The sequence below is a fragment of the Pistacia vera genome, unplaced genomic scaffold, assembly GCF_008641045.1.
Source record: "Pistacia vera cultivar Batoury unplaced genomic scaffold, PisVer_v2 Contig250, whole genome shotgun sequence".
In the NCBI taxonomy this organism is placed as follows: domain Eukaryota; kingdom Viridiplantae; phylum Streptophyta; class Magnoliopsida; order Sapindales; family Anacardiaceae; genus Pistacia; species Pistacia vera.
In genome coordinates, this window is record NW_022196058.1 from 215,100 (window position 1) to 287,188 (window position 72,089).

The 72,089-nt window shown below is 35.2% G+C and overlaps 4 protein-coding genes across 4 annotated transcripts; 2 read left to right on the top strand and 2 right to left on the bottom strand.

Moving 5' to 3' along the window:
* Positions 1-24,100: 24,100 nt before the first annotated feature.
* Positions 24,101-25,041, bottom strand: LOC116132325. The gene is made up of 2 exons (XM_031417976.1): positions 24,475-25,041; positions 24,101-24,304 (listed from the first exon to the last, which is right to left on the bottom strand). The coding sequence occupies exons 1-2, from the start codon at positions 25,039-25,041 to the stop codon at positions 24,101-24,103; spliced, it is 771 nt and encodes a 256-aa protein (XP_031273836.1).
* A 2,419-nt stretch (positions 25,042-27,460) lies between these two features.
* LOC116132376 (60S ribosomal protein L30) lies at positions 27,461-29,077 on the bottom strand. The gene is made up of 5 exons (XM_031418029.1): positions 28,940-29,077; positions 28,730-28,835; positions 28,292-28,393; positions 27,801-27,869; positions 27,461-27,707 (listed from the first exon to the last, which is right to left on the bottom strand). Exons 1-5 carry the CDS (start codon positions 28,958-28,960, stop codon positions 27,667-27,669), a joined length of 339 nt encoding a protein of 112 aa, XP_031273889.1. The 5' UTR covers positions 28,961-29,077; the 3' UTR covers positions 27,461-27,666.
* Positions 29,078-45,556: 16,479 nt separating this feature from the next.
* LOC116132326 lies at positions 45,557-47,773 on the top strand. The gene is made up of 4 exons (XM_031417978.1): positions 45,557-45,659; positions 46,167-46,427; positions 47,020-47,121; positions 47,232-47,773. Exons 1-4 carry the CDS (start codon positions 45,557-45,559, stop codon positions 47,771-47,773), a joined length of 1,008 nt encoding a protein of 335 aa, XP_031273838.1.
* Positions 47,774-49,645: 1,872 nt separating this feature from the next.
* Positions 49,646-58,256, top strand: LOC116132386. Its single transcript, XM_031418039.1, has 3 exons — positions 49,646-49,680; positions 51,552-52,818; positions 58,199-58,256. Exons 2-3 carry the CDS (start codon positions 51,555-51,557, stop codon positions 58,207-58,209), a joined length of 1,275 nt encoding a protein of 424 aa, XP_031273899.1. The 5' UTR covers positions 49,646-49,680; positions 51,552-51,554; the 3' UTR covers positions 58,210-58,256.
* The last annotated feature ends 13,833 nt before the right edge of the window (positions 58,257-72,089 follow it).

Here is a 72,089-nt window from a genome sequence, read left to right on the forward strand (position 1 = left end):
AAAACATTTAAACATATGTGAGTAATATTATAATTAACGAAAGTTTGTTTAAATTTTGAAAATTAAAAACGACCCCCCGTTCTCCAATCAAAATCGATTAAGTTGACTCAATTGTTTAATCGACCCTAAGAAAACTCGACGAAATAGCCACCCTTCCCCGTGTTTTTCTTGCCGTTTTTCGCCGCCCATTGTCGAAATCGTTTGCTGTTTGTATTGAAGACATTCCCTCTTAGTTAGAAAGAAACAATGGCTGACCTAAACAAAGATTTTGACAAAGACCCAGCCCCTCTTTAGATCGTGGACGTGAGTGGTTCGAAAATTGGAGAATCGAAGGTTGCGGTGGAGCAACTTCCAATGACTGAAGTTGGTCCAGCAGGAGATGATACGGTGCCGGCAGAAGACAACCCGCCAGGTGAACAAAGGAGGGCAGGAGCCAAAATTGAAAATGAAGAGGAGGATGCCGACGCAACGTCAGGCGAAGAGGAGGAAGAAGATAAAGAAAATGTAATAATCTATATATTTTATGAAATTATTGGTTGTTTTAGGGGATATTTGGTTGGTGTGTTGTTAGGGTCATTGTTGCATTTTGTTGAACAATTGGGGGGCATCAGAGAAGTGGGTGTTTTGGTCTTCCAGAGGGCTGGGGAAACCAATAGAGGCCCTAGGGAGGTTGTTTATGGTAGTTTGGATGGCTTTTGTTTGCAAAGAGAGCAGAATAGGGGGGGCTGCCTTGCATATTGCAGGGTTGTCCACGCGCAGCCAACCCTGTAATATGTAAGCAAGCCCCCCCTATGCAGCTCTCTTTTGCGAAGTCTAGAGCACTGAACCTACCACAATAGCCTCCCTTGTCTTCACGGACCTTTGGAAGCCAAAAACAGCCACTCCCCCAATGCACTCCAACATGTTGCTTGTTTTGGTTTTTTATTGTGCGGATATGTAGTGTATATCGATTGTACAGTGTTCTAAGAGCATAAATTATAAGGATTATGGGCTTGAGGCTATAAATGATGTTGTGCCATATTTCTTGGCAAGGGTTACCGTTAGGTCTAGTTGGGAAGTGTTTAGGAAAATTAAGGACATTCTAGGTGGGCATCGGAAAGGGATGGAACGATTTAGAAACTTATGTTTTGGTAATTTTGTGGGGTTGGGAGATAATTGGAGTAAGGCCTTCTAGGCGTAGGGTGCACATTATCTTTTGGTGCACGCTGTTAAATACAAAAAGAAGAATGAAATGTGGTTTTTGGTTGATGGAAAGTCAATTTGGTTTGGGATGATGGAATTCTGCTTAATGATAAGCCTAAATTGTGGGCCATTTCCAGACGTAGAAGTTGAAGAAAGGGTAAAGAATAGCAAGGTTGCCAAAACGTTTGTTAAAAAGGTGTTCACAGGGCAACAGTCAATTACGGGTCATGATTTAGAGGAGAGGTTAGAAGCGGAAGGAAATCAGTATAGCTCTTCAGAGAAGTTTCGAATGTGTTTGGTATGGTTCGCGCATTCAATCTTGATGGCTTGTGACTCAACGAAAGTCGTAAACCAGGATTGGGTGCGATATACAAGTAATGAAAACTTCTTTTATTCTTATCCGTGGTTATCATTTCAGTTAACCATCGATTCACTGCAAGGAAAAGACATGGCGATTAAATACCGCCAATATGCCGAGAAGTGGAAACCTAGCACATACAATTTGTTTGGCTTCCCTTTGGCAATGCAGGTAAATATTAATAGGTTTTAGTTAATTTTTTTGAGACTTCGGATGAGGCATTGCAATTTCCTAGGATGTTGCGGTGGCATACCTAGAAGAGCACCCATTGGGATTATGAGAAAATTGAAATGGAAATTCAACTGTCTCGGGTAAGATTAAAGGATTTGTGTTTTGAATATATAATAAATTAAATGGTTTTTGTAAATTTGATTGATTTTTTTTTCTTTTTGCAGGGAGTGGTCCATCCATTCATCACTCCTGCTAAGGCTGAATCAATGACGGATTATGTTTCATCGTTCAAACTATTGGACGATGTTTTTGATGAGAAGATAGACCGCCTAATGCGGGACTTAGAAGGAGTCACGCATTTTACTATAATGGAAGGGCCGCTTGTTGAGCATGTGTTTGAGGTCGAAGGCCAAGTAGGGGAGATGGATGAGGAGGAAGACGTGGAGGCTCTAGTTCGTACGCCTCCTTCTAATTGGCAAACCGGTACACAAAGTACCAGCTTGCCACCAAGTACCGGTTTGCCTACGCATCCTCAATCTAAGTTGGTTGACCTCATAAACGGTCTACACAACAAGTTTAACTTGTTGAGCGACAAGTTTGACATGTTGAGTAGCACCATTTATGAGAAGGTAGATAAATTGGAAGAGGGGGTAAAAGGTGGACGAGAAGGTTGATATGCTGTTGGAAATGGAGGAAGTTCAACCTAAGAAAAGAGAGACCCGAAAAAGCAAGCATGTGACATCACCTTTCATGCAATTAATGTATGAAAAGAAGAGGAGAGTTGCGAAAGAAAAGGAAGAAGCTGGAGGAAGTGGGGAAGCTAAACCGGCTGATATAGAGGAACAAGGAGGAAGTGAGGTAGTGAAGCAATTAAAGCTTGATTTGTTTAAGGCAGTAGATGAGGAAGGGAAAAAAAATTCTTTTATGCCTATTACAATGATGAACGAAGCGATGTGGTTGTGAAGTGCAAGACTAGGGATTATCGTCGGAAGTGGTTTGATCAAATTTTGACAATAGGCCGTTGGGTTGATGACTCGGTGAGTTATTTTCTTGTATTTTTCCTTGTTTTTGCTTATGTTTTCCATGTGGTATTGTGTGATCGCTTAAGCGATCTATTTTGATTTGATGACACTTATCATGTTGTTTTATTTTGATGCAACGCATTTATGAGGTTTTGGCAATATGAGGTTACGACAAAGCACTGATAGTGATAATTTTTATCCGCACTGTGCCATAACCGATGTGTCCTTTGGCCAAAGCCTATTAAGCGTACGTGAGAAGTTAATGAAAAAGGCTAATAATGGAGGTGTAACAAAAGGAGGCAAGCGGAAAAGAATGGTAGCAGATGAGTATGACGGTGTCCTTACTGACTGTCGGTTTGATGAGAGGATGATGTAGTTTGTGAGGAGGGGAATGCCTAAATATGGCAAGAGTTAGGCAAACATGAAAAGATTATACTACATCGTAAATATTAAGGATATGAATTGGATAACTATCGTCTGGCTACTAGAGGAGGGCTTGCTGCAGATCCTTGATTGCAACTAGAGTATTTTTCGGGAGAGGCATTTGGAGAAGAAGATACAGCCGCTGTGTACATTGTTCCCACAGCTGTTGTGACAGAGCGGGATGTTTCAGCACTTGGGCGATGAACTACTGATGCGAAAGTAGCAACACAAGCGCATTCCCGTCCCGACAAATGACGCGAGGTAAATTTTATATAAAACTTACAAAATACATTTGTTCTATATGCTGGTTGTAATACTAATGTCTTCTTTATATTGTAGTGCTGATTGCGGCTAAAATTTCTTGAGTTCAACATGACCAATACCCCAATGGACGGCTTGAATGATGATACAATGAGCAACTTTCGGGAGCATTTGGTTGTTGAGTGCTTTTGCAGTCATATGGATCCGTTAGTTACCATAGAAGGTATGCTTGTGATCACTAATATGTACCAGTTCTTTTATTTTGGTTGTTTTCATTATTAATACAAATTCTGCTAATGGCTGTTAGGATTGTGAAGCACGCCATGGAAATTATCAAACTTTTGACTGACTAGAACCCATTCCAAGCCATTGTTGATGTTGTCATCAATAGGTATAGAAGTTGGACTTAGAGTTTTGTAGTTTATGTGTTATCTTGAATTGGATAATTGGGTTGTGGTGCATTAAACTGATATTGTTGGACGGGATGTTATAGAAGAATGCGAAGAGGTTGCTGCCGCTGCTACTGATGTTGAATGCGTGCTAGATAACTTTAGAGGATGGGAAGTGGCTGAAGACAATGATGAAGAGGGATGATAGAGGCTGCCGAGGCTGTTGTTATTTTGGGTTGGTTTAGGACATTTAGTTAATGTGTATAATGTTGCATTTTCATGTAATTGACACATTTCAGATTTCTAAAAAAGAAATTCAGTATTTCTTTACCTTTTTTTAGTTTGAGTTTATGTAGTGATGTTGTTAAATTGAATTAATATGTGTTGATGCAAATAGGTTGTCAAATTGAGGAGAAAATACATAATTAATATGTGTTCAGCGTGATCGCTTAAGCGATCAAGGGTTTCCTATATTGGATCGCTTAAGCGATCGTGCAGTAGGGGATGATCTTGATTCTGCTTTGACCTGATCGCTTAAGCGAAATATGGTATTGCTTAAGTGACGAAGGCTAAATATATAGGATCACTTAAGCGAGGCATGACATCGCTTAATCGATCATGTAGCAGGGGATGATCTTTTTTCTGCCTTTCACTTGATTGCTTAAGCGAAGTATGGTATCACTTAAGTGACGAAGGCTAAATATAAAGGATCGCTTAAGTGAGACATGACATCACTTAAGCGATCATGCACTAGGGGATGATCTTGTTCTGCCTTTCACTTGATCGCTTAAGCAAAGTATGGTATTGCTTCTTCGCTTAAGCGACGAAGGCTAAATATACAAGATCGCTTAAGCGAGACATGACATCGCTTAAGTGATCATGCACCAGGGTGTGATCTTGATTATACCTTTCACTTGATTGCTTAAGCGATTTTGGGTATCTCTTAAGCGACGAAGGCTAAATATACTGGATCACTTAAGCGAGACATGACATCGCTTAAGCGATCATCCGCTTGAGGATGATTTTGTTATTGCCTTGGACATGATCGCTTAAGCGATGTATGCTATAGCTTAAGTGACGAAGGATTATGTATACTAGATCACTTAAGCGAGCCCTTACATCGCTTAAGCGATCGTGCGCTTGAGGATGATTTTGACAATAATTGGCCTTGCTCGCTTAAGCGATTTCGGGTATCGCTTAAGCGACAAAGGCTTATATATACTGGATCGCTTAAGCGATGTGTTTTTTGTTTTTGTCGGTTATAAGCCTTGATTGCTTAAGCAACATCGGTTATTAACACATATTAACTTTTATGTCATAGCACACTAGTGTAACATGTTAGTAGAAATGTATCTCATTTTATAAATGAAAAGGACTAACAAAAATAATAGAATAACAATAGATCATTCAGTTTTATGTATGGTGCTAACTGACAAAGACCGAAGTGTTATTTTCACATTCTATTGAAATGAAAAAAATAATTAACAATAATAAATATTAAATAAAAAAGGACTAACAACAATAATAGAATAACCGTAGGTCATTTCGTTTTATGTACGATGCTGTAACTCTGCAAAACCATCTGCGCAAACAATCTTTTGAGTACTGATTCAAACGTTGTTTACTCCTTAAAATAACAACTCTTTTTAAAATCAGACTGAGAAGAATATCAAAAGAGTGTAATATTTATCAATGCTCTAAAAAATTCACCGTTTTCTTCTTTGTCCATATCTCAACTCTGAAGCCATTTTCTTGCTTGAAATCTTGACATCTTTATGTTCCGAAGAAAGAAGAAGAAGATATGTTCACTAAGCTTGCATGGTTGTCTAGTTCTCTTATACTCAAATCTCTACCCTTGAATTTGAGAATGATTATAGTAGAGTACAAAGGAAATTAGCCTTGATCGCTTAAACAACGTGGGTTATCGCTTAAGCAATCAAGGCTATATATACTGGATCGCTTAAGTGAGATCGGACATCGCTTAAGCAATCTTGTATTTGAGAATGAATTATTCAAAGTACAAAAGGAAATTCACTTGATTGTTTAAGCAATGTAATGTCTCGCTTAAGCGATCCAATACCGATAAGCCGTAATCACTTAAGTGATAGACTACATCGCTTAAGCGATCATGGCTAATTTCCTTTATACTTAGTGTTAGTGTTTGTTAGTGTATGCCCTAGAAACCATTCGTGTTGTCGATTTTAGAGCATTTTGTTATGTATCAATATATCATAAATAATAGAAGAAAGAGTTCTTCTTATATAAATTGCTTCCTTTATTCAGTCATGCATTTAAATAAAGTATGTATATGAATTGTCTAGATGATTCATTTAATCGGTAAATGAATTTATCAAAAAGGTTCCCTACAGAGGCAATATTATTTGGGCAACTATATTGCATAGTAGGCATGCTAGATGCTTTCAAAAGATATTATGAGTTGATATAAGTACGGATGACGATGATAGTCATGTCACTGGGGCATTCGTATGGATTAGCGGTTGGTGAATTATTTTTCGAACGTGACCAAATAACGACAAGTCACTTGGAAAACCATGTAGTCAATGATTTATCGTTTAGTTATATCAGTGCACGATGTAGTCCTTTGACCTGAGACATCGTGGTCGGATCCGATACGGATGCGTATGGTTCATATGGTGTATAAGTATGAGACTAGTCATGTTTCGTATGATAAAGCCTATTTGGTCATGCGTTGTTCATATGCGGAAACGAGCGATGGTCAAGATGGGATCCATTGACTTGGATATATAGGATTAGAAGTACCGCTAACTCCATCCGGATCTAGGTTCCTAGACGAATGTTGATAAATGTCGGAAACCAAAACCTCTAGCCAGAGTATATTATTAGTCACATGAAAGTAAGTTCGTGATGACAAGTTCAGGACATATTGATTGATGATTCGGTAGAAGATCGAGTTTAGGATTTTGAAGTTCCACGAATCCGTACTCGATCAAGATATATCGATGGAGAGAATTTACATGCATGATACATATGATCTGAAAAAGGGTTTGATGGAACTATTCCTTCATCGTAGTTTAGGGGCTATGGCACATTGCTAGATGTTTACCATAGTCGTTGGGCCTCCGGACGAGTTTCTGGATTGATCCAGAACTGTCTCACGGCTAACCCATGATGGACCTACATGGTCACACCAATAGCCTTGTGGAGTTAAAGAAGGTTGAAAGAGAAATGATTATCTAAAGAGGGCTAGCACCTTTTGAGGGTAATAATGGAATTTCCATGTAAATTGTTACATGGAAATTTTTCAAGACATTTTAAACAGTTAAAGTGGTTGAATGATAATTGATTGGATTAATTATAATATCTTAAAGTGTTAGGATGAATTATATGGGTTAAAGAGTAACCTTTAAGAGTTAAAGGGTTTTAAATTAATATTATGGGTCATTAGTGTAAACTAGTGTAGTTTCATAGGTTTTTGAATAATAATGATTATTCATGGACATTGTGTTAGGAAACGATCCATTGAGGCAGCGGAAAACAAAAATTAATAACAACACGGATCGTTCCATAGAACCAAGATCAGGGTACAAATTTACAGTTTATATCAAAACAAGAATCTACAGAAAATTAGTTTAGAGTTTAAGAAATCATACGCACGTTTGGAGACTCCTCCAACTTTGTCTTTGAATGTATTTTGCTATCAACTCAAGTGTAGGATCGAACCAATGTAGTCCACACGAAGATAATCGCAAGGAACTAAAGAGGGGCTTGTTAGATCCTGTTTAGCCTTAAGAACAAAGAAGAAATGAAGAGTATTTGATTTAAAACCAAAACTCAAATCTGGCATGAGAGAGTGTTTTTGGGTGCTGTAGCTTTTCCTTTTTCAATGAAATGAAATAATGAATGACTTCTCCTTTCTCTCAATTAAACTTTTACTTATATAGTATAAGTTTAATTACCCTATTCCCTTATGGAATAGGCTTAGGCTCTAATCCAAACACCCCTTGTTACCAAATACTCCCATTTAGATATTTTAATATTGTTTATCATTATCTCAATTAAAATCAATTAATATATATTTAACATATATTAACATTTAACAATAATGATAATTTATTTAAATATATGCGAACACATATTTAAACGTAATCTCACTTATTTAATTTTTCTAACAAATTAAATAAAGGCTAAGACCTCAACAAATTTAATTGCACTGTGAAATTACCAAAATACCCTTTCGCCTAAAAAGATGAAAACGCCCTTCTTATTTCCTGAGTCTTAAATTATCTTCGATGTGTGTGACTCATAGGCTCCTCATCATACCGGTAGTGTATAGTATCGCGATTAACACAAATTAATCGTCTCACTAATACACAAACCAAGATTGGCCCCTAGTAAGGTATCATGGCCACTCGATAGATTCAGATTCAGCAAAGTAGCTACCTGTCAATGATATGGTTACCGTACAATTCGATCCTTTCATCATCCGTTATCTCGACGAGACCGAGGCATAGAAATAGTGTCAATTTTCAGTTACTCTCGATATTGTGTATTCAGTTACTAGACCAATGACCTGTATTATAAACTGGATAGAGCAACAACTCAATCCCACTGTGGCCACAGTTTTTAGTGTCATTGCCATTTACTGAATTGTGCCACGAGATAACTTCTCTCGTACCCGGGAGTGATGAATCCTCTGTCTATCCACCATAGTCTTGATACACTTCTTGATGTAGCCAATCACTACCGTATTGATAGCTCTGAATAGAACTACGCTAGGCTAGTGTCAAACTATATCAATCGGTGCACAAGGCGCTCCTATGATCTCAAGTCTAAGGATCACATGCACCACCATTCGTTAGAGGATTTGTTCCATAGACACTAGGGTTACCATCCATATGGAATCCTCTGGTGGGTCAGTCCAGTGAACTTGCTGTGGTGTATTCACCTACAGCAAGCACCCATGTGTTGCACCAAGTTGTCACCAAACAACCTTGACAAGTGAGATCAGTCACTGCCTTTCAACAAGGTCGTTTAACACTATGATAGCCTTACCGTATTATCTGTGCCCTTAGTTCAGAATAATACTGGGGCTACGGACGTTTCTAGAATGGCCACCATATGTGCTCATAGGGTTCTCACTATCAAGATTTGAAACACTTGATACCCTCGTCACGGTTCTACCATTCTAAGGACATATATCAATACATATTGCAATAATAATGATTTACGCGATATAGAATAAAATGTCTTTTATTATTGATTAATGAACATTATTACAAATAGTCAATTCTACAATAATTGATTGGCTCTAGGGCATCTACTCTAACACATTGTATAAATGAGCCTTCACATGTGGCAACCATGAAGATCATGTAATTATAAAATGACCCTAGCCTATATAAATGAAATGATAGTTCATCTTTGGTAGAGATTTTCATTTTTCATCAAAAAACACAAAGCTCTCACTCTCTCTTAAATCGGCCAAGCTTTCTTTCTCACTAGGTGGTGTTAAAGTGTAGAGAACTCATTCCTTTGGGTTTTGGCTTCATCAAATAAGGCACTTGGAGAAGGTATAATACACCAAACTTAATTCATTTTAAGTTGTTTAATGTTTGAATGTTCCATAACCAACATGCATGTTCCTTTTATGTTTTTCTTGTTTCCACCATGTGTTATTCGTCAATCTTTCACTTAATAATCATTCTAAATTCAGGATCGCTTAAGCAATGTAGGCTCTCGCTTAAGCGATCCAGTATACATAAGCCATGATCGCTTAAGCGATAGACTACGTCGCTTAAGCGATCAAGGCTAATTTCCTTTTGTACTCCATTAATTCATTCTCAAATATAGGATTGCTTAAGCGATGTCATATCTCACTTAAGCGATCCAGTATACATAAGCCTTGATCGTTTAAGCGATAGATTGTGTTGCTTAAGCGATTAGGGCTAATTTCCTTGATACTCAAGTCATTCTAAAGTCAAGATTGCTTAAGCAATGTGGGCTCTCTCTTAAGTAATCTAGTATACATAAGCCGTGATCGCTTAAGCGATAACCCACGTCGCTTAAGCGATCATGGAAAATTTCCCTTTGTACTTGGAATAATCCATTCTCAAATACATAATCACTTAAGCGATGTCTGATCTTGTTTAAGCGATCCAGTATACATAAGCCGTGATCGCTTAGGCGATAACCCACGTCACTTAAGCGATCAAGGCAAAATTCCTTTTGTACTTGGAATAATTCATTCTCAAATACAGGATTGCTTAAGCGATGTAAGATCTCACTTCAGCGATCCAGTATACATAAGTCGTGATCGCTTAAGCAATAACCCCCATCGCTTAAGCGATAAAGGCAAATATCCTTTTGTACTTGGAATAATTCATTCTCAAATACAGGATCGTTTAAGCGATGTCTTATCTTGCTCAAGCAATCCAGTATACATAAATCATGATCGCTTAAGCAAATGACTGTGTCGCTTAAGCGATAAGGGCTGATTTCCTTTATACTCAACTCATTCTAAATTCAAGATCGCTTAAGCGATGTGGGCTCTCGTTTAAGCGATCCAGTATGCATAAGCCGTGATCTCTTAAGCGATACCCACGTCGCTTAAGCGATCATGGTAAATTTCCTTTTGTACTTGGAATAATCCATTCTCAAATACAGGATCGTATAAGCGATGTCCGATCTCGCTTAAGCGATCCAGTATACATAAGCGTGATCGCTTAAGCGATAACCCATGTTGCTTAAGTGATCAAGGAAAATTTCCTTTTGTACTTGGAATAATTCATTCTTAAATACAGGATCGCTTAAACGATGTAAGATCTTGCTTAAGCGATTCAGTATACATAGGCCGTGATCGCTTAAGCAATTACCCCCGTCGCTTAAGCGATCAAGGCAAATATCCTTTTGTACTTGGAATAAGTCATTCTCAAATACAGGATCGCTTAAGTGATGTCTTATCTCGCGTACGCGATCCAGTATACATAAACCGTGATCGCTTAAGCGATATCCCACGTCGCTTAAGTAATCAAGGCTAATTTGCTTTATATTCTACAATAATCATTCTCAAATTCAAGGGTAGAGATTTAGGTAGAAGAGAACTAGATAACTGTAATACTTTCTTTCTAGCTAGTATGCTGTTATTTATATATAAGAACATATACATATAAACGAGTATAACATTATGGGCCCATATTTAATTTTTCTTTATATACAAATCTTTACATAATATAATAAAATCTCAAAATAATAACTCAACAGTTTTGCCCAACCCTTCCGCTGCGTGATGTTCCGAATGACCGCATCTCACCTATTACCTGCAAAAACATTGAAAACAACGGGGTGAGCACTGATTGCTCAGTAAGGAAACCCGCTATGCTACCCTTCTCTCTCTGTTGCTTAAATTCTGAATTTCTTTCCTTATTTCACACTTCTCTATTCTTCTCTATTCTTTCTCTACTTTTACTCTGTTTTTATCTCTGTTCTTTCTCTGTTTTTCTCTTTGTTCTCTATTCTTTCTCTGTTTCTCTCTGTTCTTTCTCTGTTTTTCTTTCTGTTCTTCTCTCAATTTTCTAATTTCTCACTACTCATGATAATAAGCATGGTATTATGCATAGATATGATGCAAATGCACAAATGTATAGAATATGCATTTTCTTTTCTATTTTTCTTATTCTGTTTTCTGTTTCTTTTTTCTTTATTTCTTTCTTTTCTAGTCTTTCTTTCTTTCTATTCTTTCTTTACTTTCTTTCTTTACTTTCTTTCTTTTCTTTTCTATTCTTTTTTTCTTTCCATTCTTTTTCTTTTTCTTTCTTTCTTTCTTTCTTTCTTTCTTGCCGACCGGACTCGATTGAGGCATGGATTTGGAATCCTGGCCATGTGAGTGAATTCTCTAATTTTAAGTACAGTCCTCATCCACACGCACTTCTAACGGACTGTACAATTCTTCTTTCTGAATTCTGAGGCTGCTCAATAAAGGCAGCGTGCATGTGGGACTATGTTACTCACGGGCTCCCCATCGCAACAACCTCTCTTCTTTTTATCTTTTTACACTTCATTAAATAAAAATTCAGATTTGAACTTCTTTAACATTCTCATTTCTTTTTATTTACTCTTTAACATTCTTTAGTGCTTTTTCACGCTATTATGAGTATGTATGCATGTAGATGGTTTCATGCTTATAATTCTTTCTAAATTCACATGTTTAGATGCAATAATGCAATATGGAATGCAAACATGTCATTCTCTACCATCTATAAACTCATCCCAAGGTAACACATAATCATACTCATACATGCACTTCTCTTTGACATTTCATCAAACAATTCATGTGCATAAATCAACTCTAATTTGGCTACACTTCTACCTCTTTTTTAAGCCACCAAAACTTTGGTATAAAATCTTCTGTCTTTAACGTCAAACCTGCCCAAAATATACACTCCAAAATTTCTACTCCAATTCTTCCAAATTTCATCCAAACTCACATCAAATATCAAATACACAAACACTACTACTCATGGATAAGTTCTAATCTTCATTTAACACCAAATCCATCAACAATTCTTCATATAAGAACACATATATGCATAAAAGAAATTCTCTACACAATATTACTTAAATCATACTTAGGGTAGGATTTACGTACCCTAGATGTGAGCAATCCAACACTTTAATAATCTTCTTTGATCCAACTCTCTTTCTCTTAAATCCTATGAACACAAATCATCAAAATCCAACACTTTAAAAATTAAAACTCACTTCTTAGTGCAAGGATCTTACCTAAGGATGCTTGGGATTGAAAATCCACTAAAAATGACCCAAAATCTATAAATTTCCCTTGAAAAAGAATTGAAGAAATTGAGAGAATTTGGGTGGTAAGTGGTGTGAAAGAGGAGAAAAAGTGGCTAGGGTTTCACTCTTCAATTCTTGATATAACATTATATTATTTATAGTTTCCCATTTTGCCCTTGCACTTTCTATAAAATTTCATCTATGTCCCTTAGTCAATTACCATAATGCCCTCATTTTATTGCATTCTCCATGAAATTCTATCTCTTTTCACTCCCCACAATTTCAACTAATTTTGAGTGAAAAGACCATTTTACCCCTAATGAAATTTTAAGGCATTTTCTTCACACTTTTCTCAAAATAACTTTAACAAAATTCAACTAAGGGTATAAGGGCATAAGTAAAGCTACGTACCTCGATGTGGGCGTTACAATAATCATGCAAGCTTAGTGAACATATCTTCTTCTTCTTTCTTCGGAACATAAAGATGTCAAGAGTTCAAGCAAGAAAATGGCTTCAGAGTTGAGATATGGACGAAGAAGAAGACGGTGAAATTTTTAGAGCATTGATAAATATTACACTCTTTTGAGATTCTTCTCGGTCTAATTTTAAAAAGAGTTGTTATTTTAAGGAGTAAAAGAAGTTTGAATGAATACTCAAAAGATTGTTTGTGCAGATGGTTTTGTAGAGTTACAACATTGTACATAAAACGAAATGATCTACGATTATTCTATTATTATTGTTAGTCCTTTTTTATTTAATATTTATTATTATTAATTATTTTTTTTCATTTCAATAGAATGTGAAAATAACACTTTGGTCTTTGTCAGATAGCACCGTACATAAAACTGAATGATCTATTGTTATTCTATTATTTTTGTTAGTTCTTGGCAAGAAAATAATATATAAATAAATATAATATTTATATAAAATTGAACTCTCCAACCATCTGATCTATACTTTTTAGACCGAGAAAGTGCCAGAAATTTTCAAAAACTCTTTGACTATGAACAGCGGCTCCTGTTATCATAATAAGTTTTTCAGCATAACAACTATAACCTTCTATAAAATATTAAAAAACTTTTTGAAGATTTACTTTACTGAAAAAGTTCAAATGAAACTGAAAATTGCAGTAACCTTGGGGTTCGTGTTGCTTTTTATAGCTCACTAATGGCTAATTTAGTTAATTGATTGATTTGACATGACAATTACTTTGATAATATTTATTTTGCTTGTCTTACTTTCTTGGGCAGCAATCAATGCCTTATAGAGGTAATATGAGAAATTTTACTTAAACCTTTTTTAAAATGGATGAAAGTGAAAAATAATTAATTTTATTTAATACGATATAAAGGATGATTTATTCAAGCTTCTCAAAACACAAATGCAATGTCATCACACATTTACAGGATATAGCTATTGTGCTGAAAAATTTATTGTGATGGCAAGAGTCGTATGTTTTAAAAAATTTATTTAAAACATACTTTACAACTATATCATTACGTGAGCAACTCAACCCACCCCTTCTAATGATTTCATCAATCAACTCATCAAAACTAACTTTTGTACACACAACAATTGGTTTAACTTGTTTGCTATTCCCAATCCACTTCCAACAACTTTCTTCAGAGTCGCTTAAGGGTTGACAGATTTTAAAAAGCATTTGTAGAGTCGCTTAAGTGATGTCCTGTATCGCTTAAGCAATCTGGTATAAATAAGCTTGATCGCTTAAGTAACCTTCTGCCACATACTTGAGTGTTTAAGCGATCTGCTGCCATATACTAGACTTAAAGCAGATCGCTTAAGCGATCTTTTGCCATATACCTAATCGCTTAAGCGTTCCATCAGACCTAGAACACAATTTCAGTCATCTCCACCTACAATTGGTGCTACCACCCCAACTACCCACAATGCAAGAAAATATTCAACAAATTTCACTCCTTTCAACTTGCATTACATTAAACACAACCTAACAACTTAAACAACTAAATCAAAATCATGACCCAAACCCAATCCACCATTAAATATCTGTAAATTGAAATATAAAATGGAAAAAGGAGATACACATACTTGGACAAAATGTTAGGAGGAGGAGGAGGAGGAGGATCTGTGGCAAAGAAGATGTTAATGGCGGAGGAAGAAGAAAGTGTTAATGGCGGGAAGAAGAAGATGTAGAGGAAGGAGGAAGAAGAAGATGTAGACGAAGCTTAGAAGAAACAATAACCAGGGGAGGGATGCGTTAATGGTGAGAGGAAGAAGAAGAAGATTTTGGGTTTGTTTGCAAGAATTTTGGGGTTTTGGGGACATATATAATTTTTAAAAGATTAGACAATACTTCATTAATCCTAATTAACCACTAATCATGTCTAATCAATCTTAATCAATAATAAGGCTATTTAGTTAACACTTTAAAACTACATAGCCTTTTAATTAAATTTGAACTTCATATGGTCTTTTAATAAGATGCCCCACTATATAATTCTGGTGCTAAATGCTCGATGATTTGGTTTAAGTGGGGTGTGTTTGGTTGGGGAATCTTGTTTTACTGGGAATGTTAGAGCATTTCCAATGGTATCCTCGTTAATTTCTAAATAGCAAAACGACTTACACTCACCCAAAGTTTGTCGTAAAAACAATTTGGTACCCAAAAGGTTTGGAAATGACAAACAACCACTTTCTATCAAGATCTATTAGTGAATTTTGTCTACAGTAATGGAAAAGACTAAAACGCCCTTATTATTTTCTTCTCCACCACTTTATACACATATCCTTCTCCAAGATTTTAGATGATTTTCATGATGGCAAAAAATGTGAGAAGAAAAAGATTATAGAGGCTGAAGAAAATGTGAAGAAAATGAAAGAGGCGTATTAAATGACAAAAACTGAGAGGACACGGAAAGAGGGTTGTGAATGCACAAGATCTAGACAAATGCAAGTAGTGATTGATCAGAAAACAGAAGATGAGAAGATCAAAGCAACTCAAGAGGCTTTGTAGCATTGTAAGAACAATCTTGAGGCAGTTATTAATGTATTTATGCAAGAAAAAATTGGGATTCTAAGTGATACCCTGGGACCATCTTGTCATGAAGAAAACAATGTATCTTTGGAGATACCCACACATGGAGAGAATGGGGAGGTAATGGAAGTAACCCAAACTTCTTTTGAGTGCAAAGAGATGGACACAAAATTAAATTCAACTGAAGTGGCGAATGAATCGGAGACAAAAGAGGTTTCTAAAGTTGAAACAGCTGGTTTGGCTCAAGTGGTCCTTGAGTAGAAAGAGACTAAGAAGCAAGTCAACCATACAACTGAGGCTATTGCTTCCAATTACAATAAGGTAAATGTAGGAAACACTGATACAGGTGTACCGCAAAAGCAAAATGATCCACATGGAGAGGCATTTGAGACTGTCTATAATGGTGAAAAGCATGTTGAAGAATTGGCTTGTGAATCAGAAGACATCTTTGAGGATGTGGAGGAAGTAATAACTTTGAATTCTCTAGTGAGGATTGGGTTGATGGTGGGAAGAATATGGAGGGAACTAGGCTACCTAGTATCTTTCAAGCGGAAGAGGAAACGACTTAGATATATAATGATATCAAGACAAGCTAGAACACAGAAAGAAATGAAGAGACCTATTTTAAAACCACAAAAGTCAAAGGTTCTATGCAGAAAGAAGGGGAAATAGAAAAGGAAAATCTGACAAAAATAAATAAAATAAAAGAGAAGGAAAGGGAAAAAGGAGAAGGCTCATGAATGAGCTTTTATTGAAGCCTGAGAAAGGGCAGAAAGAGCTGCTGTTGAGAAAGCAAATGAAGAAGCACGTCGAACGACAATGGTTGAAGCTTGAGGAAGGTTGGAGAAGGAGATGTGTATAAAGCGGTGGAGAAGAAAAGAGAAAGAGAAAGAAGAAAATAATAAGGGCGTTTTAGTCTTTTTTGTTGTTGTAGACATAATTTATTAACAGATCTGGACGAAAGTGGCTGTTTGTCATTTTCAAACCTTTTGGGTATCAAATTGTCTTTACGGCAAACTTTGGGTGGCTGTAAGTCGTTCTGCTTTTCTAAATAGAAATAACAAAATTTTTATTCAAATCCAACGGACTCTTCAAATTTTCAAGAAAGAGACTCAATACGAGAGAGAATTAATAAATAAAATGCATAAAAACTTGTAATTTATTAATTAAAATTAGGATAGAGAGTAAAATTTGACTCTTTAGATGTGGAGAATCAAACTCACTCTTTAATTTATATTTAAAGAATAAAAAGTCTGTTGGATTCTTGTTTTTATGCATAAACTCTTTATAATAAAGAGTTTGGATCATATAAAGAGTCTTTTGAAGATACTCTTATAGTAATGGAAAAATAGATTACCTTGAAGATTATTGGGAACGTTTAAGGAATTGTGTTTGGTTGGGTTGAAATAAATTGGAGGGTATGTTATATTAATATGTTTGGTTGAGAGGATAAATTGGTGGGTATGTTATAAAAATTACTAAATTGCCTCCTTTTTAAATATAAATATAATATTATTTTTATTTTTATTTTTTGAATCATTTCTTTTAACCTTCTACATTTGAAATTTTGCTAAAACACCCCAGTCATATAAAACTTTAATTTGTAACAAAATCACCCTTACCCATCCCAAGCCATTGCCGACAGCCAGCCACCACCCATCCCAAGCCACTACCAATAGCCAGCTACCACCGACAGTCACCGGAATGGTACACGATCGGTCGGATCTAGTTGATTGTGCGCCGATAAAGTCTTTTCCAGCCACAAATCTAGTTGTGAAAAGGCCAAATCTCTGGCCATCGTTTCACAGCCAAATATCTGGCCTTTTCACGGCCAAATCTATGGCTGTTTCCGGCCATGGATCATAGATCCATGGTTGGAAACAGCTCCATGGCCGGAAACAGCCTTAACGTCGTATGACCGACGGTGATGGCCAGATCCGGGCACCACCCTTGGGTAATTTTTTAAAGTCCAACGGCTATGTCCTAAAAAATTTGTATATAAGGATAAAATAGTGCATGAATATATTTGTAAATTAATTTCAAAATAAGGGTCTTTTTGTCCAAAATTTTTATTAATAAAGGATAAAACTGTAACAAAAATAAGATTACCAAATAATCTTAAAATACCTAAGAAAATAGAGATAATCAGATTACCTGCTATATTACCAACAGTAATTACTATTGGGTTCAGAAGATTACTGGAATCTTATTTTACTTAACAATCAAAAGTGGTAATCAAGTAATATAAGATGACATTACTTCAATAATCCCCCATTTAGAGGTGGCGATGGGCCGTGCCGTGTCGTGCCTAAAAATTCAAAGCTCATCGTGCCATGCTAAGGCCCTAAAAAATTAGTGTCCTGTTCTGCCCTGTCGGTCCACCAAATTTAAAGGCCCACGGCACGACCCGCTATATATTGTGTCATGCCTTGGGCCATGTTGTGAGTCGTGCCATAGGCCAGCTCACGTGCTTTGTAAAAATATTTTATTTTAATATTTATAAATTATAATAATTTTGATTTATTATTATTAATTATTATAAATTTTATATTTTATATTTAATATTTAGTGACATTTTGTATTTATATTAATTAAAAAAATATATAATCACTATGAAATATAATAAAATAATGAGACATTGAAATATTAATTAAATTTCAACACTTTTTATTATTTATAAGTTATGATTATAAATTACAAATACAAATTTAGAAATTTAAATTTAAATAATTATACATCTTCATTTTCATTCATTTCTAAATTCTTAAAATCTTCAAATATATCTTCAACAACACATTTTTTTAATTTTTATTTTTTTCGTGCCGTGCCGTGTCGACCTACGTGCCTTTTTTAAGGTCCACAACACGACCCACATATTTTTGTGCCGTGGGCAGGCAAAGCCTACCGCCGGCTCTACCCCAGTTACCCTCAACCAAATACACCCTAAAGGTAAAAGGAAATTAATTTGAGGTTAATAAACCCATATCTATATTTCATTCACACTTAACACCCACTAGTATTAGAATAAAATTCAGACCCCCATTCAATTAAATTTGTTAAAGTTAACTTATATGAAGGTTATACTGATATTTTCAAGTTTTAAGAATGGCATTTCATACATTTTCATACATTTTAAAATGCTTTAACTTTCTTTCATTTTTCTCCATATTCATTTTTTTTCTTTACAACTTTCTTCTTCTCTCCATCCTCTTCTCTTTCTTTTATCTTCTGTTGTTTGACACTTATTAGAAAAAGCCTCTCAACAAATGGATCTAGTAGGTGTAAGACCCTCCCATGGCGACCAAGTTTGGCCAACCTCTAAAGGGCCTCACGGTGGCCAGATCTGGCAAGTCATCAAACGGTCTTAGCACAATAAGATCTAGCCAACTGCCACTACCAAATTCGGCTAACCACCAGCCTAAGTAGCGGCCAGAGATGGCCAACCATAGACCAATCAACAAGCCACCCTTATAGTACTTTGACTTCGTGAGCAATATTGTCGACCCAACCCCCACCCTAAACCATTCATTTGTTTTCCTACCCAACTTCAACTCAATGATTTGGCAAAAGGACAATGCAATGTACTCATCCTCCATTGAGACAAAAAAAGAAAAAAAGAAAAGAAAAAAAACCTGTTTGCAATCGAAAATCATCTCTGTCAGTTTGAAAGCTGGCATCACTGTATCCTCTTACAGTGAGTTGATCCTCTCCTCTATAAACCAAGAACATATCCTTAGTTCTCTTCAGGTACTTAAGAATGTTTTTTACCGTTATCTAATGATGCTCACTCGGATTTGATTAATATATGCTACAAATGCTTAAAGCATATGAGACATCAACTCGAGTACATAAAATGGCATACATAATGGATCCAATAGCAGATGCATATGGTATCCTGTTCATCTTATCTCTCTTCTCGAATGATTTCAGACACATGTCCTTCAAGAGATAAACACCATGTAACATATGAAAGAATCCCTTCTTGGATTCTTCAATACTGAATCTCTTCAATACCTTGTCAATGTATGTATTCTGACTTAGACCAAGCAACCTATGTGATATATCTCGATAGATCTTGATACCAAGGATGTAAGCTACTTCCTTTAAGTCCTTCATGGAGAAGCACTTGGATAACCAAGTCTTTACCATTTGCAAGTTTGGTATATGATTCCCAATTAGTAATATGTCATCAACATATAATACTAGGAATGCCACTGTGCTCCCATTGAACTTCTGATACATATAGGGCTCATCTTCATTTTTGATGAAACCGAATTCGTTAATAGCTTCGTCAAAACGAATGTTCCAGCTCCTTGATGTTTACTTTAGTCTATATATCGACCTTTACAACTTTCATACCTTCCCTACTTGTCCTTCAAGAATGAAACCATTAGGTTGTGTCATATATATATTCTCTTCAAGCTTTCCATTTAGAAAAGCAGTTTTGACATCCATTTGCCAAATCTCATAATCATGGTATGCAACTATTGCAGGCATTATCCAAATAGACTTCAGCATTGCTACTGGCGAGAAGGTTTCATCATGGTCTATGCCATGCTTTTGCTTGAAACTTTTGGCAACCAGTCGTGCCTTATAGGTATGCACGTTACCTTCCATATCTGTTTTCTTTTTGAAGACCCATTTACATCCTATGGGTTTTATCCCTTCGGGTAAATCCACTAGTGTCCATACTTGGTTTTGGTACATGGAGTCCATTTCAGATTTCATGGCCTTAAGCCATTTAAAGCAGTTTGGATCTGATACAGCATCAACGTAAGTTCGAAGTTCATTGTCCTGATAAACTAGTTTGTCGCCGTGCTGAGTCACAAGAAAACCATATCTCTCGAGCTTACGACGTACTCTACCAGACTTACATAGCTCCTGTGTAACATGAGATAGTTGAATTTCTTTCATAATCTGTGGAGTGACCTTCTCTTGATGTTCCTCCATTTCTGGTGGTACATCTACCTGTTCCTCATCAGCCGTATCTTCTGGAGTCGGAACTTCATTGAGTTCGACCTTTCTACCTCATGTATTATTTTGTATAAATTCCTTTTCCAAGAATACCTTAGATTAAGCTACAAAAACCTTTCGCTCTTCTGGCTAGTAGAAATAGTATCCTATGGCTTCCTTAGGATATCCCACAAATATACATTTGTCAGATTTTGGGGCAAGCTTATTTGACATCAATTTCTTGACATAAGCACTACAACCCTAAATTCTCAAATAAGACAACTTGGCTTTCGCCCATTCCATAGTTCATATGGAGTCTTATCCACTAATTTGGACAGCACATGGTTCAGTGTGTGAATCGTAGTCTCCAGGGCATAACCCCAGAATGCTGCAAGTAGATCAGAAAAACTCGTCATCAAACAAACCATGTCAAGTAAAGTTCGATTCCTCATTTTCAATACACTATAGTGCTGAGGTGTATACGAGGTGCGAGTTGTGATACTATCCCACATTCTTTAAGGTATCCACCAAACTCCAAGCTTAAGTATTCACCTCCTCGGTCCATCTGAAGGGCTTTAATACTCGTACCAAGATAGTTCTGTACTTCTTTCATGAATTCTTTGAACTTGTCAAATGATTCAGACTTATGTCTCATCAAATAGACATACCCATATCTACTACAATCATAAGTAGATGTGATGACGTAAGAATATCCTTCTTTTGCCTATACTGTCATTGGACCACATACATCACTATGGATGATCCCTCACAATTTTGTAGATCTTTCACTGTTGCTAGTGAAAGACGACTTGGTCATCTTGCTTAAAAAGCATGACTTGCATACCTCATAAGATTGAAAATCAAATGGGTCCATCCTTATGGAGTTTTGCTATGTGAGTTTGATTTACATAACCTAGCCTATAATGCTAGAGGAATTTTTGGTTAAGATCGCCATGTTTGGCTTTCTTATTTTCAAGATTGAATATCTTTTTATTCATATCTAGAACATATAAACCATTATGTAGCCAATCTTTTTCAGCTCCTCATATATCTTCATCATTCTAATAGCTGCATGTTGTTCAAGATCCAAACCTTCGGTTGGTTGTAACTTTCCAACATCTCTAATCATCTCACATAACTTCCAAAATGCTTTTCTATCCATTCTTAGTAAGTTTATTGTTTGAACATCACTCTCTTATGGCATATTTAATATTGTTCAACCTAACGCAGCTTTCTCTTCAACTGATTCATCATTCAAGCAATTAATGGTTCTAGGTAATCTCATACCAAGCAATGTAAATTTTTGAATCATAATGGTCATAAAAGCACAAAGGTTCAAAAACATTTCAATATAGATGGCAGCCATTGCAATGCCAATTCTTCTCCTATTATTTGGTAGATGAGATATCTCAAATCCCTAATACATAAGTAAAAAAAAAAAAAAAAAAAAAAAACAAAAAGACTTGTTTATAAAACCCATATATATATATAAGTCTTGCATGCTTGGTTAGTTTGACTATATAATTAGAAAACAATTTCTTTCACTAGTGTAAAGTACATTTGAATATTCATCTATACATAAAAAATATAACAGCATGTGAGGAATGAGAACAATATTGTTTTTTGTGTTTGTTTATTATCATTATTTTTTTTATAGAGGTACCTAACTATACAATATATAAATCTAAACATGTATAGCACAAGAAAGCTCATAGATGAAATTGTAAGATAGAACAGAGTTTTTTCCCAATCTATATAGTGGGACCCATTGCTTTGCAAAAGGACTTATACAAATGACAAGCTTGAGAGCTATTTGCAATGGCGTTGTTGATTTAATATTTCATGAAAAACAAAAAGCCACCATCAATAAGTTCTTAACTAGATAACAAAAAGAATCACCATAAGAAATTGAAAACAATTAATTAAAGCAGTGAAAACTCACAGGTAAATTATTTCTCTAGTATGTTCTGAAGATGTTGATGATGTAAAGGTGAAAAGCAATGTTTTAAAAACCGACCTGGGGCAAAACCCGACAAACTGGCCTAGTCCTGGGTTGACCGGTTCAATCGGTTCAACCGTTGACATCATCATGCTGACATTAGCATGATGACGTCAGCAAAACTACTGTTAACAGAGTCCAAAATTCCAGAAATCAGGATCCAAATCACAAATTCCTAAATAAAAAGTCTTTAACAAGGCATCATCAAACATCAAACATCATTACATCAATACAATACATATTACAACTAATTACAAATCAAAAGAACAAAATTAAGGAAGAAATCACATCATAATTGTTCAACATTCTAGCAAAAAATGATATTCACCCAATGGTCTTCAATCCATCATTCCATCCTCAATTGAACTTCACAGTTCACACACCATCTGACAGATGATCATCATCATTATTAACATCGGCAATATCATCTACGAAAAGTTCCAACGAAAAAGAAAAACCATATGTTAAATCTTCCCATTTAAACTAATTGAATTTAAACTAGCAACTACCAAATTCAAATTGCTTAAAAAAATGGAAACAACCTTCTGAAGCATCTGTTGAGTCATAATAAGAAGGGTAATCACCACCACCTAAAGGAATAAATCATTCTCCATATAATGATTGTTATAGTTAGTCATAATTAAGTTCACCAACCTCCTATTCCTTATCAACTATCCAACATTCATTTTTATCAATACTTTCAAAATCAATAGGATCATAAGTAATTTTCTTGTAACAACTCTTGAAAGACCATAATTAAATGTTAAAATCATGACCAATAAAGATATCAATGAAAATAAAGTAAGAGATAATAATTAATAAGAAAAATGATTAAGGCTTTACACCTATTTTGCAAACGCAAGTTAATGAGTGAAAATCAAATTATTCAACCGTTGATGCTCCAATATGTTCCTCTTTTTAGTATGTATGCATTAAAAAACACTCCAATTTTGCTCACATCCCGAAAAGGCTAAAGTTTGACTTAGAATTTTGATTGCAAACTTTTGCAAGTTTGGAGCACTAAACCCAAATGTCCACCATTCTTCTAATTGAGAATAAAAGTATAAAACATAAGAAATAAACACAATTTCATAACTGAAAAAGTAGACTTAAAAAGTTAATAACTATTACATACCAAGACATGTAGTTTTGCAAGTTTGAAGAGAAAGCTCACGAGAAAAGCTTTCTAGACTGTCTTGATATAATTTACTCTCCTCCAGTAACATTGTCATATTCATTTTGAACACACTTGCTTTACTGTCAATAGTGTCAAGGAAAACATAAATGACCTCTGGTTTTTTGGAAAAAGTATCTTCGTCATATTTAAAAGCAGGATTAAAAAAATATGCTGCTGCATGAATATCATGGCATAACATCCTATCCCAGCGTATCTTAATAATTGTTGTATAAGGCTTGTACAAACTTTTTTATTCTTAAACAGCTTCTTGATCCCCATCCTTATTCTATACATGCCATCATACACATATCCTATTGAAGGCCTCTCATCTGAGTCTACAATCCGAAGCATACGCATCAATGGACTCACAACTTTGAAAATTACACCAATGTCATCCCAGATCGGTTATCTAGAACTATGGAAATAAATGCTTTGCCTTTATTAGATTTTGCATATTGAGACTCCACAAAAGCTCTATCTATCACTATAGATTGCAAGTCATGTTTGTGTCGATGTAGGCTGCTTAATGCAATGAAAGTTGCGGCAAAACGGGTTACATCTAGGCGTAAAATTTCTGTCCAACCCTATTCAAGTGATAGATAATAGATGTTAGTACTAAGTGAATTATAAAAAAATTGTATATATATAATATGACTTGACAGTGTAAATTATAAACATATGAGGTAAATGTATATAAATTGTTTTTCTTCAACAAAGCTAGCACAAACGAATGATTATACACAAACTTTGTAACCTCAGATGAACGTCTCGAAAGGTTAACTATGTGATTCATCTCAGCTGTGTTTTTTAATATCAAATCAATGCAATGTGCTGCACAGGGAGACCAAGTAATACTGCTATATTTTTCATACAACATTCTTCTAGCAACTTTATAATTTGCTCCATTATCAATGACAAGATGGACAATATTGTTTGGTCGAACCCATAAAGCTATTTCCTCAAACAAGCTTAACAATGTTCCAATATCCTTTACAACATCTGAAGCATCCATTGATTTCACAAAACACACTCTTTTAGGAAAGTACATTAGAAAATTAATAAGCATCCTATGTGAATTATCTGTCCAACCATCAACCATTAAAGTACATCCAACATCCTTCCAAGTTTTCTTGTAACCATCAACAAGTAATTGCACTTCTTTCTTAGCATCGCTCAATAAATTTACACGCAAACTATGATAAGTTGGGAGTTTATATCCAGGACCAATTACAGTTATAGCATCTAACATAGGCTGAAAATAAATTGGATTAATAACATTAATTGGGATGCAAGAATCATAAAATAACCTTGCAACAGTCATGTCCGCTCTCCACTTAGCTTCTTTTCCAGCTAAAACACTCTTAATTGAGGGCTGACACCCAGGCTTAGTCCTTGGAGCAAAATAGTCACAAATCCCAATAGGTCTTTTTCTCTTAGTGCTTGATGTTGGAGTTGGAAATGGAGAAACCTCTTCACATATTTATCTTCATTTGACATATCACCCTCAAATTATTGTACACTAGCTCCATAAGGATTGACATTCTTACGAAGTTCAACTTTTTGTTTATTCTTTGCCCCAATTTCATTTAGTGCTTCTTGAATATTGAAATTAACATAAAAAAGAACTTTAGAACACTTTCCAACTTTCCCCCTTTATACCCACTAGATGCAATTTCACTTGATAAATACCTCCATCTCTAATTATCTTGCCACAGTAAAGACATGTTAATATCTTATTCATATTTTCATGTACACCCTCATTAACATGTCCCCATGATATATCATTCAATCCTCGAAAAGATTGTGAAACATCTATGGAAGATGATTGTTGACAAGACCCAGATTATGACATTCTTTGTCTTTAATCTTGATATCTACCCTAGCAACACAAATAAGTTAGATAATAATCGAACAACATAACAAACCAAAAATTTCTATATTTTATTACTACATTTATAGAAATCATGTGCATAAGAGAAGAAAATATCGTCAAAAATTAGATTAAAGGTTCTATAATGTCATAAGAGGTAACTATAAAGTTTCTAGTAACATTTGACCATATATACCTAGCACCGTGCTGATCGATGTTATTGTTGCCTAAGACATTGAAATAGGAGATTTGAATATATGCTTATTCAACGAAGATATTAAATTAAGTCAATTAGGAGATTCAATATGTTTGATTAATTCTTGCATGACATGTGTGTGTACTATGTACACATAAGATATTCTCCTCAAATTAAAGTTTATAAGATTGCTATTTCTACTTCTAAACTTGAAAGTAAAAGGAACAATTTAACAAGAAATTATCAACACATACTTATAATGGAAACCTCATTTTACCACAATACAGCGAGAAATCCATTGATGAAAGTAAAAAAAAAAATAAATAAAATAAATAAAATAAAATCATCATTTAGAATGATAAAGATCTGAAATTAAACCCCAAAATTCACCGAAAAACCAACCCAAAAATTTAAAGCAAAATCCATCAAGTTATTATCAAATCCATAAACTACAAGAGAGTATCACCATCACCTGAATGACCAAGCTAGAGTAGTCACAGAGAAGCCAGGAGACAGAAGCCAATGCTTTAAAACCCATCGAAAAATCGCAAAACTCAATTGGCAAAGTCAAACTATAAAAAAAAAAAAAATCGCAAAATGATGGATTGACAAAAGAAGATACATACCAGAAGTGAATTAAAGTAAACAGGGAATAGAGAACAAAGGAAGCACTGATGATGGTACCTAGAGAAGATGAGATGCAGCTAACGTCGAAGAGGTGGAGCTCGATGATGAAGAGAGGAGATCGCGCAAATGGGAGGAAGAGACGATAGTACTTGGGCAAGATGAGCTGCAACTGATGACGAAAAGGAGGAGATCAACGGTGAACAAACGAGATTGATGGTGAAGAGTGAAAAGAGGAGATTACGCAAATGGGAGGAAGAGATTCTCGACACCAACTGATGACAAAGAGGAGGAAGTCCATGGTGAAGAGAGGAAATCGACGGTTAAGGGGAGTCACAGTGGAAGATTTTCAGAGCATATGTGAAGTGAAATGGCTTAAAAATAGAGGGGAAATTGCTGAAATTGATGAAAGGGTTTATTTTTTATTAGACCCAGTTTTTTGGAAAAAACTATTGGACTGACTGTTTCCTATAGTGCACTGGTCCAACCACGGGTGTAATTGGGCTGATGAGAGGTGCCAGTTTTTTGCCTCAACTAGCCCAACTCACTAGTCGAGTCTCGACTTGGTGAAAAGCTCAAAAAGAGAATGACAAATATATTTTCATTAATAAGGGTAAAAGGTAATTACTGAAATATTAAATTATTAATAAAAATAGTATTGAAAAATTAAAATACTAACAAGATCCCAGATTTGGCAACATCCCACCTACAAGGTGGTATCTTAAAACCCTTAAAAAATAAGGATTTTAAAGTGGTGGATTTTCCAAAATCCATGGATTTTAATTTTTTTTTTTTAAACCAAATTTATGGATTTAACAAATTCATTCATTTAGAATCTCTCTCCAAATGAGGCTCTAGTTGTTTTCAGAATATGATTGCCCATATGATATTTAAGTGCTCGTTTTTCAACTATAAATGCTGCCGATCCGGAATGCTATCTTTCCATTAGTAACGATCACATGGCTAAAAATGCCCAATCAAATCGTTCAAAAGATATCCAAATGAACATACAAAACCACCTTCAGTTTCACCATCCATGCATACCAAATCTTATAGCAAAGAATATATTAAAAAAAAAAAATGAAACTTACTCTCAAACATTCTAGTACATAGCACATGAAATTGCGTCTCCATCTAAAAAGGTTATAAAGCAGGCTTCCAAGTTCCAGATCATATAGCTCTAATTAACAAAATCAAAGGTTACAACCTAATATAAATTTGAGAAAAAGATTCCTAGAAAGATTTTGCTATTCTCATCAGTGATCACCAGGCATGCTCTTGATGATATCGGAGTCACCTAATAAAACACAAGTTCACCACAACAATAAGTTACAGAATCTTTCAAATACAAAAGTGTTACAATCAAAGGGAATTTTTTTTTTCAATATACCTGCATCAATAATGCTGAGGCAGCAAACTCTGTAATATTTTCCACATGCAGTCCCCAAGTCCACATTGTCTGACATAATAGAAAACAAAATCTTTTGAGGCCAATGTTTCCATAAGAGAGGTTAAGAAACTTGCATTAAACTAACATTTGGCTGTCACAGTACAGGCACAAAAGGGAAATCATCCCTATCTTGTGCACAATACAGGTATTAAGGAATCAAAAAAGCATATCAGCTCTGTGTATCCCAATTATCCATCAGTGATTCAATATTAAGCAATAAATCATCTGAAACATGATGTTGATCAAATCCAACAATGGTCTAGAATTCTGATCAAAAGAAAACAGAATAATTCAAAATCTTCATCTATAATACATAACGGATAAATCAAAACCTCACACATGCTATGTATAGTTATTAACTTCAACTAAAAGATCATTGAGAAAAGAAGCAGCAAATAAAAGTAGTAAAAAAATTAAGTTCAGAAACTTACTGCCATTGTAGTGGTGAACTCCAACCTTCGCCAACATAGCGTAATACTCTATTTCAGACTTCCTAAGAGGTGGGCAATTGTTGGCAATGATGACCAACTTACCTGCAAATAATAATAATTAATTAATTAATTCAAACTGTTCGTTTCAGCAGATCCTCAACCATCTAAACAAAAACCTAACAATATAAAACAACCAATTGAAACAAGAGTTTGATTCACAAGTTAGTTGGTAAAACTAATTAAAAAAAAAAAAAAGTTAAAATAAATCAATTTCAATCGAAGTGAATAACACCTATTTAATAAAAATCAAAATGCGTATATATAATATAAAATCTACATCACATGAATTCTCATCCATTGAAATGTAAGTAAAGCGAGTTCAAAATCTAACATGAGATTAGGAAACGGAAGACATAAAAAGGTAAAAACATAAAATACCTTTGGAATTTCTAAGGGATTTCAGGACCGTCTTGTAGCCCAAAGTGTATTTGCCACTCTTCATGACGAGCGCCAACCTGTTGTTGATGCTCTCATGAGTCTTCTTCTACAAATTCAACACAACAAACAATAATCTTCCAATCACAATCCTTTTTTATTTCCCAAAAAAGAAAAAAGAAAGAAAGAAATAATTCCAGAAAGACAGATTACGGTCTTCTTGGCGGCCACCATGGTGTACTACTTCGTTGCTTTACTTTGCAAATGCAGAAGATGAGCGTTTCACCACAACACTCGGTATACAACCGAAATTTTTTTTATAAAGTTGTTTATAAAGGAGGGACGACTAGGGTTTTTAGAACATTTCCCTTTGTTTGGATGCGGGAGTAATCTATTCTAGCGTAGGTTCAGCTTTGTCGTAACCTTGGATTAGTCAAAGCTTTTATTAGTATAATAATAACGAAATGCTACTGATTGTTTCACACTAGTAACAATTTTTAGTAAAAACCAAAATAACAAAATGAAAGGAATTGTATAAGATAAGGTTTGTTAAAAAAAATAACGTCAGGCTCATTTATTATAGTTCATTCGAATAGACCATTTTTCTTTTAAAAGAAGTAAAAGTTATTAACAAAATAAAATGTTGTTTATTTCATTAGTTGATTGTCAATCACAGTTTTGATTTACTAAAAAGAAAAAAAAAAAATTCATTGTAATCACGATTAAACGTATTATGAGAAAGATTAAATGAAATGTGTAAAATAATACAAGGGCGTTTTGGATAAAAAAAAAAAGTTAGAAAAAGTTGAAGGAGTTTTTTAAAAAAAAAAATGAATAATCTCCATATCACTTCTTTAATATTGCCACGTGAAATACATTCTAATCTCTATCCTATCCAACTAGATTTTATAAATTTGTATTGTTAGATAAAATAGTTAATAAAATTAAGGGTTAGTTTGAGATTGCGGTGGCTTGTTAAATAATTACTTATATATATATTAACTTTAATAATAAACAATATTTCATAAAGTCTATATCGTGTTTATTTTACTTAATTTTAAAATTATTTTTGGTTTTAGGAGATGAAATATATCTCATATAAAAAGAAAAAAAATTAGACATCTTAAATTTTTTTTTTTTTCATTATTGAAACAATTTTTTAAGTGAAAAATAATTTTAAAAATATAGAAAATGGTTGGTGATTTCACTGGCTAATTGTTGTTGGCAACAGCCAAAAACCATAGTGGATGAACTATCGGTGACAAGTGGAACGTCAACGCCGACACCATTGTATAGATTGGCGATCCATGATTCCAATGGTGGCAGCAATGACGTCTTGTCGCTACCGATAGGTTCGCCAACGACAATGACTGGGTACCACCGACGATAGTTAGTCGATGACTCCGCTAGTCAGTTTTGTTATTTTTACAATTTTTTATTATTTAATTAATCTAATTTGAAAAGTTAATTATAGAAAATTAGAATTCATATATAATCTAGGCGCATTTTAGTAATTGACTGTAATGAAAATATGCAGGACACTTTGTATCTGTTGGTGTTAATATGCAAGACACATTATATTTGTTACTTTGTCAAAATGCTTACACAACTGAGTGCATTTATCTTAAGATACAAGGAGGTATTTATAAGCCCAAGGGAAAACGACCCTTACATAAAAGGGATACAACCATTTAATATTTATATGCAAGTAACTACTGTAACTAAAAATAACCATTAATTAGTGTTTTTTTTTTTTTTTTTGGTTATGCGTAGTAATTTAGGATTGTGTCCTTTGTAAGAGACACACCCTTACAATTACATAACCCCAACTTTGTGGTGTATCATTGCAAGTAACACTCTTGCATGTGATCATGCTTTCTATGATTATGTTACTAACAACTCTTTATCAAATCAACAATAGTCCATCCAAGTTTGCAATATGCTAGCAAAGTAATGTCAAACTATAGTTATGACCTGTTGCGTGTAGACAATTTTAACCATCATTTCTGATCCCATCTTTCTAGTTCTATTTTTATATAGATGACTTCACATTGTTAGAATGCTTATGAAACCAACATTCTGAACTAGGAAAAACAATTTTTACCTAGTGTCGATGCCTAAAAAGGCCCAAATGGGTTCAATTAAAGAATAAACTCAACTAAAGGAGTTACAATCTATTCAATGCTTCAACAAAACCCTATTGGGTTTAATTCAAAGGTTTATTTTTCTTAGACTCCATTGTTACGAAAACTCGCAACAACCTAATATACTCAACTGACCTTGCCTGGATTGAGTATGATGTGAACTTGATTATAAATAATTAAAAAAAGAATCAATAAATAAAATAAAGATAGTTTTTAAAGTGGTTCGATATGTTCAATCAAGCCTACATGGATCATTCTTTTATTACTTTTTGTCTTACAAAGTAAATAAGTTTTCTCTCTCTTGCTAACCCCTTTACAATGAGTTTGAGGGGGTTTATAAAGTGCGTAATGAATAATGGTTATAAGAGAAAAATCAGGGATAACCACCTGATTTTAGGGAGTTAATCCCATGATTGTAGGTGTTGCCATTAAATTGAAATTGTTGAGAGTTACGTGAGATTTTCTCCTTAATTTTAGGGGATAGGGCTTATCCTTGACTCTAGAAGACAACTGCTTAGGAGCTCGCTTCAGCTCGGACAGAGCTTGCTTCAATCTGCTCGCACCTTGCTTCAATTTTGTCATCGCCTCTTGCACAACATTTGTCCCCTGTTTTTGGAGGTCGTGTCGAGCTCCAAAAACTATGAACTCCTCTGAACGAGCTATTGATGCGGAGACCAATGGGCTTAAGCCCTTTCAATAGGGCAATCTTTGGTAGGCCATGGTATGGCAAGTAGAAAGTTCTAGTGAACTCATATAAAACTGAAATGATGCTTTGAATTAGGTTTACTTGGGCAACCCTAATTGGATATTTTTATCTTAATATGCGTGAAAGTTTTTTTTACGAAAAGGACGTAGTGAAATTCTTTTAAATTATTTTTTTAAATACTACAATATCTCCCAAATTTTATTTCAATCATATTGCAATATTTCTCATCATTGTGGGCAACAAAAGACGGTTTTGACCTTCATAAATCGAAAAATAAATTTTTAAGGAAAATCTTAATTCATAGACTACAAAGTATTTTGTTCTTCTTTCTTCAAAAGAAAAAAAAAAAAAGATTTTTTCTTGATTTTATAATTTTAAAATTCTTAAAAAATTCTCAAAAGCTATAGTTTTAAATTTCATAATTTTATTCAAGTATTTTTTCTACAATTATTTCTTTCCCAAAATTCGAAAATTTTTAACATAAAACATCACTATTGTGTGTGATTTTGCCAGAAGCTCAGAGATCTCATAAGCTCGTAGAATTTTAGTTCAACCTAGAATCAATGCGACTCAAAATAAAGGCCGACCAACAGAAGCTCTTCATAACCAATCTCGACAGTTGTTCGACAGATCAGAGGATAAGCTTTATCCCCTAATATCTCAAAGGAGATATTATCATGCATTGATAGCAGAGCGATCATAGCGCACAGTCACTGAAATCAAGGGATTGCATGCCAAGTTTGATTGCAATCCCAAATTAATCTCATTTTCCTCTACAAAGTTTATGTATAAATACCCCCAAAAACAATGAGAAAGGGTTACCAAATTGTTTTAGATTGAAATTACTTCTCTTTGTAATTTCAATATTCAATAAGAAAACAGTGGACGCAGGCTTAAGATTCAACTTGCCGAACCACTTCAAAAATTCCTTTGTGTTCATTATTATCATTACTCATTGCTGATTTTAGTTAACACGCACACACCCATTCCAATTCTGTAATGCTTTCTCTCTCTAGCTAGTATACTCGTAAAATAAACAGTAAAACTCATGTAGATAGGAAAAACTATACATATAAATGAGTATACAAAGGTTGGGCCCATTTCTTTTATTATACACTAAACTATACATTAAGAAATAAAAGTGCTCAAAATAAACTTGACAGTGGTTGCCAGATGATGAGAATACAAAATGTCATATTTACCCCCCCTTAATGTCTAGTCTTTTATACTTATTTGTTGCCTAAATGTACTCATTATATTCTATTTTGATTTAGGACGCAAATGGAGGCGTTAAATGCAAAACGGAACTAATTAGGTGAATTCGGACAGTTTCGACATCGCTTCGTAATCTGGAAATAACTCTCTCATCCGAGCTTCGATTGAGATTATTCAAAATGTTGTGGAACCCTAAGAAAGAGATCTACAACTTTCATGTTTTGAGTTTGGAGAGATACTCACTGCATAAAGGTTGTAATCGGGCTTGAAGTTGACGCACCTGCACTGCTGACGTTCTAGAACATTATGCCGTATCATGCAAGTCAATTAGGCAGTTTATTATTGGAAGTTTTGAAGACCTATTGCACGCAAGTTATAGCTGGAAATACCACTTTCCTATTTTACATTAGGACTTTATTTTATTTTCAATTAATCAGATTAGGATAAATGTTATTTTAGGATATTAGAATATTTTTAGGAGTTTAGTAGAATTCAAATACTTGAATTGGATATCTTTAAGAGGAGAGAGAGATTAGATTGAAAGGAACACACACGCCTCTCTTTTCTCTTTTCTGGAATTTTCTCTTTTGAGTTTTTGATTATGGCCATGAGCGGCTAAAACTTTCATAACTTGGTTGAAGGAAACAGAGGCCTCGGAATCAATAAACTGTGAGATCTAATCTGTTTTTTTTAGTGTTCAATATATGTTTTGAGTATTGGATGTTCTTCCATGCCTATTTTCATGATTGTTTCATTTAATTACTAGGAACCCTACTAGTTTATTATTTGTTGCAATCTATTGCTTAATTAGATATCAAATCCGTAATTGATTGATCCCTCTAATTTGTGAGTAAATAAGAGTTAAGAATTTGCTGCGTCAAGAATTGTTAAATCTTAAGGAGAACATTCGACTGAATTAAATACAACCGCTTGTGTTTGTGTTGTTAATCTTCATAAATCTCTCTAGTTCTTAAGGCTGCCACTAGATTAAACCTTTAGCGTTTGTCTTGGGTTGTTTAGTAGTAAGATTAATTAGATCACTTGTTTCCTAATTAACTACAACTAAGGAGAGATAGGGAAATAGTTCCAACGGTGAATATTCAAAGTATGGATTGATATATACTTGCATCGATGATCAGTTGTAAAATTTCGATGGTGGATGTTGACTTAGACCAAGGTTTGTTATTTTGATTGATTAATTTGAATTGTTTTTTTTTTTTTTTTCTAAAATTGTTTCCGTTTTACTCAAATCCCCCCTGCTTGGTTCACGTAACATAAAACTTGGCTAGACACTCTCCGTGGGAACGATCCTTACTCACACTACTACATGTTTTTTTAGGTTTTAATTTTGGTTGCCTGCTACAGCACACCACCAGACCCTTCCGCTCATGACGTTCCCTCCGACCGCATCTTATCTCCTACCTGCAAACACATTGAAAACAATGGGGTGAGCACTAATTGCTCAGTAAGTAAACCCGCTAACCTACTCCTCTCCTTCCGTTGTTCAAATTTTGAATTTCTTTCCTTACAAACATTTCTCTCTTCTTCTCTGTTCTTTTCTATTCTTTCTCTATTCTTTTTCTGTTCTTTTTCTCTGCTCTAGTTTCTCACTTACTAACATGTAAGCACCACTAGAGAAACTAATTGTGAATAATATAAATGACATGATGCATGTGCATAAATGCATACAAGAATGCATTTTATTTTCTGTTTTCTGTTGCTCTTCTTTCTTTCTATTATTTCTTTGCCGATCGGACTCGGTTGAGGCATGGATTTGGAACCCTGGCCATGTGATGTACCAGTCCTCATCTACATGCACTTCTAACGGATTGTACTATTCTTCTTTCTATTCTGTAGCCGCTCGCTGAAAGCGACGTGCATGTAGGTATTTTGTTGATAAAGTTCTCATCCACATGCACTTCTAACGAATTATACACTTTCTTCTTTCTGATTCTGAGGCCGCTCACTGAAGGAGGCGTGCATGTGGGGCTATTCTCTTTTGTCACTCACGGGTTCCCCATCGCAACAACCTGTTTTTTTTTCTTCTTTTAAAGCATTCTTTAATAGCTTTTCTTTCTTTCTCTTTATTCTTTAAGTTCTCATACATATGTATATGTATGCATGTAGATGGCTCATGCTTGTTATTCTTTCTAAATGCAAATGTTTAAATGAAAGAATGCCATGTAGCATAAAAATAAGTCATTCTCTACCATCTACAAGCTCATATCAAGATCACAAGTGAATAAACTCATACATACACTTCTCTTGGTCATTTCATCAAACATATTGCATGTACACTTAAACTCTAATTTGGCTACACTTCTACTTCTTTCTCAAGCCACCAATATTTGGAGTAAAACTCCCTTAAATCAATACTAAACCTGGCCAGGAAGATACACTCCATAAATTCTACTCAAACTCTTTCTAAATTCAACCAAACTTCCATCAATCACCATACAACAAATTCCTCTTCTCATGGCTAAATTCTATTCATCAATAAACATCAATCTCATCAACGATTCTCAAAATCATAAGCACATACATACATGTAAAAATTCTCTACTCAATTGATTTCTCAAATCATAACTTGGGTTGGATTTACTTACCTTGAAAGTGAGCAACTCAACACTTTAGTCTTCTCTTGACACAACTTTCTTTCTCTTTCTTTCTCTTAAACCCTATTAACAACAACCATAAGAATTCACCACTTAACAAAAATTAAAACTCATATCTGGGTGCAAGAGTCTTACCGTGAGGCTTAGGATTGAAAATCTACCCAACTTAGACCAAAATCTATGAATTTCCTTTGAAAATTGATTGAAGGACTTGAGAGAATTTGGGTAGAGAGTGGCATGAAAGGCAAAGAAGAATGGCTAGGGTTTCATCTTAATATTTTCATATAACAAAAAGTTACTCATAGCTTCCTATTTTACCCTTACACTTTCCATGAAATTTCATCTATGTCCCTTAGTCAATTACAAAAAACTCCTCATTCCATTGCATTCTCCATGACATTCTATCTCTTTTCACTCCCCACACTTTCAACTAATTATGGGTGGAATGACCATTTTGCCCTTGTGCAAGATTTTCCCCAAAATCACTAAAATTTCCAGGGAGTTCTTTGCCCCACAAAGCACTTGCTTTGTCTTAGTGAAGTTGCCTGTTTCTGCCACGAGTTTGGGCAGAATGTACAATGCCGCGGCGAGGTCTGCAAAATTTTTTCTTCAACATATTTTCATGCATTCAGCTTGAAATAAAGGCATAAAGACTTTAAGGCATGAATAAAATTTCATACCTCACTGTGGGTGTTACAAATTCCATCATGGTTAATCAAATCTCTCTGGTTGGTGCGAATTTTTGTATCAACATTTTGGCACTAAAAGGAGGGCCTCTGACAAGCTCTCCTATTCCCAATAGGAAAAGACAATTTCATTGACAACCGTTCACCTGAAATTCCCTATGGCTTATACAAGATCCAAGGTAGTCACCGAAAACCACGATAATGTGGACACAACCCACCAAGAAGTGAGTCAAATCGCCGCTCATGGTCGTCTGCCACTAGTGCCACTGCCACAACCAGTCGCCAATTAGTTGGGGGTAGGGCCTTCTAACCTAGAATATGGTTAGGTGTTGGATATGATAAGGTCACTAGTTGTACAAGTAGTGCAACAAAATGTGGCAAAATTGAGAAAAGAGCAGCATACCAACTTGAATCTCGATCAGCCACATTTCACTAAGCCTACCCTTAACGGGCAGAATATGACAATTGGTAACCAATCTGGTTTGTTAGCGGCAAGGAGCGATTGTCATCCTTGGCGAGAAAGGGCACATTCCACTCATGGACACGAAGCTCAAGAGCAAGTTAATCTCGTAGGCGACCAGGTAAGGAGCCCATAGGGGAGAATGAGAATAATGGTCGCCATGGAGATGCTTGACCGAAACGATGAAAATCCCATCGTCAGCATGTTGATTTTAACCCATGCCAAAGATAGGCTCATACTTTGCAAGCATGTAAAAGTAGTCATGCACACCAATCCAATAATAACAATTGACATTCCGGTTTTAACCAACATTGAAGGCAAGAAGCTGAGAAGCATAACAATACATACTATCCCAGCTACCATGATTCGACCTCGTGCACAAATGCACTAGATAGGATAGGCTCGCAAGCAACTGATCTCAAAACTCAACTACTTGAGGTGAGACTGAACACAGTTTACTTACAGAACCCTTTAGATAATGAAGAGTTAGATCAAGTGCAAAGAATGTTTGATGATCTGAGAGCCCGCTAGAATAACTCGGTGGAAGAGATAGTAAGTTCTCCATTCTTAGAGGAGGTTCGTTAGACACCACTTCCCCAGGGATTTAGGGCACTAGAGAATAAGTTTGATGGGAAAGGAGATCATAGAGACCACCTAGACACTTTCAACAATCTGATAGAATTGCATCAAGTCTTTGACTCGGTGAAGTGCCATTGTTTCGTGGTAATTTTAGTAGGAGATGCCAAGATATGGTACAAAAGACTCAACGCGAACTTGATCCAGTCGTGGCAACAGTTCTCATCGTTGTATCTCCAGCAATTCCAAGCAAAGAGATAGTCTGTCATGCCTCTCAACTACCTGAGCAATATTTGTCAAGAAAAAGACAAATCTTTGAGTCGTGTTTAATGAGGTTCCTAAAAAGCCATGAAGAGGTTGCGAAAAAATGATAGAAAGCATGTAAACATGACATGCAAGCTAAGATATGGATTATAGGATTCAAAACTTTAAATAAAACATATTAACATTATACCTTCTCCTTAAATCTTAGGTTTGATGAAGCCAAGATTCAAAGCTATGAACCCTCCACACTTTAACACCACCTTGAGAGAAAGAGAGGGTGGCCGAACCTAAGAGAGAGCTTGTGTTTTTCTTTTGAGTGAACAATGAACAACTTGACCTAAAATGCAACCGTTTGTGTTTATATATACACGGGTCATTTTGTAATTCCTTCTTTTCACTTGTATATCCTAATAAAATCTTATTCTAAAAAGAGCCCAAGCATTTATTAATTTGGCCTTTGAATAATCAATATTATTCAAGGGCCCATGTAAACTACACTAGTTTACATTAACAACCCATAAGTTTACCCTTTTGCCCTTTAACTTGTAAGTAAACAGTCCCGTATACGCAGCGGAAACAAAAATTAATATAACAGGATCGTTTACATGAGCCAAGATCAAGGGTATAATTTTACAATTTTATCATAATAAGAATCTGCAGAAATATTCAACATGAGTTAAGAGAAACAAACGCACGTTTGGAGGCTCCACCATGATTGTCTTTGAACGTTTTGCTACCGATCCAAGTGTAGGATCGAACCCATGTAGTCCACACGAAGACAATCTCAAAAGAACCAAAGAGGTATTTGCTAGATCCTCTTTGGCTTCAAGATTAAGAAGAAAAGAAATCAAATTGAATTGATTTAGGCCAAAGAAAGGTTTCTGCCGTGGGAGTGTAAAATGGGGGCTGTGTGTTTTTGTTTTTCAAAGAAAAATCTTCATAATTTAATTAACACACTTTTCTTTTTATAGTAAATACAATTTGCCCTAATCCCATACGGAATAGGCTTGGGCTTCAACCCAAACGCCCCATGTTGCCTAACACTCCCAATTTGATTTATTTTATTTTCCATCATTATCTCAATTAAAATCAATTAATATATATTTAAATATATATTAATATTTAACAATAATGATAATATATTTAAATATGTTCGAACACACATTTAAACGTAATTTCACTTATTTAATTTTTCTAACAAATTAAATAAAGGTTACGACCTCAGCAAATTTAATTGCACTGTGAAATTACCAAAATACCCTTTCGCCTTAAAAGACGAAAACGCCCTTCTTTCTTCTTGCATCTTAAATTGTCTTCTATGTGTGTGACCCTTAGGCTCCTCATCATATCGGCAGTGTATAGTATTGCGATTAACACCAATTAATCGTCTCACTAATACACAGACCAAGATTGGCCCCTAGCAAGGCATCATGGCCACCCGATAGATTCGGATTCAGCAAAGTAGCTACCTGTCAACGATATGGTTACCGTGCAATTCGATCCTTTCATCATACGTTATCTCGACGAGACGAAGGCATAGAAATAGTGTCAACCTTCGGTTACTCTCGATATTATTTATTCAGTTTCTGGACCAATGACCCGTATTATAAACTGGATAGAGCAACAACTCAATCCCACTGTGGCCACAGTTTTAGTGTCATTGCCATATACTGAATTGCGCCGTGAGATAACTTTCTCCCATACCTGGGAGTGATGAATCCTCTGTCAATCCACCATAGTCTTGATACACTCCTTGATGCAGCCAATCACCACCGTATTGACAGCTCTGAAAAGAACTGCGTTAGGCTAGTGTCAAACCACACCAATCGGTGCACAAGGCGCTCCGATGATCTCAAGTCTAAGGATCACATGCACCACCATTCGTTAGAGGATTTGTTCCATAGACACTGGGGTTACCATCCATATGGAATCCTCTGGTGGGTTAGTCTAGTGAACTTGTTGCGGTATAATCGCCTACAGTAAGCACCCATGTGTTGGACCAGGTTATCACCAAACAACCTTGACAAGTGAGATTAGTCACTGCCTTTCGACAGGGTCGTTCAACACTATGATAGCTTTACCGTATTATCTGTGCCCTTACTTCAGAATAATACTAGGGCTACAGACGTTTCTAGAATGGCCACCATATGTGCTCATAGGGTTCTCACTATCAAGATTTGAAACACTTGATACCCTCGTCACGGTTCTACCATTCTAAGGACATATATCAATACATATTGCAATAATAATGATTTACGCGATATAGAATAAAATGCCTTTTATTGATTAATGAACATTATTACAAAGAGTCAATTCTACAATAATTGATTGGCTCTAGGGCACCTACTCCAACATAACTGTTAAAAGGTTATTTTAGTTCATCTCATTTATCTTAACGCTTTAAGATATAATAATTAAATACAATTAATTATTGGTTGATCATTTTAACCTTTAAAATGTCACGAATGATTTTCTATGTAACAATTACCATATAAATTTTGTCATTACCCTCAGAAGGTGCTAGCCCTCTTCGGATAATCATTTCTCTCTCTTATCCTTCTCTAACTTCTCAAGGCTATTGGTGTGACCATATAGGTCCACCGTGGATTAGCCGTGAACCAGTTTCGGATGAATCCAAAAACCTGTTCGAGGGCTTAACGACTATGGTAAACATCTAGCAATGTGCCATAGTCCCTATACCACAATGAATAAATACTTCATCGAACCCTTTTCAGATCATATTTACCATACATGTAAAGTCCCTCCATTGATATATCCTGATCAAGCACGGATTCATGTAACATCAAAATCCTAAACTCAATCTTCTATCGAATAATCGATCAATATGTCCAAAACTTGTCATCACGAACTTACTTTCGTATGACTAATAATAGACTCTCGCCAGAGATTTTGATTTTCGACATTTATCAACATTCATCCAAGAACCCGGATCCGGATGGAGTCAATGATACTCATGATCCTATATTTTCGAGTCATGGATCCCGTCTTGACCATCGTTCATTTCTACATATGAATAACGCATGACCAAATAGGCTTTATCATACAAAACATGACTAGTCTCGTACTTATACACCATATGAACCAACACATCCGTATTGGATCCTACCACAATGTTTCAGGTCAAAGGACTACATCGTGCACTGATATAACAAAATGATAAATCATTGACTACATGTTTTTCCAAGTGATTTGTCGTTATTCGGTCACGTTCAAAAAATAGTTCACCAACCGCTAATCCATACTGATGCCCTAGTGACATGACTATCATCGTCATCTGAACTTATATCATCGTCATCTGAACTTATATCAACTCATGATATCTTTTGGAAGCATCTAGTATGCCTATTATGCAATATAGTTGCCCAAATTATATTGCTTCCGTAGGGAACCTTTTGATAAATTCATTTACTGATTAAATGAATTATTTGGACAATTCATATACATACTTTATTTTAAATGCATGATTGAATAAAGGAAGCAATTTATATATATGAATTGAAGAACTCTTTCTTCTATTATTTATGATATATTGATACAAGAGAAATGTTCTAAAATCGACAACATGAATGGTTTCTAGGGCATACACTAACGTTTACTAACAGTTCCAAAAAGAGCAATCCAAAGTTGCAGATGCACTAGAGGAATTGATCCAGACCTTAGTGATCATTGGAATTAGGCCACAAACAGAATTATGGAAAGAGCTCCAAAGTGATGATCATGTGAGTTTGGCCAAATTCTATCAAATGTCGGCCAAACATCAGCAAGTTGAAAGTTCATTGGCAACCTTAGTGGGCAGCTCCTCGAAAAAAGCCTTTGACCAGTGGTAAGATCACTCAACGGACAAAAGAATAGGCCAAGATCTAGGTGACAAGGACTGGTATAGGCTTCAGAAAAGGCAACGAACAGATTTTCGTTGGGAACAAAAGTCTTTTCCTTTATTTACAAATTATACTCCTTTGGTAGAGGATGTAGCTCAAATTTATTAGGTCTCTCATGAGGCTAGAAGATTGCCTCCCCTAGAGAAAATGAGGGGACTACCGAACAGAAAGGATTGGTAGAAATATTGTAGATTCCACAAAGATATTGGGCATAACACAAAGGATCGCCAAACCTGGATGCAATCAAAGACTTGATAAGGAGAGGTCATCTGAAAGAGTTGTGAAGGGAAACCAAGCTCGTGAAAAGCAGAATGACTAATCAATCAACACTAGCAATCCTTGCAGCCTAACAACATCAAGGTAAGAATGATTTATGGAGGACCTAACATTGCAAGAAACTCCAAACACACTCGCAAACAATATACGCAAGAAGCCAGAACAGACCTGATTCCTCGAATTATGAGTTTTGAAGCGAAGCCGCCAAAGCTGAAAGCAAAGTAATAGGCTTCATAAAAGAAGAAGGCGACATGTGATAAGTTGCATAAATTTAGTGTTTTTAGGTTTGGTTTTATAGCTGTTTAGTTAATTTCTCATTTGTTTTCTTTGTTTTGATGTTAGTTTTTGTTAAGTTTGAGATGTGAATGGTTAGCTATTGATTTAGAGAATTTTTGTGATTTCTAGGCTTTAATTGAGTGTAACACCCACATCGAGGTATGTAACTCTCTCTATGTTTTAATGCCCTTTGTATTACTCATTCCAAGGTGAAAGAATTGAAGTTGGCAGTTTCACTCTTCATCGCGGCAAAGGAGTTTTGTCACTGCGGCAATGAACTCTCTACCCAAATTTGTGGTAGAAAATACAGACTTCGCCAGGGCAAAGAACTCTCTGGATTTTTTGAGAAAATTCTGGAAAACTTGCTTAAGGGCAAAATGATCATTCCACCCATAATTAGTTGAAAGTGTGGGGAGTGAAAAGAAGTAGAATTACATGGAGAATGCAATGGAAATGAGGACATTATTGTAATTGACTAAGGGACATAGATGAAATTTCATAGAAAGTGCAAGGGTAAAATGGGAATCTATGAGTATTATTATGTTATATTAAGGATGCAAGAATGAAACCCTAGCCATTTTTCCCCTCCATTCACGCCACTCTCCACCCAAATTCTCTCAAATTTCTTCAACAATTTCCAAGGAAAGTCATAGAGTTTGGTTTAATTTTGGTGGAATTTCAATCCTAAGCATCCCTATGTAAGATTCTTGCACTAAGATGTGAGATTAAATTTTTAAAGTGTTGAATTCTTATGATTTATATTCATAGGGTTTAAGAGAAAGAGAGTTTTATCAAAGGAAGACTAAAGTGTTTGGCTTGCTCACATCTAAAGTAAGTAAACCCAACCCTAGCTATGTTGTGCAATAACTGTGAAGAGAAATTTATATATGTATGTATGTGTTTATATGTTTATATGTTGAGAATTGTTGATGGAATTAATGTTGATTGATGGCTAGAATTCAACCATGAGAAATAGGGTTTGGGTATATGGTGTTTGGTGAAAGGTTGGATGAATTATGAAAGAGTTTGAGTAGAATTATGGAGTGTGGAAGGTTGGATGAATTATGAAAGAGTTTGAGTAGAATTATGGAGTGTGATTTCCTGGCCAGGTTTGATGTTGATTTTAGGGAGTTTTGCTCCAAATATTGGTGGCTTGAGAGAGATATAGTAGTGTAGCCAATTTAGAGTGTGTGTGTGCACACCAATTGTTTGATGAAATGTCAAAGAGAAGTGCATGCATGAATATGATTACTTGTTATCTTGATATGAGTTTGTGGATGGTAGAGAATGACATGTTCACATGCCATATTGCATTTTTACATCTAAACATGTGAATTTAGAAAGAATAACAAGCATAAGCCCATCTACATACATACATACTTATAAGAGCATTAAAGAACATTAAAGAACAAAGAGAAAGAAAGAAACCTATTAAAGAACACTTTTAAAGAAGAGAAGAGAAGGTTGTTGCGATGGGAAACCTGTGAGTGATTAGCCCCACATGCATGCCGCCTTTAGTGAGTGGCCTCAGAATAAGAAAGAAGAATTGTACAGTCTGTTAGAAGTGCATGTGGATGAGGACTGTACCCAAAAAGAATTTGAGAATACACTTACACGGCTAAGGTTCTGAATTCATGCCTCAACCGAGTGCAATCGGCAAGAAAGAATAGAAAAGAAAGAAAGAATAGAAAAAACAAATAGAAGGAAACAATAGAAAGAAAGGATAGAAAGAATGAATGAAAGAAAAAGAGAGTAGGAAAGAAAGAAAGAAAAAACAAAAAAAGAAGAGAGATAGAAAAAGAAATAGAAAACATAATAAGAAAACAGAGAAACTGAAAAGAAAATGCATATCTTATGCATTTGTGCATATGCATTATACCTATGCTTGATACCATTCCCACTATCCTGAGTAAGTGAGAAACCAGAATTTTAGAAAGAGCAGAGAAGAATAGAAAAGTTTGATGTGAGGAAAGAAAACCAGAATATGACCAACGGAGATAGAGGAGTAGCATAGTGGGTTTACTTACTGAGCCATTAGTGCTCACCCCATTGTTTTCAATGTTTTTGCAGGTAGTAGATGAGAAGGGGTCGGTGGGAACGTCAAGAAATGGAAAGGTTTGGCAACACTGTCAAATTTATTTTTGTGTGATATTGTTACTTGATGTAGAAATCTATATATGAAAGTATATGAAAGTAAAGTTATATTGGACCCACTGCCTTATATTTATGTACATATATATTTTCTATAATATGTTTAGTGAGTTTCACTTTATATATTTCCCAAGTATACTAGCTAGAGAGAACTATTACATTGAGTAGATTGGAGCATTGGAATGAAATTAGAATTCAAAGCTTGAAGAAATTGAGATTAGTTGACAATTTTAAGGTCATGGCCATGCCTTGGTGGTTCACCATGGCCATGGTGGTGGAATGAGGATAAAATATCGAGGACAGGAAGCACCATGGCCTAGGCCGTGGTGACGTAAATTGGGACATAGCCAGGGCCGTGTCGGACACTTTTAGGGTTTTTTTTTTTAGTTTTTCTTTCCTTGTTTGCTTGGGACTTTCTTGGGTATTTAAGTGTGGCTGAGATTACTTGTTAGAGGGCCGAATTTTGCCTATTTTTGGAGAGGGATTATTGTGTAACAAAAGAAAAAGGAGAATCAAGAACGAAATTTATCACAGAGTTTGTCTTTACTTTTTCAATATGATTTATTTCTTGAATTCTACTCTTATTTCTTTTACTATGAAATAGTTTTCTCAAGCTAAGACTAGGGCTAGTCTATTTATGGATCTGTGATCAATTGTTTGCTTTATGGTTATTGAATTATTTTCTAATGATGAGCTTATATTATGTGCTTAATGCTATTAAGAACCTGATCAATTTATGATAGAATTATTTTGTGTGATTGAGACTGAGAGGAGATATCACATAAGTGCTCTAGTGATATAGGCTATGGATTAATTGGATATAGAGATATATGAATTGATACATGCAATAATCATAGGCATGATTAACTTGTGCTGAAAGCTAGAGGATTTCATAAAGCTTAATGCTCGTCTGTTTCCTTGAATCTACATATAAATATCTAGGTTGTGAGATAGAAGTAGAATTAATATTGCTTGAGAAAGAATATTAGTTAACCTAGGAAATCCCGTTGTTACATTAGTTAAATAATTTCATTAACCATAGTAAATTGAGGGGTGTAGAGAAGTTATAGATGAGCTTGAAGTCTTAGCAGTTTTCTCTCATTGAAGTCTTAAGTTTAGTTTTCTTGCAATTGTTCATTTCTAATATTTTAGCTGTTAATATTTTTAGTTTTAAAGATCACCATTCTAAGTTTTGATTAGCTAGATAAAGTTAAGATTAATTAACATTTCAGTATTTGTTTATGCAATCCCTTGGGTAGGATAACCTATACTTTGTTACACTATATTACTTGAGACTAGTGCACTTGCTAGTAGTTGTTTCAAATGACACAACAAGTTTTTGGCACCATTGCCAAGGATTGCAGTTAGGCAATATTGAAATCACTAGTTTAGCTTTACTTAAGAGCTTGTTCCATTATATATATATAATTTTTTTTTCAAGTTCTCTTGTTTTCAGATTTTTTAGTGTATGACACACTAGACGAAGATTAGAGATTCTTGAACCTTTTGACCCATAAATTAAGAGACCAATACAAGCCTTAAAAAGAAGGCAAGCAAGGAACATGACAGACGACAACAACAATAATAATCAAGTGATTTTGGAGGATCTCGTAGAAGCTATAGCCCCACGTTCTTTAATGGATTATGCGATGTCATCATTAGATGGCACTGCTTCCAACATTAGGAGGCTAGCCATTGCAACAAATAACTTCAAAATTAAATCTATGATTATTTAGATGATTTAGTCAGCCTGCCAAGTCAGTGGTTTAGCCCATGATGATCCAAATGCTCACATTGGAAGTTTCTTGGAGATATGTGATACACTCAAGTAGAATGGTGTCACAGACAATGCAATTAGATTGAGACTGTTCCCTTTTTCATTAAGAGGTAAAGCCAAGATTTGGCTAAATTCTTTACCTGCAAAATCTATTACAACTTGTGATGCATTGGCTCAGTGTTTTCTAGCTAAGTATTTTCCTCCCTCTAAAACTGCAAGGATGCGTAACGATATCACTAATTTTATGCATGTAGATGGAAAGTCGTTATACGAAGCATGAGAGTGTTATAGAGAGTTGTTGAGGAAATGCTCGCATCATGGATTACCAGTTTGGTTACAGGTACAAACTTTTTATAATGGTTTAATTCTTGCTAACTGTTTTATGATTGATGTAGCTTCAAGAGGCACTTTAATAAAGAAGAGACCAGATGCAGCATATGAATTATTGGATGAGATGGCTTCAAACAGTTACCAGTGGCAGTCTGACAGAGTGCCACAAAGGAAGGCTGCGGGATTATATGGAGTGGATTCAATTACAGTAATTTCTGCTCAACTAGAAGCATTGAACAAAAAGATTGATAATATGAGTGCCCCAGTCATGCAAGTGAAGAGCATGAGTTGTGATCTATATGGAGGAGACCATCGTAGCAATGAATGTTAGGTAGGTAATCCATTTGCTAATTCTGTTAAAAGTACTAATTCTGTTGGTAATTTTCACAGGCAACAACAAAATAATCCTTACTCCAGTACTTACAACCCTGGTTGGTAGAATCACTCGAATTTTTCACGGAGCAATCAAAATTAGTCAAACTCCACCTTCGGGTTTTCCTCCTTAAGAAAAGAAGCCCAATTTTGAGGAACTAATGACGAAGTTTGTAAGCTCAACTGAAACAAAATTTCAAAATCAATAAGCTTTGATCAGAAATTTGGAGACTTAGATGGGGCAATTGGCGAATTTGATGTCGGAGAAAGCTCAATGAACATTTCCTAGTGACACAGAGAAGAATCTGAAGGAGCATGTGAAGGCAGTTACACTAAAGAGTGGCAAAGAAATTGGGCATAAAGAGCAAGAGAAAAAGGAAGCACCTAAAGTGCAACCAGACAACATTGCTGAAAAGTTGCTTGAACCTAAGAAGATAGAGATTTAGCCTCGTTTCCTTCTTGCGTTGAAGAATCAAAAAGTTGGTCAGCAATTTGCAAAATTTTTAGATATTTTTAGGAAATGGCATATTAATATTCCTTTTGCAGATGCTCTTCTTCAGATGTCCAGCTATGCAAAGTTCTTGAAGGAGATCCTTTCCAACAAGAGAAAACTAGAAGAGCAAGAAATAGTAAAACTCACTAAAGAATGTTCAACAATTTTGCAAAAAAAATTGCACCAAAATTAAAAGATCTAGGGAGTTTTTCAATACCTTGCATTATTAGTTCACTTTCATTTTCTAAAGCTTTATGTGATTTAGGTGCTAGCATTAATCTAATGCCTTTATCTGTTTTCAGGAAATTGAGACTTGGAGAACCAAGGGCCACCACAGTATCTCTACAGCTGGCTTACAGATCAATTAAATATCTAAGAGGTATTATGGAGGACATGCTTGTCAAGGTAGATAAGTTTATTTTTCCTGTAGATTTTCTTGTGTTGGATATGGAAGAAGATGTTGAGATACTTTTCATTCTAGGGCAACCATTTTTAGCCATAGGTAAGACATTGATTGATGTGCAAAGAGGTGAGTTAATTCGTAGGGTAAGAGATGAAAAAGTAATGTTTGATGTTTTTAAAACTATGAAGCTCCCTTTAGAAGATAACACGTGCTTTAGAATCGATGCTTTTGATCCTTTGGTTCGTGAGTATTTTCAAGATAACAGGTATGAAGATCCATTGGAAGCTTGCTTGGTTGATTCAAAAGAAGATGGAGGGGAGAATAAGCACTTAATTGAGATTGTAGCAAGTTTGAAGCCAATCCACCAAATAAAAGGGTCATGTGACAAAAATTTGAAACATTAGAAAGGGCAATATTGTCTCGAATAAAGCCCTCAATTGAAGAGCCACCAAATCTTGAATTGAAACCCTTACCTACTCATTTCAAATATGTATTTCTTGATGAGTCTTCTTCTTTACCTATTATTATTTCATCTTCTTTAACTGGTTTGATGGAAGCGAAATTATTAAGGGTGTTGAAGGAGCATAAAGGAGCATTTGGCTGGACAATAGCTGACATAAAGGGAACAAGTCCTTTTATTTGCATGCACAGAATTCTCATGGAAGATAGCTACAAGCTGATAGTTCAGCTTCAGAGGAGACTCAACCTGAGCATGCAAATAATGGTAAAGAAAGAGGTGATTAAACTACTTGATGCAGGTATTATCTACCGTATCTCAAATAGTTCATGGGTAAGTCCTGTTTAAATAGTATTGAAAAAAGGAGGTATTATTGTGGTGAAAAATAAAAATAATGAATTGATACCTACTAGGATAGTATAGGTTGGAGAGTGTGCATAGATTATAGAAAATTAAATGATGCCATCAGGAAAGACCACTTCCTTTTACCCTTCATTGATCAAATGTTAGAGAGACTTGCTAGGCATGAGTTTTATTGTTTTCTTGATGGGCATTTTGGGTATATCCAAATAGCTATAGCTCCAGAGGATTAGGAGAAAACCACTCTCACTTGTCCTTATAACACATTTGCATTTAGGAGGATGCCTTTTGGTTTATGCAATGCACCTGCCACTTTTCAAAGATGCATGATGTCCATTTTTCATGATATGGTAGAGGAATTTTTGGAAATTTTTGGATGATTTTTTAGTTCTTGGTTCCTCTTTCGATGCATGTTTGAATAATTTGGCTTTAATTTTGCAAAGATGTGAAGACACTAACCTAGTTTTAAATTGGGAGAAGTGTCATTTTATAGTGCAAGAAGGAATAGTTTTGGTTCATAAAATCTCCCAAAAGGGGATTGAAGTGGATACAGCAAAGGAGGAAGTGATTGAAAAATTACCCTCACCTACATTAGTGAAGGTCGTGAGGAGTTTCCTTGGATATGTAGGATTTTACAGATGATTTATTAAAGATTTTTCTAAAATTTCAAAGCCTCTATCTAATTTATTAATTGAAGATACTCTGTAAACCCCACGTTATTATTCCGATGCCCTAAGGTATGAAATTTACCTTTTCAAGTAATTTTCTTTTTTTGAATGGAAGGGTAAAATGGTCAATTTACATGTATTTCGAGATGTGGCCATTATAAAGTGTAAAGGATGATGTCATTGAAGAGAAATGAGGGTAGAATGGTTATAAAGTTGATTGATAAGGTTAAATGGCATAAACGGTAACCAAGGGTATAATGGTCTTTTCATACAAAACCATATGATTTAAGTGTCCATAAAAGTGCACCAAGGGTAAATTAGTCATTTACCTAATAAAATTACTTAATGGTTAAGTGTTTTAAAGAAGTCAAATGGCATTAAATGAGTACTTATCTTTATGTTGTGGTAGAAATGACCAAAACGCCCTTATATGAAAAATTTATGCCAAATGACCTTTATATCTAACTTTTATTGACCAATCACATTAGAGTATCAATGGAATGAATATTTACAAGGTTTAAAGAGAGAGTAGTCGGCCTTGGAGACCCCAAATATATCATCTTCTTCTTCATCTCTCAAATCCACCATAAAAGCCACTAATCCAAGCTTTTATTCTCAAATTTTCTTAGGATTTCAAGTTGATTTTTAAAGGAGATCACCATCCACCCTTAAAGAACTTCAATTTCAGGGTTAAAGGTGAGTTTCAAAACCCTAGTTTTTCTGAATTTTTTAGTTAAAAGAGAAATTCATAAGTGGTTATGTGTGTAAGGTAGAAAGGTGAAACTTTGGAGCCAAGGAGGAGTACCTTTGTGCTTTGAATACTAAGGTAAGGAAAAAAACTCCCTTATGACTACAATTGATAACACCTAGGGTTTATGAAACTTACATTTATTTATGTTAATATGAGTGTGATGCTATGTTTTGGTTATGAGTTGTTTAAATGGGTGTGTTGATTGGTGTATGTGTGCATATGGAGGATGATTATGCCAATTAAGAGATTTGTAGTTGGACGATGTTTTGGCACTTTTTGGTTCTGTAAAAAGGGAGGTTTTTATGGCCTTTTATACTTAGAATGATATGGCAAATAATATGAATGTGCAAATGAAGGTGACATGGTTAAAATGAATAGAATTCGGATTTGGCTGTTTTAAGACTTATACTGTACATGCTTCACTGAATCAGTCATAACTGAAGTTATAGAAGTCCGATTGAGTTGATTCTTGAAGTGTTAAAAAGTTGAGAAACAGACCTAAAACTTTTATGTTTTAGCCAAAAATAAATTCGAATTAGAAGATAATGGAAAATTTCTTGAAAGTAACGAACTGTATGGCATCCACCTTCTTAATGGAAATTCCCATTTGTTTCTAATTCTAATAAACCCCTGAATAATCTTACTACTGAAATTCTTTGTATTGTATGAGAAATTGAATGAATTAAGTTAAGAAGTTTAGTAGGAGAATATAGTATGATTGAGCATGGAATATGTTAGTCCATATGTTTGCATTCATAATGGTAATGCATATAGCTTATTTAGTTGTCTTATGAAAAATTTATGAAATGTTAAAGAATGAATTCCATGAGTCTCTTGAGGTATAAACCAAGATCAGAGGAATGGAATTCTTATGGAAACCATGAGTCCTTTGAGGTGACGACCAAGAACAAGGTAATGGTTTAAATGAATCCGATCGGATAACAAAGACTAATGAAACCATCAAGTATAAAGACAAAAGAAATAAGCATGCCATGTACATGAATATTTCATAAGTCATATATGTTCTATGTTATATTATGTATGATTATGTTATGACTTATGTTTATGAGAAAAGTCCAAAGTGTATGATATGTTTTATGAACTTGTTATGTTAAAGAATGAAGGTCATATTTTGTAGGTAGGTAAGGTCCTAAGTAATATACTTGTATAATGAACCTTAATTGTTTATAAATGGCCATATTCCTTACTGAGCGATTAGCGCTCACCCCACGAAATGTTTTAAAATGTTTTGCAGGTACGGATTAAGGCATGAAGCTGGGAGAGAATTCCAAGGGACGCTATGAGCATGAGGGGATGCTTTAATGATGACTATTGAATGGTTTTGCTAATATTTAGTATAGTAATTATGTTCATATCTCATAATGTAGTAATTATGTCCATGTTCTATAATGGAGTAAATATGTTGTATTAATAAAGGAAATCAAATTGCTAGTAAATTTTATAAAAGTGTGTATGTTCTAGTAAGTATTACTATGGATTTCATAATTTACTCCAAGAAAGGAAATTATATTTTTTGATTATACAATGAACTTATTATAGTTAAGAAAAAAATTAAACACATATATCTATATATATGTTTTAAACTACAAGTTTATTCTTTAAATAGGATTTTAAAATAAACTTCTTTCCTAGGCGTGCGTTTTCTAGGTTCTCAATGGCCAAGGGATACTTAGGAAATACCCGGCTAGGGAGGGGTTTTACATTTGGTATCAGAGCGTGATTTTGGGCGTTCGAAATGATGTTTTGATTAAATTGTTATAGGATTTTATATTTAATTGATGCTGGAAATGGTGTTTATAAGTAATGGAAGTATCATTCCTCATGCGTCCCCAAGATACTCTCTCCAGCCGATTGCTGTAAGTATTTTCTTTACTTGTTTAGTGAATAGACTTAGCTAATGTTGATTGAAATTTGTGTGAGTAAAGGGTATGGCTACGAGGCGTCCACGAAAGGTTAATAGGAGGGGCGAGGAGAATATTAATGAAGCAGGCACTAGTGAGCCAGTAGCACCGACTACCAGTGTGCCCCCTAATAGTGGACCAGCTACGTCTGCCCAAAATGCTTCTGTTTTGGATGAGGCTGCAATCAACAGGATGATTCAGACAGCCATTACTGAGGCCTTTAGGAGGGTGATCCCGGAGGGTATAAGTAACCAAGTGAACACAAATCCCTCAGCTCCAGTAGTTCAGCCACAGCTCCAAATACCAGTTCCACCTCCAGTAACTGGACCAGTTATGCCGATGGGTGCTACACCTTCTGGACAAGTAGAACCAATCTATAATCTTTCTCAAAAGCACCAACCTCCAGAGTTCAGTGGTTCAAACGATCCGGCGGTAACAGAGGAGTGGCTAGAGACTGTTGAACGGGCAATGGCCTTGTTTCCCATGAGTGATCAGGAAAAAGTCCGCTATGCTTCCTATTTGTTGAGAGGAGATGCTCGGGTATGGTGGAAGCTAATGGAGCATACCTATGTGACGAGTAATCTTTCCTGGAATGAATTTAAAAGGCTATTTGAAGCAGAATATCGGTCGGCAGACATGTTATCCGTGAAGACTCAAGAGTTCACGGAATTGAAGCAGGGTAATATGACTGTTAGAGAGTATGCTACAATGTTCAACTCCTTAGCCCGTTTTGCTCCTACTATGGTGAGTACTCAACAGTGCCGGTTAGAGAGATTTATTAATGGACTACACCCAAAAATTGCCCAGATTGTTATAGCGGGTGGTCAACCTCCTCAGACTTATAGTGAGGCCTTGGAACGGGCATTGAGGGCGGAGATTTATGTGAATAAGGAGAGGCGGATGGAGAACCCCAAGTTGGTGATTGGTAGTTCTAGTTCAGGCCAGACAGCAGTTCAGAAAGTTGAAGTGGGGAATTCCACTCAGGCCTCAGAGGACAAAGGTAAAAGAAAGTTTCAGCAAGGATTTCAAAAGAAGGGTGGCAAGAATAAGAGGACTTCACAGCAACAACAGAGAAGGAATAATCTTCCCCATTGTCAAAAATGTGGGAGGCAGCATAAAGGGAATTGTCTATTAGGAACCAATGTGTGTTTCAAATGTAAACAACCGGGACACATGGCAAAGGACTGTAAAGTTACTCAAGCTACTTCCCTTCAGACTGTTGGAGGTTCGACTGCCAGAGTTTACTCAGTGGCTCAGAAAGAAGCTGAAGCCAATCCATCTGCAGTTACTGGTCAGTTACAATTCCACTCTACCTCTTTATATGTACTGATTGATTCTGGGGCTACCCATTCTTTTATCTCATATGGTATTATAAAAAGACTAGGTTTAGAGCCTTGTAAAGTGGAACATGCTGTTAAAATCGAGATGCCTAATGGGGAGAATTATTTTGCTGATAAGTTGTTAATGGGGGAAACTATAGTGATTGATGGGCATGAGTTGAATGTTGATTTGATTGTTTTTGATATGCCTGATTTTGATATGATTTTGGGAATGGACTTCCTGAGCAAATATGGAGTATTGATAGATTGTCGGAAGAAGAAGGCCAGGTTTAACTTAGATGCTGGAGACAGTTTCACCTTTGGGGAAGGTCATCTACACAGCCTGATGATAAGTGCAGTGAAGGCAATGAAGATGATAAGGAAGGGTTGTGCAGGGTACATAGCTAATGTGGTGAATAAAGAAAAGTTTCCAGACTTCAGTGTTCGGGATGTACCCATAGTACGAGAATTCGAAGATGTTTTTCCAGAAGATTTGCCAGGACTTCCTCCAGAAAGGGAAGTGGAATTTTGTATAGAATTAGCTCCTGGTACGGCACCAATATCTAAAGCCCCGTATAGAATGGCTCCAGCAGAGTTACAAGAGTTAAAGAAGCAGCTTCAGGAGTTGTTAGATAAAGGTTTCATTCGACCTAGTCATTCTCCATGGGGAGCTCCTATTTTATTTGTGAAGAAAAAAGATGGTTCGATGAGAATGTGTATTGATTACAGGGAGCTCAATAAGGTGACGGTGAAAAACAAGTATCCATTACCAAGAATTGATGACTTGTTTGATCAGTTAAAGGGAGCTTCGGTGTTTTCCAAGATTGATCTTCGGTCAGGCTACCATCAAGTGAGGGTCGCTGACAAGGATATTCCCAAGACTGCATTTCGAACCAGATATGGGCATTATGAATTTATAGTGATGCCATTTGGATTGACTAATGCACCAGCGGTATTCATGGATTTGATGAATAGGATTTTCCATGATTGTTTGGATAAATTTCTAGTAATTTTTATAGATGATATCCTGGTCTATTCCAAAACAAAGGAAGATCATGAAGAGCATTTGAGATTTGTGCTACAAAGACTAAGGGAGAAAAAGTTATATGCTAAGTTCTCCAAATGTGAGTTTTGGTTGGATCAAGTAACATTCTTGGGACATGTTGTTTCACAAAAGGGTATTTCAGTGGACCCTAGTAAGATTGAAGCAGTGATTGAATGGCCAAGACCAAAGACTGTAAAAGAAGTTAGAAGTTTTCTTGGTTTAGCAGGATATTACAGGAAATTTGTGGAAGGCTTTGCTAAGTTAGCTTCTCCACTCACAGCTCTGACCAAAAAGGAAGCCCCGTTCAGATGGACTGAAACCTGTGAGAAGAGTTTCCAAGAATTGAAAAGAAGATTAACTACTGCTCCTATTTTAACACTTCCAGAGGATGGAGTAGATTATGATATTTATACTGATGCTTCTCATAACGGTTTGGGGGCAGTATTGATGCAAAAAGGCAAGGTGATTGCTTATGCCTCTCGTCAATTGAAAGACTATGAAAAGAGGTATCCCACTCATGATCTTGAATTAGCAGCTGTCGTTTTTGCTTTGAAGATTTGGAGACATTATCTCTTTGGGGTGAAATGTAATATTTACACAGATCACAAAAGTCTAAAATACTTTTTCACCCAGAAAGAATTGAATATGAGGCAGAGAAGATGGCTTGAGCTGGTGAAGGACTATGAATGTGATATTATGTATCAGCCAGGGAAAGCTAATGTAGTTGCAGATGCCCTCAGCAGGAAAGTCTCTTTAGCTCAATTAACTTTTCAGAAACACCTGCAACAAGAGATAATGAAAGAGGGGATAGAGTTGGAGTTTGGGAAATTATCCAAAATTGAAGTTCAGTCTAAGTTGTTGGAGGAAATTAGAGAAAAACAAACAGATGATGGGCTTATTAAAGGAATTGAGCAACAGTTGAAAGATGGCAGAGAATTAGAATTCAAATGGGTGAATGGAATCCTAAAATTTAGAGATAGAGTGTATGTTCCTCAGGATATTGAGCTAAGAAAGAAGATTTTAGAGGAAGCACATAGTACTCTTTACACTGCTCATCCAGGGAGTGTAAAGATGTATCAGGATTTGAGGAAGAGCTATTGGTGGCCAGGGTTAAAGAAGGATGTAACTGAGTATGTTACCAGATGCCTGGTGTGTCAGCAGGTTAAAGCAGAACATCAGCGCCCTTCAGGATTGTTGCAGCCCCTTAGTATTCCTTCGTGGAAATGGGAAGATATTTCTATGGATTTCATTTTAGGTCTTCCTAAAGTGCAAAGGGGTTATAATGCCATTTGGGTGATTGTAGATAGATTGACTAAATCTGCTCATTTCATTCCAGTTACAGACAAGATCTCCTCTGATCAGCTAGGCCGATTATATGTTAAAGAAATAGTAAGATTACATGGAGTACCTAATAGTATTGTCTCAGACAGGGATGTGAAATTTATGTCAGTATTCTGGAGTAGCATGCAGAAGGCATTGGGTACTAGGCTTAATTTCAGCACAGCCTATCATCCTCAGACAGATGGACAGACAGAAAGAACGAATCAAATATTGGAGGATATGTTACGGGCATGCTGTATTGACCATAAGTTGAATTGGTGTGACATTCTCCCTCTAGTTGAATTCGCTTATAACAATAGTTATCAAGCAACCATTAAAATGGCACCATATGAAGCCTTGTATGGAAGGAAATGTAGATCTCCATTACATTGGGACGAAATAGGAGAAAAGAATGCATTGACTCAAGCTCTTGGTCCAGAAATGACACAAAAAATGATAGAAGATGTAAAGTTAATTCGAGAGAGAATGAAGCAGGCCCAAGACAGACAGAAGAGCTATGCAGACCCAAAAAGAAAGGATATAGAATTCCAAATAGGAGACAAGGTGTTTGTGAAAATCTCTCCTTATAAAAGGGTGATGAGGTTTGGAAGAAAAGGGAAGCTCGCCCCTAGATATATCGGTCCATATGAGGTATTAGAGAAAGTGGGCAAAGTAGCTTACAGACTTGCCTTACCAGCTAGTATGGATCGGATCCATAATGTTTTCCATGTTTCCCTATTGCGAAAGTATGTTAGTGATCCTTCGCATATATTACAAGCAAATGAAGTGGAGTTAAAAGATGAACTAATTTATGAAGAACGTCCAGTTCAGATTCTGGATAGACGAATAAAAGAGCTTCGAAATAAGAAAGTACCGCTTGTTAAAATATTGTGGAGGAATCATAATGTAGAAGAAGCGACATGGGAGGTTGAGCAAGATATGAAGGAAAGATATCCAGACCTCTTCAACTGAATTTCGAGGACGAAATTCTTCTAAGGGGGGGATGATTGTAAACCCCACGTTATTATTCCGATGCCCTAAGGTATGAAATTTACCTTTTCAAGTAATTTTCTTTTTTTGAATGGAAGGGTAAAATGGTCAATTTACATGTATTTCGAGATGTGGCCGTTATAAAGTGTAAAGGATGATGTCATTGAAGAGAAATGAGGGTAGAATGGTTATAAAGTTGATTGATAAGGTTAAATGGCATAAACGGTAACCAAGGGTATAATGGTCTTTTCATACAAAACCATATGATTAAGTGTCCATAAAAGTGCACCAAGGGTAAATTAGTCATTCACCTAATGGGATTGCTTAATGGATAAGTGTTTCAAAGAAGTCAAATGGCATTAAATGAGTACTTATCTTTATGTTGTGGTAGAAATGACCAAAACGCCCTTATATGAAAAATTTATGCCAAATGACCTTTATATCTAACTTTTATTGACCAATCACATTAGAGTATCAATGGAATGAATATTTACAAGGTTTAAAAAGAGAGTAGTCGGCCTTGGAGACCCCAAATATATCATCTTCTTCTTCATCTCTCAAATCCACCATAAAAGCCACTAATCCAAGCTTTTATTCTCAAATTTTCTTAGGATTTCAAGTTGATTTTCAAAGGAGATCACCATCCACCCTTAAAGAACTTCAATTTCAGGGTTAAAGGTGAGTTTCAAAACCCTAGTTTTTCTGAATTTTTTGGTTAAAAGAGAAATTCATAAGTGGTTGTGTGTGTAAGGTAGAAAGGTGAAACTTTGGAGCCAAGGAGGAGTACCTTTGTGCTTTGAATACTAAGGTAAGGAAAAAATCTCCCTTATGACTACAATTGATAACACCTAGGGTTTATGAAACTTACATTTATTTATGTTAATATGAGTGTGATGCTATGTTTTGGTTATGGATTGTTTAAATGGGTGTGTTGATTGGTGTATGTGTGCATGTGGAGGATGATTATGCCAATTAAGAGATTTGTAGTTGGACGATGTTTTGGCACTTTTTGGTTCTGTAAAAAGGGAGGTTTTTATGGCCTTTTATACTAAGAATGATATGGCAAATGATATGAATGTGCAAATGAAGGTGACATGGTTAAAATGAATAGAATTCGGATTTGGCTTTTTGAGACTTATACTGTACATGCTTCACTGAATCAGTCATAACTGAAGTTATAGAAGTCCGATTGAGTTGATTCTTGAAGTGTTAAAAAGTTGAGAAACAGACCTAAAACTTTTATGTTTTAGCCAAAAATAAATTCGAATTAGAAGATAATGGAAAATTGCTTGAAAGTAACGAACTGTATGGCATCCACCTTCTTAATGGAAATTCCCATTTGTTTCTAATTCTAATAAACCCCTGAATAATCTTACTACTGAAATTCTTTGTATTGTATGAGAAATTGAATGAATTAAGTTAAGAAGTTTAGTAGGAGAATATAGTATGATTGAGCATGGAATATGTTAGTCCATATGTTTGCATTCATAATGGTAATGCATATAGCTTATTTAGTTGTCTTATGAAAAATTTATGAAATGTTAAAGAATGAATTCCATGAGTCTCTTGAGGTATAAACCAAGATCAGAGGAATGGAATTCTTATGGAAACCATGAGTCCTTTGAGGTGACGACCAAGAACAAGGTAATGGTTTAAATGAATCCGATCGGATAACAAAGACTAATGAAACCATCAAGTATAAAGACAAAAGAAATAAGCATGCCATGTACATGAATATTTCATAAGTCATATATGTTCTATGTTATATTATGTATGATTATGTTATGACTTATGTTTATGAGAAAAGTCCAAAGTGTATGATATGTTTTATGAACTTGTTATGTTAAAGAATGAAGGTCATATTTTGTAGGTAGGTAAGGTCCTAAGTAATATACTTGTAAAATGATGTATAATGAACCTTAATAGTTTATAAATGGCCATATTCCTTACTGAGCGATTAGCGCTCACCCCACGAAATGTTTTAAAATGTTTTGCAGGTAAGGATTAAGGCATGAAGCTGGGAGAGGATTCCGAGGGACGCTATGAGCATGAAGGGATGTTTTAATTATGACTTTTGAATGGTTTTGCTAGTATTTAGTGTAGTAATTATGTTTATATCTCATAATGCAGTAAATATGTCCATGTTATTATGGAGTATATATGTTTGTGTTAATAAAAGAAATCAAATTGATAGTAAATTTTATAAAAGTGTGTATGTTCTAGTAAGTATTACTATGGATTTCATAATTTACTCCAAGAAAGGAAATTATATTTTCTTGATTATACAATGAACTCATTATAGTTAAAAAAAAAAAAAAAAATTAAACACATATATCTATATATATATTTTAAACTACAAGTTTATTCTTTAAATAGGATTTTAAAATAAACTTCTTTCCTAGGCGTGCGTTTTCTAGGTTCTCAATGGCCAAGGGATACTTAGGAAATACCCGGCTAGGGAGGGGTTTTACATACTCCTTTTGATTTTAATGTTGAATGTTTGCAGGCCTTCCTCACTCTGAAGGAGAAGCTTGTCACAACACCAATTATGGTGGCACTTGATTGGAGTTTGTCATTTGAACTGATGTGCAATGCTAGTGATGTAGCTATTAGTTCCATCCTCGGTCAGAGAAAAGACAAGGTATTCCAAACTATATACTATGCTAGTTGGAACTTAATGTGGCTCAACAAAATTATGCAATCACTGAAAAGGAACTTCTAGCAATAGTACTTGCATTCGACAAATTTCATTCATACCTTGTTTTAAGTAAATTAATTATCTACACTGACCATTTTGCCTTGAGATGTTTACTTGGTAAGAAAGATGTCAAACTTGGGTTAATTAGATGGATTTTGTTGTTACAAGAATTTGACCTAGAAATTAGGGATAAAAAAGGTGTACAGAATGTCGTTGTTGACCATTTATGTAAGATAGAGGACACAAATCCTAAAGAATGAGATGAAATGCCAATAAGAGAGGAGTTTCCTAATGAACAATTATTTGCCATTTTAAATGCGTCTATTCCATGGTATGCACAGTATGCAAATTATATTGTCACAGGTGTTCTTCTTTTAAATCTTACTTTTTATCAACAAAAGAAATTTGTCTGATGTTAAGCATTCTTTGTGGAAAGAACCATATTTGTTCAAAGTTTGTGTAGATCAGAGTATTCGATGATATGTGCCTGAGGAGGAGATGACATCCATTTTACATCACTGCCATGACAGAGAGGTAGATGGCCACTTTGGGGCAACTAAGACAGCTATAAAGGTACTACAAGCAGGTTTTTACCAGCCTACATTGTTTAAGGATGCGTATGCTTATGTAGCGTCTTGTGATAGGTGCCAAAGAACAGGGAATATAGCTAGGAAACATGAGATGCCCTTGAACAATATTATTGAATGTGAATTATTTGATGTTTGGGGGATAGATTTTATGAGACCTTTTCCTAATTCATTTTCTAATAAATACATCCTTGTGGCAGTTGACTATGTTTCTAAGTGGGTGGAAGCTGAGGCATTTAGAACAAATGATGCTAGGGTGGTTGTTAAATTTTTGAAGAAACATATTTTTACTAGATTTGTTACCCCTAGGGCAATTATTAGTGATGGTGGGACACATTTTTGCAGTAAACAGTTTGATAATCTTTTGAACAAATATGGTATCACATGTAAGGTTGCCACTCCTTATCACCCACAGACTAGTGATCAAGTAGAGGTATCTAATAGGGAACTGAAACGAATTTTAGAAAAAAACCGTTACCTTTAGAAAAGACTAGTCTTTGTGATTGGATGATGCATTGTGGGCATATAGAACAACTTTTAAAACCCCTATTGGTATGTCCCTATATAGACTAGTTTTTGGAAAAGCATGCCATCTCCCTATTGAACTTGAGCATTGTGCATATTGGGCTACAAAATTTCTTAACTTTGATATGCAAGCTGTAGGTGAAAACAAGTTGCTTCAATTGAATGAGATGGATTAGTTTTGGAGTCAAGCTTATGAGAATGCAAAGATCTACAAAGAGAGAACAAAAAAATGGCATGACAAGCAAATAAAAATAAAAGAGTTCGTCTAAGGGGGAATGGTGTTGCTCTATAATTCTAGACTAAGACTTTTTCTAGGTAAGTTAAGGTCCAGATGGTTAGGACCCTTCACGGTCACCAAAGTGTTTCCTTCTGGCGCCATTGAGATTTCCTATAAGGAGAAAGGCACATTCAAGGTGAATGGACAACGTCTCAAGTATCATGAAGATGGAGGATTAGAAAAAATATAAGATCTCAATTGCACTGAATGATCCAGAATAAGCAAGCGCAGAAAGTCAAGCTAACGACTTTAAATTAGAACTTTATTTTATTTTATTTTATTTATTTTATTTTTCTTTTATATTTTTGCATTTTTTTAATAATAATCATTTTTTCTTTGATGCATTTTGATTCAGTTGTCAATTTTGTTTCGTTATCGTCAGAACAAGGAATGAGTTTGGGGGAAGCTTGAGTGATCAAAGAAGAAGACAATTTTGAGTATAATAGAACATGGGCTACCCTGTGTCATTTTAAACGGCCATGTCCCTTTAAAAAAAAAAAAAAAAAAAAAGTAGAGACTGGCATCACCAGTGTCAATGATCGCCTCTCATTCTTGAAGCCAAATTTGACCGCTATATGATGTTGGTTTTTGTTAGTGTATGCCCTAGAAATTAACCATTCGTGTTGTCAGTTTCAAAGCATTTTGTCTTCTATCAATATATTATAAATAATAGAAGAAAAAGTTCTTCAATTCATATATATAAATTGCTTCCTTTATACAGTTATGCATTTAAAATAAAGTATGTATATGAATTGTCCAGATGATTCATTTAATTGGCAAATGAATTTATCAAAAGGTTCCCTACGGAAGCAATATTATTTGAGCAACTATATTGCATAGTAGGCATACTGGATGCTTCCGAAAGATATCATGAGTTGATATAAGTACGAATGACGATGATGGTCATGTCATTGGGGCATTAGTATGGATTAGCTGTTGGTGAACTGTTTTTTGAATGTGACCGAATAAAAACAAATCACTTGGAAAAGTATGTAGTCAATGATTTATTGTTCGGTTATATCAATGCACGATGTAGTCCTTTGACTTGAGACATGGTGGTCAGATTCGATATGGATGCGTATGATTCATATGGTGTATAAGTACGAGACTAGCCATGTTTCGTATGATATACGTTGTTCATATGCGGAAATGAATGATGGTCAAGACGGGATCCATTGACTCGAAAATATAGGATCAAGAGTACCGCTGACTCCATCCAGATCTGGATTCTTGGAAAAACGTTAATAAATATTGGAACCCAAAATCTCTGGATAGAGTATATTATTAGTCATACAAAAGTAAGTTCGTGATGACAAGTTTCGGATATATTGATCGACGATTCGGTAGAAAGTCGAGTTTAGGATTTTGACATTCCATGAATCCGTACTTGATCAGGATATATCAATGGAAGGACCTTACTTGCATGGTACATATGAAAAGGGTTTGATGAAGTATTTCTTCATTGTGGTTTAGGGATTATGACACATTGCTAGATGTTTACCATAGTCGTTAGGCGTCCGGACGGGTTTCCAGATTCATTCAGAATCGGCTCACGGCTAATCCATAGTAGACCTATATGGTCACACCAATAGCCTTGAGTAGCTAGAGAAGGATAAGAGAGAGAAATGATTATCCGAAGAGGGCAAGCACCTTCCAAGGGTAATGACAAGATTTTTATGGTAATTGTTACATAGAAAATTGTTCATGACAATTTAAAGGTTAAAATGGTCAAGCAATAATTAATTGTATTTAATTATTATATCTTAAAGCGTTAAGATAAATAAGGTGAACTAAAATAACCTTTTAGTAGTTAAAGGGCAAAAGGATAAACTTACGGGTTGTTAATGTAAACTAGTGTAGTTTACATGGGCCCTTAAATAATATTGTTTATTCAAAGGCCAAATTAATAAATGCTTGGGCTCTTTTTAGAATAAGATTTTATTAGGGCATGCAAGTGAAAAATAAATAACTACAAAATGACCAATGTATATATAAATGCATATGGTTGCATTTTAGGTTAAGTTGTTCATTGTTCACTTAAAAGAAAAACACCAGATCTCTCTCTAAGGTTTGGCCACCCTCTCTTTCTCTCAAGGTGGTGTTAAAGTGTGGAGGGTTCATAGCTTTGAATCTTGGCTTTATCAAACCTAAGCTTTAAGGAGAAGGTATAATGTTAATTTGTGCTTTATTTAAAATTTTTGAATCCTATAATCCATATCTTAGCTTGCATGTCTTGTTTACATGCTTTCCATCATTTTTCTGCCACCTCGTCATGGGTTTATCAAATGGTATCAGAGCTAAAAGCTCCTTGCATGTCCAATTTATAAGCAAACATGACATTTTCCAAGTGTTCTTTTGTTCATCATGTATGAAAGGGACATGCATGTTCTTGTTTTGGCCTAGTAATAAGATAATGAAATGTTTATTGTTTTTCCTTGGAATGAGAATCGGCCATGGCATAAAATGTATACATATGTTTATTTATTTATTTTATTTTGTAATTTGAAGCATGCTAGAATCATTATATGTTTAATTTATATATATACTATTTATGGTGACAAAAGTGTTCATGCATGCCTTCATTAGTGCATAGAATTTTTCTTGCTAAATTTGGTCATTCATGTTTTTGTTCATTTGATTCTTGTTTTATTCAATTGAGTTTGTAATGTGTTTTGGAAGTTGTTCCATAAAGGGTCTAAATGTATGCTTGGATGATGGTTATTGCATGAGATGTATTAAGAAATGATCACGCATGTTCATTTCCATGACTTTGATTAAATTGTTTATGCTTTGACATGCTAAAAGTGTTATCCTTTAATTTGATTAAAGTTTATTTTGTATGAAGAGTATGCAAATGTTGCAAGTTTTTAGTAGCGGAAAATAATGATGGCATGAAATTATGTATTATTAAATCATGTGATGAATTATGATATTATGTATGCATGATGATGGTAGTTTTAATGTATGATATTTAATTTGATTAAATTATCATATAATGCATCATTGAATGGCATGAATTATTATATTTTTGAAATGTAATAATTTGTTTTTGAATAGATTCAAAGAAATGATGATGCAAGATGACATGATTGTCTTTGAAAAGATAAATGTGTCGTAAAAATCACTACTTTATTTAAAGTAACTTATGTCATAGAATGATTACTCTTAAAGTAATAAAAACCCATTTATCTATGCCATGCATGACTTTTTTGAAAAGTCTTGAAATGATGTTAATAATTAAATAACAAAAATAATTATTATATCTTTGGGAGGAATATAACAAAAGTGTTTATGTAATGATTCCCTTGAAATGTGTAATTGTTGCATGTTCCAAAGTCATGATAAAGTTACCACATTCATATATGTATGTATTGTATGTGTGTGTGTATTTTAAATTGTTTATATTCATGCCTTTAAATAATTTCTTATTATATTTGGTATGAATGGTTTAATATTTATTATGTGATGGATGAATATTAGATTAGAGGGTTGACCGTGGGTGCCATTTAGTTTTCAAAATATTCAAAAGGGTTTGTAATATTCTTTTATTAAATGGCTTGTAATAATTAAGTTTTATTTATTTATCTTAATCGGGCTTGCGTGCCTAAGATCCAATTTGTAATTTAATCGGCTGGAAAGGAACCTGAAGAGCATTTGGATGACCATCCGATTGAAGATATAGGATTAGGGTAAATAGTTTACCTTTAGGATGTATTTTCGAAAAGCCCTATGGTCAACCCACATGCTTTAATTTATGCATATATGTGATATGTATGGAAAGCTAGTTAAACATGGCATGTTAAAAAAATTAACTAAGATTAAACCTAAATCTCCCCAATTGAAATTATTAAATCCAACTCTCCCATTATGGGATAACTAAATTCTTTAATATAAATTTTAATATCCCAAAAATTCTATTATGTGAGGGATATGATCTTTTTATCATAGAATTAAGTTGATCTTGTTCTTGGATGGATATTTTCATCTTGACCAAGATTTCTATTATGTGAAGACATGATGAAAATGTCATCCTAAGAAAGTACAATGGCTTGGATTTAACTAGCCTAGGGTACCAAGAATTCTATATTATGTGAGGTATCCGAAGCTAGGACAAGGAATATGGATCAAATCTTATATAGTGATATAAAAGGAAAATAGTTTCCTACTTATTAAACTTAATTGATCAAGAATTCTATTATGTGAGGTTAATTAAATTTAATAAGAAATTGATTCCCCACTAAGAAATTTAATCCAAGGAAAATTTCCAGATCCTATCTAAGGGAGTGTAAGACTCGAATAAAATAATGGGAGCTAGTTTGATTTTGCAATAAAAAGGTTTAAAAGGATTACAAGACACTAATAAAATTATTTTTCTTTGCAGTTTCATCTTTGTGATATAAAATTAAAAATGGCCAACAATGTTCTCCTAAGGATAATGGATAATGGATAATGATATGTTAACCAGACCCAACCTTAAGGATTGGCTAAGAAATCTCATAATTGTTCTAGATTTTGAAAGGATAGCCTATGTCCTGGAAGCACCTCTTCCACTTGATATTAGATCCGATGCTCCACAAGCTGAGCTTGATGCTTTTGAAAAATGGAGAGAGGATAGTAGAAGGGCTAGAAACTACATGCTAGCCTCAATGAATAGAGAACTTCAGACTAAGCAGGAAAAGGTTTCGAATGTTTATGATGTCCTCACAGCTCTAAAAGAGTTGTACAACAAAAATCCAAGAGTGGTTTAGTATGAGTTATATGCATCCCTTTTTAGCATGAAGCTGAGGGAAAGGGTACCCCTAGATGATCATACAATAAATGATCAATGGATTAGGTTAGTTGTATGGATATGGGGTGGTCATGCCAGACCGCCTCAATGTGAATTTGATTCTACAATCCCTTCCTTCAAGTTATAATCTGTTTATAACTAACTAGAATCTCAATAGGATTGAGCGAAACCTCTCTGAATTGCTAAATGAGCTTCAAGAATTTCACATGCAGAATGTGACAGGGAAAGGTCATGAGGATGTCTTTGCCGCCTCCACCAGTAGGGCCAATAAAAGGCCCAAAAAGCAATAGAAGAAAGGTCTAAAATGATAAGAGCTTTAAGAAGCCAACGGCAAAGGCAGAGAAGACCAATGCAAAAGAAAAATGTTTCCACTGTGGAAAAGATGGACACTGGAAGAGGAACTATCCTCAATACCTGAATAGTCTAAGGAAAGGCGAAGGAAAAGCAGGTACAAACTAATGTCTTATGACTGAATATGAATTAAGTGTTAATTTAGATAGTCATTCCTGAATATTAGATTCAACAGCAACATCTCATGTTTGAATGTCTTTGTAGGTACTTCAAAATAGTTTTGAGGTGACAAAAGGCAAGATCATTTTGAGGATGACAAATGGGGCACGAGTTGTAGCCGAGGCCATGGGGACTTGCCCAATAAGACTACCTTCAGGACATGTTTTGAATTTATTTAAAGTATTATAGTTTGAAAAAGCCACTAGAAACATCATTTCTATTTTTGCTTTGTGTAAAGCAGGTTACCATGTACTGTTTAATAGAAATGAATGTTCAATACATTTTGGAAATGTTTTAGCTGGTAAAGTTGTGAATACACCCATGTTTACTTTTGCGTCAAACCATGGCTAGAATTATGAGTATGCAAAGCACTTTAGGTGTTGTGACATTGTTGAGTAACCAGGGGCAACCATCACAAATAGGTGCATTCGCGCAGAAAGGTAATGTGACAATCTGATGAAACTCATTTAAATAAAAAAAAAGTGCAAAAGGAACAAAAATAATAATGGGGTTAAGTATAAAGTCTTGATAAGGCATTATCTTGTTAGGGAAAGATTAGAGTTGCACAATTAGCCGGGTTGTATGTTTGGATGCATGAATTTCATTTAAAGCATGTTGGTTTTCTTTCCTTGATCTTGGAATCGCCGCAAATCCGTGATGATTGTTGAGTTTGTTTTTTTGATATTCTCTTTACTCGGGGATGAGCAAAGGATTAAGTTTGGGTGAATTGATAAGTTGCATAAATTTAGTGTTTTTAGGTTCATTTTTATAGATGTTTAGTTAATTTTTCATTTTTTTTCTTTGTTTTAATGTTAATTTTTGTTAAGTTTGAGATGTGAATGGTCAGCTATTGATTTGGAGAATTTTTGTGATTTTCAGGCTTTAATTGAGTAGATAGGAGCATTGGAATGAAATTAAGATTCAAAGCTTGAAGAAATTGAGATTAGCTGACAATTTTGAAGGCTATGGCCATGCCTTATGGTTCACCACAACCATGGTGGTGGAATGAGGATAAAATATCGAGGACAGGCAGCACCATGGCTTAGGTTGTGGTGACATAAACTTGGACATGACTAGGCCGTGTTAGATACTTTTAGGGGTTTTCTTTTCTTGTTTGCTTAGGGCTCTTTTGGGTATTTAAGTGTGGTTGAGATTACTTGTTAGGGGGCCAAATTTCGCCTATTTTTGGAGAGAGATTATTGTGTAACAAAAGAAAAAGGAGAATCGAGAATGAAATTTATCACAGAGTTTGTCTTTACTTTTTTAATATGATTTATTTCTTGAATTCTGCTCTTATTTCTTTTATTATGAAATAATTTTCTCAGGCTAAGACTAAAGCTAGTCTATTTATGGATCTATGATCAATCATTTGCTCTATAGTTATTGAATTATTTTTCTAATGATGAGCTTATATATGTGCTTAATGCTATTAGGAACCTGACCAATTACTGATAGAATTGTTTTGTGTGATTGAGACTTAGAGGAGATATCACATGAGTGCTCTAGTAATATAGGTCATGGGTTAGTTGGATATAGAGATATATGAATTGATATATGCAATAGCCATAGGCAGGATTAACTTGTGTTGAAAGCTAGAGGATTTCATAAAGCTTAATGCTCAACTGTTTCCTCAAATCAACATAGAGATATATAGGTTGTGAGATAGAAGTAGAATTAATATTTCTTGAGAAAGAATATTGCTTAACCTAGGAAATCTTGTTGTCGCATTAATTAAATAATTTCGTTAAACATAGTAAATTGAGGGGTGTAGAGAAGTTATAGATGAGCCTAAAGTCTTAGTAGTTTTCTCTCATTGAATTCTTAAGTTTAGTTTTCTTGCAATTGTTCGTTTCTAATATTTTAGCTGTTAATATTTTTAGTTTTAAAGATCACCATTCTAAGCTTTGATTATCTAGATAAATTCAAGATTAATTAACATTTCAGTACTTGTTTATGCAATCCCTTGGGTACGATAAACGGTGCTTTGTTACACTATATTACTTGAGACTAGTGTAGTTGCTAGTAGTTGTTTCAAATGACACAACAACGTGTTACCTCACCCTAACCGTAATGCGATCGTAATCGTGACAAGGATTTATAATAGCTGGGTGTTTCAGAAAATGGTTGACAATGACAATGCAATCAATACTCTCTACTTAGGGGCCTTCCAAGAAATAAGGTTCACCGAGCGGGATCTGGGGCTATGCTTGATGATGAACAAATTCTACTTCCTCGCAAGTGCACAAATCGCTATCGCAGTATAGTGTGTAGAGCAGGGGTCGATACCACAAAGATTTGTAAGTTATCAAGTAATCCTAATAACAATGCCTTAATAGCCCAAGTAAATAGAATTAATAATAAATAATTATGAAAAATAACTTTAGAAGCAACAACTGAATAAAACTAAAATCAAACCACTATTAAAATTATCTAAAACCCAATTGACCAAAACCTAGGGTTCCAATTTCACCATAATTATCCAGCTCTATGTCAACAATCTATCTATTGTATCTCAATTCCTCTCCAGGGTTTACACTCACTAAATCAAGGTATTATTGTAAGGCGTTCGGGATTAACCTAGTATTTTTAATACAAGACTAGCTAGGGCGTATTGTTTATGTTACTAAATGATCCATATACGCAGCGGAAACGAAAAAATATAATACAAGGATTGTTTACATGAGCCAAGATCAAGGGCATAATTTTACAATTTATATTAAAGTAAAATCTGCACAAATATTAATCACGAGTTAAGAGAATCATACGCACGTTTGGAGGCTCCTCCAAATTTGTCAATGAACATTTTTGCTACCGATCCAAGTGTAGGATCGAACCCACATTGTCCACACGAAGACAATCACAAAGAACCAAAGAGGGATTTGCTAGATCCTTTTTGACTTTAAGATTAAAGAAGAATGAAATTAAAATGAATTGATTTTAGGCAAAATGGGTTTCTGCTGTAGGAGTGTTTTTGGGGCTGAAGGAGTTCTCTCTTTTTAATCAAATGATATAATGAATCTCATATCTCATTTACAATTACCATTTTCTTTTATAGTTAAAAACTTAGTTGCCCTATTCTCATATGGAATAGGCTTGGGCTCCAACCCAAACACCCCATATTACCAAACACTCCCAATTAGATATTTTATGTTTTATTTCATCATTATCTCAATTAAAATCAATTAATCTATATTTAATCTATATATTAACATTTAACAATAATGATGATTTAATTAAATATATGCGAAAACATATTTAAACGTAATTTCACTTATTTATTTTTTCTAATAAATTAAATAAAGGCTACGACCTCAGCAAATTTAACTGCACTGTGAAATTACCAAAATACCCTTTCACCTTAAAAAGACGAAAACGCCCTTCTTTCTTCCTGAGTCTTAAATTATCTTCTATGTGTGTGACCCATAGGCTCCTCATCATACTGGTAGTGTATAGTATCATGATTAACACCAATTAATCGTCTCACTAATACACAAACCAAGATTGGCACCTAGAAATGCATCATGGCCACCCAATAGATTCGGATTCAGCAAAGTAGCTACCTGTCAACGATATGGTTACTGTACAATTCGATCCTTTCATCATACATTATCTCGACGAGACGAAGACATAGAAATAGTGTCAACCTTCGATTACTCTCGATATTATGTATTCAGTTTCTAGACCAATGACCTGTATTATAATTCGGATAGAGCAACAACTCAATCCCATTGTGGCCACAGTTTTAGTGTCATTGCCATATACTGAATTACGCCCTGAGATAACTTTCTCCTGTACCCAGGAGTGATGAATCCTCTGTCAATCCACCATAGTCTTGATACACTCCTTGATACAACCAATCACCACTGTATTGACAGCTCTGAAAAGAACTGTGTTAGGCTAGTGTCAAACTACACCAATCTGTGCATAAGACACTCCAGTGATCTCAAGTCTAAGGATCACATGCACCACCATTCGTTAGAGGATTTGTTCTATAGACACTGGGGTTACCATCTATATGGAATCCTCTGGTGAGTCAGTCTAGTGAACTTGTTGCGGTGTGTTCGCTTACAGCAATCACCCATGTGTTGCACCTGGCTGTCACCAAACAACCTTGATAAGTGAGATTAGTCACTGCCTTTCGACAGGGTCGTTCAACAATATGATAGTCTTACCGTATTATATGTGCCCTTACTTTAGAATAATACTGGGGCTACGAACGTTTCTAGAATGGCTACCATATGTGCTCATAGGGTTCTCACTATCAAGATTTGAAACACTTGATACCCTCATCACGGTTCTACCATTCTAAGGACATATATCAATACATATTGCAATAATAATGATTTACACTATATAGAATAAAATGCCTTTTATTGATTAATGAACATTATTAAAAAGAGTCAATTCTACAATAATTAATTGGCTCTAGGGCATCTACTCTAACAATCTCCCACTTGCACTATAGCTAATCATTCATGTATTTAATACCAAATGATCTCAAGTGCCTTTCATGCTTCTACTGTGATAGAGGCTTTGTTAGTGGATCTGCGAGATTGTCGTCAGTATGCACTTTACTAATCTGCATGTCTTTCTTCTCAACTATCTCTCTGATGAGATGGAATCGTCTGAGTATGTGTTTGGATTTCTGATGAGGCCGTGGTTCCCTGGTTTGAGTAATTGCTCCATTGTTGTCACAATAGATGTCTATAGGATCAACAATCGTGGGAACCACACCAAGTTCAGTTACAAACTTCTTAATCCAGACTGCCTCCTTAGCCGCATCTGATAATGCAATATACTCAGCCTCCATTGTCGAATCCACTACAGTGCTTTGCTTGGAGCTCTTCTAGCTCATTGCACCGCCATTGAGACAAAATACAAACCCTGGTTGTGATCGATAATCATCTTTGTCCGTTTGGAAACTAGCATCACTATATTCTCTTATAGTGAGCTCATCTTCCCCTCTATAAACCAAGAACATATCCTTAGTCCTGTTCAGGTACTTAAGAATGTTCTTGACAGCCATCTAGTGATGCTCACCTGGATACGATTGATATCTACTATAAGTGCTCAAAGCACATGAGACATCAATCTGAGTACATAACATGGCATACATAATGGATCCAATTTCTAGCGCATATGGGATCATTTTCATCCTATCTCTTTCATCTTGTGTTTTAGGACACAATTCCTTAGAGAGATAAACACCATGTGACATCGGAAGAAATCCCTTCTTGGATTCTTCCATACTGAATCTTTTCAGTACTTTGTCAATATATGCACTCTGACTTAGGCCAAGCAACCTACGCGATCTATCACGATAGATCTTTATACCAAGGATGTAGCTGCTTCCCCTAAGTCCTTCATGGAGAGACACTTGGATAACCAAGTCTTTACTGACTGCAAGTTTTGGTATATCATTCCCGATCAGAAGTATGTCATCAACATACAATACTAGGAATGCTACTGTGCTCCCACTCACTTTCTTGTAAACACATGACTCATCTTCGTTCTTGATAAAACTGAATTCTTTTACGGCTTCATCAAAACGAATGTTCCAGCTCCTTGAAGCTTGCTTGAGTCCATAAATGGATCTCTGCAACTTGCATACCTTATTAGCTTGACTATCAAGAACGAAACCATCAGGTTGTGTCATATACACAACCTCCTCAAGGTTTCTGTTCAGGAAAGCAGTTTTGACATCCATTTGCCAAATCTCATAGTCATGATATGCAGCAATTGCAAGCATAATCCGGATGGATTTAATCATGGCAACCGGCAAAAAGCTTTTTTCATAGTCAATGCCATGAATTTGTTTGAAACCTTTGGCAACCAGCCATGCTTTATAAGTATGCATATTGCCATCTATGTCAGTCTTCTTCTTGAAGACCCATTTACACCCTATGGGTTTTACCCTTTCAGGTGGTTCCACCAGAGACCATACTTGGTTCTAGTACATGGAGTCCATCTCAGATTTCATGGCTTCAAGCCATTTAACAGAATCTGGATCCGATATAGCGTCCTCGTAGGTTCTGGGTTCATCGTCTTAGTAAACTAGTACGTCACCATGTTGAGTCACGAGATAACCGTATCTCTTGGGCTCATGGCATACTTTTTCAGATCTACGTGGCTCCTATAGTACCTGAGGTGGTTCACTTTCATCCACAAGTTGTGGAGTAACCTCCTCGTGATGCTCAACCACTTCTTATGGTACATCATCCCGTCCTTCGTCTAGTATATCTTATGGTTCTAGAACTTCATCAAGTTCTACTTTTCTCCCACTAGTACTTCTTAGAAAATATTCCTTTTCTAGGAAGACACTAGATCAAGCAACAAAAATTTTGTGCTCTTCTGGGTGGTAGAAATAGTATCCTTTTGTCTCCTTTGGATACCCCACAAATATACATTTACAGGATTTTGGGCCCAGCTTGTTCGAAGTCAATTTCTTAACATAAGCTTCGCAACCCCAAATCCTTAGATAAGACAAGTTGGGCTTTCGCCC

Excerpts from the sequence above, each read along its gene's own strand:
- LOC116132386 (XM_031418039.1), top strand. The coding sequence starts at position 51,555 with ATGGCTACGAGGCGTCCACGAAAGGTTAATAGGAGGGGCGAGGAGAAT.
- LOC116132325 (XM_031417976.1), bottom strand. The coding sequence starts at position 25,041 with ATGACTGTTGCAAGGTTATTTTATGATTCTTGCATCCCAATTAATGTT. Across the intron at positions 24,305-24,474 it reads TTTCGAGACGTTCATCTGAG|GGTTGGACAGAAATTTTACG; the intron begins GTTACAAAGTTT and ends TCACTTGAATAG.
- LOC116132376 (XM_031418029.1), bottom strand. The coding sequence starts at position 28,960 with ATGGTGGCCGCCAAGAAGACC. Across the intron at positions 27,870-28,291 it reads AGTTCACCACTACAATGGCA|ACAATGTGGACTTGGGGACT; the intron begins GTAAGTTTCTGA and ends CTATTATGTCAG. Across the intron at positions 27,708-27,800 it reads CCTCAGCATTATTGATGCAG|GTGACTCCGATATCATCAAG; the intron begins GTATATTGAAAA and ends GTGTTTTATTAG.
- LOC116132326 (XM_031417978.1), top strand. The coding sequence starts at position 45,557 with ATGACAGACGACAACAACAATAATAATCAAGTGATTTTGGAGGATCTC. Across the intron at positions 45,660-46,166 it reads TGCGATGTCATCATTAGATG|CTTCAAGAGGCACTTTAATA; the intron begins GCACTGCTTCCA and ends TGATTGATGTAG. Across the intron at positions 47,122-47,231 it reads AGTAAAACTCACTAAAGAAT|GTGCTAGCATTAATCTAATG; the intron begins GTTCAACAATTT and ends TATGTGATTTAG.